Source organism: Juglans microcarpa x Juglans regia, chromosome 8D, assembly GCF_004785595.1.
Source record: "Juglans microcarpa x Juglans regia isolate MS1-56 chromosome 8D, Jm3101_v1.0, whole genome shotgun sequence".
Taxonomy (NCBI): Eukaryota; Viridiplantae; Streptophyta; class Magnoliopsida; order Fagales; family Juglandaceae; genus Juglans; species Juglans microcarpa x Juglans regia.
The window spans coordinates 30964807-31036895 of NC_054608.1; the positions used below are offsets into that span (position 1 = coordinate 30964807).

The following is a 72089-nucleotide window of genomic DNA, read 5'->3' on the forward strand; positions in this document are numbered from 1 at the left end:
AAACTTTTTTTCAAAAGCAAAGTAAGAAAAATACGTATTTTTTTGTAAATAAAGATATCCTAAATCTTACCCTATAATCAAGTGGGACATGAGCCATTACATTTAAGGTGCCATTAGGATAGTGAATTGAGATGAGATTAGTTGAGATGAAAGTTGAATTAAATATTGTTAGAATGTTATTTTTTAATATTATTATTATTTTGGGCTCTGAAAAAATTGAATTGTTTATTATATTTTGTGTGGTAAATTGAAAAAGTTGTAATGATGAGATGAGATGAAATACTTCTTATATCCAAACCGAAATATATATTTTGCTGTCAAATCAAGTCCTATAACTTTGTATTAATTCTATAAAATTTCCTAAATTCCTCTAAAGCCACAAAAAAGATCAGAACGTACTATATAACTGAAAATGGATTATTTTGACATGAAAAATCCTAAGCAGATGAATTAATAGAAAGAAAAAAAAGACTGTCTAAAACCTACTACAACAAAAAGTACTTTCTTGGGCGCCTAACTTCGCCGCAAAAAAATCCATCCATAATCACCCCAAATAGTTTTTTCAAAACAAGTTGCTATACCGCGGGTTGGATGTAAAATTCTTGACACAAGTTTTTTGCAGTGAAGATCATAATTTGTCCCAAATAGATATTATATATGGCGTTTCATGTTCCGATGCAGAAGACTAAATTATTAGCAGAATAAAGGGCTAGTGAGTTAGATATGTTTCGTTGAAAAGACTATATTGCATCGACGTTATTTCACCGTAAATACATTTATAATCGTCAAAAATAGTCAAATGCATTTTAAAATATATCAAACTAACCCCATTAGCCTCCATAGATTACTCCATTGTGACATTTGGGAAGCAATTAGGGTATTTCATGACCCAAAATCTATTTAAGTACCACTAAAACTTGCAGTGATGATCGTGACAATCGAATCTTCATGATATCCCTCCCACAGATCACATATAACTAGGAGTGGCAATATGTGACACGACTCGTTAACTCAATACGAATACGACCTGAAATTAGCAGGTTTGGATTTGATGTTAATGAGTTCGGGTCAAAATGGGTTGACCCATTAAGACCCCATTAATTAACGGGTTAACCTGCTTAACCCATTAATTTTTTTTACTCAAAATTATAATTATATCATTTTTAACTTAAAAACAAAAATACCATAACCCTATTTTGTATTTCCTAACTCTCTTTTAGACCCTCACTCTCTCTCAGTTCTCACGAGTCATGACGACCTCCCACACTTCCTCTGGATTGTAATTTTGGTGTTTTTATTGTTTGGATTGTAATTTTAGATTTCTGTAGTTAGTTTTATATTTTTGGAAGATATATATTGTGATTTTAACTGAAATTATGTTAATCAGATCAAATGGATTTTTTGGATCAATTCAACCCATTTACGTAAACGAATTGAAACAAGTCGTGCCGTGTTGATGTATTTTTAATTAATTCATAACAGGTCAAAACGGATCATGTCGTGTCAACCAGTTATTTTAATAGGTCATGTTAGGGTTTGGAAATGTAACCCATTAAGCTTAACAGGTCATGTTTGAGTTGATCCATATCGTATAATATACACAACTTAACATGACACGAACATGATTCATTAACACGATTTGCCACCCCTACTTGATATAACCAATATTTTAAATTTCGTTACGGTGATAATTCCATTTTAAATATTGGAATAAAATATTTTAGTATCGGTGCTTTATGGTATACCATTTCGAGATTAGCTATATATATATGTGGAAGAACAGAATATTTCTAAAATAAATATACGTTAAAAATACTTAAAAAAAAAGTAAATTTCAAAAGATGATATTAAAAGTAATGAGATTTAAAAAATGATGGCACATATTTTAAAGTTAAAAAAAAAATTGAAATTATATAAAGCCTTTTTAGATTTTAAAATCATATGAATGACATTTTGCTTTGAAATTTACAAAAATGTTATCTAAACACAAGAAAAATTAAAAGGTTGCCAATAAAACTGGGGTGTAAATCGGTCTGGTCTAGTCTAGAGGTTGATGGACCAAAATTTTCGATCGATATTTTTCCAGACTGGACCAGACTGAACATCCCTACAGATTGGACCGGTAGCTATCAATCCGGCCCAATTATTTTTTTTTATTTTTTTCTTCTTTTTTTTAAATAAATTAATAGAAAATTTTTATTTAAAATACTAAATTAAAATTACATGATTTATTAATGTGGATAATGTAACTAACTCAATAAAAAATTATTTTATATGGCCAATGATAATAAATTAGATGAAAATTTCATTCTTAACTTATATAATTACTATATAATTAGTTAATTGATATCATACATTAGTTAATCGATAGAATATTAATTTGTTAATAACATATTTAAAATATTATATTTTTAATGGTGATAGGTTAGATGAAAGTTATATAATTAATTATACAATTATTATATAAATAATATATATTTTTTAAATTTGGTCGGTCCGGTTCGGTCCGAGGTGGGAAACCTTTGGACCCCATCAGATCGGGACGTGACCAAAAAGTCTCGGTCCTCTATTTCAGGGACCGAGACAAACCGGTCTTGGTTTCGGGTCGGTCCAGTCCGGTCAATTTCTCCAGTTTGAACTGACCAACTTTGACACCTAGGATATATAATATACCGTGTACTACACGATAACAGAACTCAAAACTATGAGTATAACTAGAATTCTATATGTGGAAAATACTTACAAACTGAAAATATTTCCAAAATCACCAATCACATTACTTTGCATGTAGCAATTACATTATTTTGCCTTTTACTAAAAGGAAATGAGTAATTTTATTGTTCATCTTTTGTCTTCCTCATTCACACATGCAATCTTAATTAAAAATTGTTCATCAAGTGATTGACATATGAAAGTAGTTAACATCCTAAGAAGGATATATGATGACAAAAAAATTAAACTGAATCATGGAATCTAATTGGTCTTGAATCATTAAGATTTTGGTTTAATTATTTATCTACATATGAGAATAAGGGGATGTTTGGATTGTAAGTTGAGATGAGTTGATTTGAGATGAAAATTAAAAGTTGAATAAAATATTATTTTTTAATATTGTTATTGTTTTGAATTTTAAAAAAATTGAATTATTTATTATATTTTATGTATAAATTTAAAAAATTATAATAATCGAACGAGACCAGATAAATGTTTTTTTATCCACCTAAAGTAAGAGGGGAGAGAGAGAGACAGAGAGAGAGAGGCGAAGATAGTGTGGGTGAAACAATTGTAGATTAGTCACTGATCTTCTATCTCCCGTCCTGGAAAAATCTACTTTGCCGCACAAAGTTTACCGTTCTATTTGATCGCTTCGTGAAAAAAAATTAATAATAATATTTTTTTATTTAATAATTAAGAAAGTAATTTTTAATGTATTGATATATTTTTTATATTTTTTAAAAATAATTAAAAATAATAAAAAAATATGAATAAAAAAATTAGATAAAAAAAAAAAATTAACTTTACACTAACGGTCACTTGCAGCGCTTTACTCTATTTTTTAACCCGTCGTCTCCGGGGAAGTAAAACAAATTGCTTAATAAATTTTTGTAGTTTTGCGTGTATTGACTTAAGAGAAGAGAGAGAAGAGAAGAGGAGTGAGAGAGAGAGAGAGAGAGGGCCTCAGTTGGAGTACTGTCATTTTCCTATATATACTCTCGAGGTAGTAAGAACACAGACCAAAATCTTTCTCCCTCTCAATCTTTTCCAATCTATTTCCATTGTTTATTTGCAACACTACGCATCCTCCCTCTCTCTCGATCTCTTTTCTTGCTGAGGATGTCTGTTTCTTGAAGAAGAAGAAGAAGAGGAGAAAAAGAGTCTTCCTATCCCATTTATATACCTTTTTTTTTCCTTACACCACGCCTTCTTCGATCTTTTTCTTTCCCCTCTTCTTTTTCCTACCCTTGAGCATAGCTAAAGGTTTTCTTTTCTCTTTGCATTCATGATACTTCTATGCTACAGATCACTCTGATATTCCGCCCCCCCCCCCCTTTTTTTTATCTTCTTTCTTTGAATTCAAAGGGTTGAGAAAGACCCACTTTAAAATGTCACAGCTATTTGGGTTTGTCTGGGTGTGAGTTTTTTCCCCTTGAATTCTATTTAATTGGAGGAGGGTTTCAGTACTTTGCGTCAGAACCAGCACCAGCTTGAGAGAACTTCTTCTTCTGAGAAAAAAATGTTCCGGAAAGACAATATCTTTGAAGAACCTTCTTTGCATCCGATTCCTGATCTTTCACTGCAAATAAGTCCTCCAAAGAGTGCCCCTTCCTCGATTTGCACTGGAACGCTTGAAGGGATTCGAGCTTCGATATTTGGCGAAAAGATGACAGCCTAAAATCCCACAGCGACAGTTCCATCAGAGACAGCAGTACTCAAGCTGAGACCGAGCTTTCTCTATCAAACCCCACATGTGGTTTGGAGGCTGAGAGTCCATGGAGAAGAAACTTCAGCACTGGTGGGGAAGAAGCTCAAGCATTAAGGCATATAAATCATGGGATTTCATCAGTACCGTTTGATCATGTTCCGGAGGGAGTCAAACCCATAAAAGGAATTCCTGTGTTCTCTTCTTTGGATCATTTTAAAGAGAGGGATAAGTTTTGCTTCAACCAAATGGCATATCCATCTTGTGCGTCTACTCGCTCTTCTGCTTCCTTCAGTCCTTTTGGTGCTGGGGGTTTTGAACCTGCAGTGTCAAGGTATAATGGGATAACCATGGAGAATCTAAGAGCCCAACAGTTTCAATATCTGCAACAACAACACCAATATGCTGTTGGGGCCTCGGATTTCTCAAATGGCTTCATAAGATCAAGATTTATGCCAAAACTGCAGAGTAGGAGGAATATGAGGGCACCAAGAATGCGCTGGACAAGTTCTCTCCATGCTCGGTTTGTTCATGCTGTGGAGCTCCTTGGTGGCCATGAAAGTACATATAGTTCTCTCTCTCTCTCTCTCAACTATTTCCTTAACTGCTACTTACAGATACTCATCTTATGATTTGTTTCCATCTTGGGTTCTCTCTTTAATCTTTGCTTATATTTTTTTGCTACTAGGGGCAACTCCAAAGTCAGTTTTAGAGCTAATGGATGTCAAAGATCTTACCCTTGCTCATGTCAAGAGCCATTTACAGGTACTGATGAGAAAAAAAAAAAAAAAAAAACACTCATCTTTCTCTCATTTACACATCACAGAAAACCAAAAAATAACACACTCCTGTTCAAGAATCAAGATCCCTCTCTCTCTCTCTCTCTCTCTCTCTCGCTCGTGGCTGTAGGGGTGCGGTGAAGAACTTATCCGTATGGCACAAGAGCCGATGAATGCAGTGAATGAATGAATGAACAGTTGAGTCTGTTCTTTTAGGAACAGGACAACTTCTACTTTTAAGGAGAGAGAAAGAAAGAGAAAAAGTAGCCATCATTTCTCAATAATAGAAGCAATTACTGACCTTACCAAACATCAACCTCGTGGCCATTAAAGAAACCATGAAAATCCAGAAAGCGAAGCATCTGATTTGATTTGATTTTTTTTTTTGACTGAGATATTATTATTATATATTGTTTTCCCATCTGAGCAGTATACTTCATTAATTTTATCTTTATTTTTGTCTAGCCACTTAATTTATTGGTTTTCTTTGTTTTATATTTTTTCTTTTTTTATGCTTAAGCAGATGTATCGAACTGTTAAGAACACTGACAAACCTGCTGCTTCCTCAGGTATTTCATATTGCTTAGCCCCTTCTTTTTCCCTTATTAATTCCATGATTTCCGCTACACGTTTGAATTACAAAAGATTCTGATCTCCTTTTGCTTTATGCTTGCCTTTTACATTTCTAGCAACATACATGTAATTTACACATGCACCTTTATTATATGTATACAAATAAACCCAAAATATAATTGAGAATGTGCATGTGTCATGTGCTGCATGCATGTATGTATGTATGTATTATCATGTATATTCATGCACCTTCAAGAATTACATATTTTAAAGGGGAAAAAAAATCAAGAATACGTACTAAACTTCCACATCGGAAGCTTTTCTATATAATTCTTTGTTTGAATTAGGATGCATTGAGATTGGCTCAAATGTCAACGCCAAACCAAGTCATGAATATAAAAAAGATGAAAAACTCCGAAGAATTCTTTTTCATGCAGATAACGAGCTTGATCGATCTGAATATGTCTGTGGTTTGCATGTTTCAGATGGATCTGGGGATGAAGATTTCTTGAACACAACGCCGGCCCTACAGCAAAATGAGAACTGTGATCTTCTCAATCAAAGAAGAGATAATTCATCAAATGCGGCTTTAGAACATGAAACGGGATACCCTTCTAATCCCTGGAGTAACTCTTCCAGGTAATCAACTCTCTCTCTCTCTCTCTCTCTCTCTCTGTGGTATTGTTTGGGTTGTTTGTACTTTCGAGGCTGTACTCTTTATGTTCAATGCATGAATACTTTTAGCTAGCTAGCATGGGAGATCTCAAAACTTTTAGCTTGCAGCTTTCGCTTTTCATTTGCTTTCTTTCTCTGTTTTGCTACTCACAATCAATGTGGCCTTGCATCAACTTTCTTAATTATATTATATGTTCAGAAAATTAGAAATAAATAAATAAGACATCCTTGGAACTAGTTGAAATTAATTACAAGCTATCTGTGTCCATAACGATATAAATTTGCGACTAAGCATGCCCTATATTAGGTCCCTATATATAGATAACAAGGCAATTACTTTATTGTTTTTTCCTTCCACATTCACTGAGTTTCTGCAGCTTGATCAGTACTACTTTTAATTCCAGCTTACCCTCATAAAACATCAGCTAAAGCTACTGCATGCTTGCAGTACGCCTCTTCTACTTTAGATAACATAATTTACCAATAAATGAGGAGTAATATATATATATATATATATATAAAAGAACTACTACAGACACAAAGAAATTATACAAAATAAACCTACAAACTGACGTGGCTTCATAAAATTCGTTAGATCTACTTTATAATAAAATTAACTTTACAATCTGATTTATTATATCAAGTCATTTTAGTCTGTAGGTTTACTTTTACGTGTTCCCTTTGTGGCTAAATTATTTTCCTATATATATATATATATATTCAAGTAAAATAAATATGTAAAGCCAGATCATAGTAATAATACTAATTATTAATATCTCTAGCGCATGATGGATCATAAATTAATAACTGTAAAGATTATACCTGATCTGATCTCATGAAACATGCATGCGTTTGGTCTGCATATATGCATGTATTTATATATGTACTCTACATGTACTCGACACCATCTGCATGCATTAATATTGCTCCAACTTCCGGCATTAATATATAGTCTTAAAAATTAGAAATTTGCTTTGGGGATTCTAGCTAGCTATATAGCTACTTCAAGTGTAGTGCATGCATGGGTCTTCAAGCTTTTATAATTATGAACATCATTAATACATGTTAGGAAAGCTATTTTCTTTTATTAATTAGATGACTGAGTAGTACTAAGACCTACCCACCTTAATTAATTTTGCATATATGCACGTACAGATATAGCATAGATTGAAGTTGTTGATAATTTCATCATTGATATAATGAAAAACAATAGTACTATAATTCAGTAGGTATATACATACGTACAATATTAATAATTAATCTAGACTACTCTCATGATAGCATGCTTGGCCTTGAATTATGCTGAAGGCTTCAACCAACCTTTATTAATCAAATTAAAGCTCTTTTAGATGACACTGTATACGTACTATGCGGTATATTTTATCGATCTCAAGTTAGCTATATTTCTCCAATCACTACAAGAAAAATGCTCAGTTGTGGCCAGACATTATTTCCTGCAAAATGATTATTTTCTGCCAAAATGAGTCGTTTTGATCGCAAATAGTTATTCTTTCATTCCACTAAATGAGGTGGCATTACTTATCAAACTTTATGTTTTGCTTTAAAAAGAATTAAAAAGATAGACTTAAGGGTGGTAAAAGTGTCATATATACTTTCTTTTTAGCTCTGAATATGATGGCATGGTTTGAAAAAAGATGCAAATGAACTCCCTCTTAATATATGTGAATTAATATGCAGAAGGCTTTCAAAATTGGTTTTGGTTTAAGAAACTAGTTTTGAAACAAAAGCTAACACCATGACCCTGGATTGAATATAGAAATTAAAGGTACTATCGAATGAGATTTCATATTATAAGTAGTCGTGAGAAGAGAGGCGTGTGGTTTATAAATAAGATTTGAATACGGTCAAATTATGATTTTGATTAGTTCTTTAGTTTGAAGTATAAGGGCCAATAAGTGGTTTGGTCTTTGGTGATAATCTGACGAGAAATTCAATATAGATTTAAGTCTTGTCTGGGGAATGAGATCAGATGATAAATCTATGAATAATAGTAAAATGACTTGTGAATAATAATAAAATGGTTTAAGTTATGATGTTTTATTGGGTTTTAGAAAATGAGAGAAAAAAAATGGAAAAAAAAAATTATAAAGTTATAATATTGTTAGAATATAATTTTTTTTTTTGAAATTTGATAAAGTTGAATTATTTTTTGTATGTTTTGTTTGATATTTTGAAAATGTTGTAATGATTAGGTAATGATTAAATAAAAAATATGAAATTTTAAAATTGAAAAATGTTTGTATTTGAATGATGTTTGAAAATGAGATGAGATGGATTCCTAGACTAGACCTTAAAATGAAGGATATTATAGCACCCTGGTTTGAGTATGGAAGTTTCCTGGATGCAACTTTCCCATTTCCTAGTCAAGAAAAGTTCTTGAGGCTTACAATGATCTTAAAGAACTTTAATTATAATATTAATTAGTCCTTTTATAGTATATAAATGAGAAGTGTTATAAATACAAAGGGATTATACAAAAGTAAACTCAACGAGTGACATGGTTTCATGTCATCCGTTAGATCTATATTACAATAAAAGTAACTTTACAATCTAATGTAATACATCAAGCCATGTCACTTTGTAGGTTTACTTTTGTGTAATTTCTCCGTGTCTAAAGTATTTCTCTATATTATAAGTTCCGTATGTGACTTAGGTTTCTCTTGGATCATTGTCGACCAAAGTGAAAAAAGAAACAAATTCTTAACAAAAATAGTTTTAAAGCTGGTTTTTATTGGGTGAAACCAATTGGAATTCGCACAAAAGGCAAGAAAATTTGGGAGATTCATAGAAGAAAGAAAATTGAGCCTCCCAACACAAGATCGCATGTGATGCAGACTGGATCTCCCATTCAATGGGAGGATTCTGACGAATTATGAGTGATGAGTCATCAAAGTCAACATAGTACTAGTAAATCCTTGTGGCATTAAGAAGCTATGGAATGACTTGGAGTTTCATGAGAACATCAAAGATTTGAATGAAAATGATTTGATCCCATAGGATGATTAAATCTCGTATAAGGTGGGAGGACTGTGATGCTATCACATGAGTGTTAAGCTCCAATTAGTTATTTACTAGGCAAAGCAAAATGTATAAATGATTCTACAATTCTTCACTAATCATAAATTTGATTCTTCATTTTGGACTACTATGGCTCACATGACGAGTGGGTTTGTGATGTCCCTTTCCCTTGTGCCACCCATAGATGGGAGAGGCTTGGTCTTAAGGTGGGGGTCAGATGAGGACAATTGGCTATAATTTATTTTCTAGCTTGGAACCAATTATAAAGTTATCTACTTATAAACACTCCTTATTTCTGCTAGTCTAAGTTTCGCAACCGTTTTTTAGAAGTGTTTTTTTAATCAATAACTTAGGTAATAGAAGATTTCAATGTTAGTGGCTTTTTGTTTAATTTGTGTTTGAAGAGAAGGTAAGTTTGGAAATTAAGGTATGAGTTTTGGATTGATGATGGTTTAGTGTTTACATTAGTTTTTGGTATTAGTGATGGACTAGAGTGTGGGTGGGTAGCGGCGGGAAGTTTCCCCAATCGAGGATTGAGTAAACTTAATGAATAAGCAAAGCATAAGATGTCTTGTGGGTTTCCAGGATAATGCTATATATAATCCTGGAGTGTGTAGTCCTCATGTACACCATTTGGAAAAAAGTGAGGGTCACTATTAAAAAAATAATTTTTTCATATGGATTTTAGATTTATCAATTTTTTTCAAAGGGAGTACGCCGAGACTTTACACTCTAAGACTACAGATATTATTTCTCGGGTTTCTAACCCACCCATAAATTTCTCGCCCGCAGAGATATATATACACGCACTATATATATATAAGGATTTTATTCATTGTTGCCCTAGTTTCTTACTTCATTTAGGCCGTCACTCAAATGTTTTTTCTTCTTTTCCTCAAATTCTTCATTTCATTTTCTTTATGTCAATAGCTTTCTCACCTCGTGCACTTCAATATAGTTCTCAACTTGCTTGATTGATTTTGGTTCTGCACCTTCTGCTTCACTCATCACCATTGGTCCACCATGACTCCTCTTCCTAGCCTTTTCCTTCGTCGAAATTATCGTTTATTGGTAAACAATGTTCTTTCTTCATCTCTCTACCTCTAATCTGGCTTATCTATCTCTTTGCTTCTCTCGCACTGTTTATCGATATATAGGTCTCTTGAATCTTGATTTTTAGCCTTCATAGGAAATTTTTAGTCACTGATCAGGTCTTGTTTCTATTAAGGGCGGGGGTAGCTAGCAAGCCGACTAGAGAGCAATGGTGTTTGGAGATGAATTCTTTGATAGATTCGGGCTTACCAATTATAAGATCATAAAATTCATATAAAAGTATTAAGAGTGTTTTATATAAAATCATAAACTTCATACCAATTACAAAATTAATTAGTATTAAATTCATATGTGATGAGACCTTTAAACTTGCAAAATTTGTGAGGTACTGATCAGTGCTGATGAGGATAATGTGCATTTAGAATTCAGATTACGATTCAACAATTTATGATTTGGGAGAGGATCGATCGATGATGTGCCTTCACAAAGAATAATAGAGTACTTTAATTTAGGGCCAATCTCAGATCCTCTAGAATACTTATATACGATATTTTACTAGGTTTTTAATTTTAATCTCTATCATTGACGTCTTCAATGGTAAATACTCTGTTAAATCACATCTATATATAATATATCATGCACTTTCAAATTCAAATATTAATTATCATCTTATAGTATTTATCATCTTATATTAGTATGTGCTTAATTATAATAAGCACGTACAATATTGACTTTAAACTTACAAATAATCATAAATTAACGCGGACATGGTACGTAACATCTTTACCATTGAATAGGAAATACAGGAAATCAAGTTTCATCTAGAATCAACCTATATATATATATATACACATACTTAGGTACGTTGGTTGCCGGCCGGGCTGGTGTGTCGGGTTGGTTGGCTATTCAAATCTTATGGGAACCTTTACAAGAGTGGAAGTAGGAGATAGCTAGGGGAGAGGACGCTGGTGCGTGGCCGGAGAAGGAATGGTTGAAGAAGGATCTTATATATACTCTCTACTAGTACTGCATGTACGTACGTCTACATAGCCTACCAAAACATAGGAGATATACATATATTATAAGGAGAACTAAAGCATTCTTGCAAGAGATTAGTCTCGTCCTCATGAGACTGAACTCTTAATGCTTTCCGGCCTCGTAGATTCTGACTTAGGGATACTAATTGGCTAGAATTGGGCGCTATTTTTACTAATTGCTTTTCCTAGCACTTGTTTAATTGTATGACAACGTCCTAGGAATCCATCGAGCAGGGCTTGCATGCATGCTTGCGTCGACATGCACTCATGCTGGGTGGCGCCGAAAAAGTTTGAAATTAATTGAAGGATTACTTTGGTACTGCAGCAAGCTGCATGCTGCTGCTTTCTTTCTATTGAACTGAAAAGTGTAAGGCAAGTGAACATATGCTCTTTTGCTTCAATCCCCCGCCATCTTTACACATGTGACAGCTAATGATCTTTCTTGACATGCATGCAGTACGTACAACTTTGGTAAAAGAAAAAAAAAAAAAGGGTTTTGTTACTTTTGTACAACTTTAACATTGCAGTACATACATTAATATAACATGATCGATCTGGTTCATGTTGTGATTCTAATGTGTTCATTGATTGGAAAGTATAATTAGTAGCTAGCTAGGATCTACATATAATTCCAATCCTCCTGGCCGGGTTCTTGGTCTTTAGCTAGCTAGCTTACCTTCAAATGCTATATATATATATATATATATATATATATATATATATATATAAGGGTCATAGAAAGTTCATGATGTGCGACCTGGAAATCGGCATTTTATAACATTTTAGGGTTTTGTGCTGAGTAGATCGATGTACATGATCACAACCAGGTCAGGTAGCTATATATATTAGTACCCCTAAAATCATGAGTACCACAACTGGAGAGATTACTGCAGGAATTAGGAATGAATTTAAACTTTTTCTCGAGCTAGCCTAGCTAGCTGCATCCATTCACACTTCTGCTAGCTAGCTGCTAGCATGGTATATCTCTTTACTCTTTAGTAATTAATAAAATGTACAAGATAAGTACTATGAGTACTGGATTTGTTTGATATCTGATCAGTACGTAGGAACAATTCTATGCATGACCCCAAATAGCAATATTATATGAGGCTTTGCTAGCTAGCTTGGTTTTACGGTCTGTTGCATTTCTTTTCTACTTGTCTAGCTAGCAAGACTTGACCTAAATGCATGCACGTCTTCAATCACCAGTACTTAACAAGCATATATATATATATATATATATATATATATAACTACAAGAAAATTACTTATTTGTGACTAGCTATTTCCTGTCAAAATGATTATTTCGTATCAAAATAAGTTTGTTTTGTCGCAAATAGTCATTATCATCATAAATAATCCGTCATAATTACTCATTTTTCTTGTAACGATAGTACATGAATAACTGGACATTGAATTAATTATATTAATAGGCGGCTTTGAATTTGCCAGCCTACGTTATTATTTTTGAAACTTTTTTAGGGTGAGGATTAATCATGAAGAATATGATCACTGGCCTCCATTTTATGGATTTTATTAATGTAAAGAGTGATGCTCTGTCGGAGTTTTTGGACAAAATCATTGAAGAATATTAATTAATTTTCTTACTAAATTGTTGCAGTGGAGGGTCATGGGTGCAAGCCAGTTCGAGGAATCTGGATAAAATAAGACCAGAAATGCTGCCATCTCAACTAAGAATATCTGGAGACCAATTTGAGGTAGCTAGCTAGCGACCTAATTAATGCTAGATCATATTAATGATACTTTTAAAATTAGGCAATTAATTTATATATATTCCCTAGCCTGCAAGGAATGCTTATATATTATAACCTATCATCGGCATGCATGCCCAAGCACCCTCAAACAATACATGCATGTCCATGAATCATCTATACATGATCATGATCTTTAATGCATCATGTCTTACCATACACTCAAGCGGCCTTTTGTTTTATATAATTATAGTTTGGTTTAGAACTTTTAAATGATATAAGATAACTCCACTTTGGTGAATTATGCATAAAATCTCCCAACATCGTTTTATACAAATCTGGTTCTGCTTTAGTACTATATATATATATAATATATATATTCTTTTTAACAAATGGTTGCTTTTTTGAGTGCTTTTGTGACCTAAAATTAACTGATATAAGTTTCTAAACTCCTGGCTGCAGGTAAGTGATCATCATTTTGCCCAATCAAGAAACTCCAAAAGATCAAGTTTTGATCACCTCAAGAATCCTAGCTTGGAGTTCACTTTAGGGAGACCCGACTGGCACAGCAATGATCAACACGACTAATTTCAATTAATGGTATGGCCATATATAATTATTGTTTTAGTATTTCCAAGATAAGGAAATAGGGGCTGGAAAAAGCAGTACTAATATATAATATTAATATAGGTAGTACTACAGTTAGTGATCAGCCACTAAGAAAAATGATGATCATGATCTCTCTATAAGTTTTTTTTTTTTTTTTTTTGTTGGGTTTTATCTTCTTCTCCTGTAACTTGCTTTCAAGTCTGTACATACTTCTTCATGTGCTAAAAGCTGCTCATGATGGTTGTGAGGTGATGTGAATCAGTAAATTTCATGAATGAAGCTGCAAAAAGCAGAAGAAAAGAAAAGAAGAAAAAAAAAAAAGGAAGGAATCAGTACTTATAATGGTGCATTATATGGCTTTTATTCTCTCATGATCTTTTTCAGTGCCCTCCTCTCTATCTCTTCAATGTGTGGGGTCATTTCAAGTGATAAGTGTGTGAAATCTTGACTTCTATGGTCTGATCTTTTGTTTCTTATGGTCATTAAGAGATTCATGTCTGATTTGAAGTTTCATTTTTGGACCAAGAATAATATTTTATAATAAGCTAAAAAGGAATAAGTTAATAAAGTTCTAAAAGTACTGATCAGCCTGCATGCTGTAAAGACATGAACATGGAAGGGTGGCCGGGAATAATATTACAATTTGATCTGTTGTTCACATGTAAACCACATTAATTACTTTTTGATAAAATCTGCTGATCTAATTTGCGTGTAACACACATCGATCATGGTGTTGCTTTTGGGACACTGATCAGTACAGCTTTACTTGATACCGCCATTAAAATTTCTGTCAATTGCGGGGTGCACTATGACCCACATCTAATTATTTTAAACCTTACTGTTGGAACAACAACGACAGAAAAACACATAATATAATATAGAAAATACAACGGCTACAAAGAGATTTAATAAAAATAAATTCATCAATTATTAATATTTTTTGACGTGATATGTTATATTATAAATTATGTCGGGCCACTTCCATAGTTATATATATATATTATATAATATATATATATTATGTATGTGTCATGAATGATATGACTATCATGATCAGAAATCTACGACAGTACGTAGTAGATGGCTAGCTTTGGTCTTAAGTGGAGCATATATATATATATATTCTGATCAGCAAGATTGCAACTTCATGACCAGTTTATGTCTATTTCATTAATTATTAGATCTTGGCAAGAATATATTAATAAAAAATAATATAATCTTCCATCTCCTTATAGTACCTGTACATGTAGTAAACGTGAACTTTCGTGGGAAAGTTTTGAAGGAAAGTTTAGGCCATGAAACTATCTTACAGATCATGAAATGTTGGGTATTGGCCCATCACGAAACTGTTAATCATGTGGCTAGCCACCGATCAACATAAAATGTCTGTCTTAATTATTTCACGAAAAACAGCTTACACACACACTCAAGCTGAATTTCAGCTTAGCAGAAAAAAAAAAGAAAACAACAACACCACCAGAACTAGCAAGGATTCTGTCCATTTCATTATTTTTCTTCATAATATTGAATGGTGTTTTGCCGAATTCATTCAGAATTAATGATCATAATAAACAAGTTTATTAATATGATCAAATATTAGATATCAAGAGTTAGATGGCCATAACTTAATAAAGGTTGAGATGTGGTTGATATGATGAAAGAGAAAAGCTCCCAACCGGATGGGTTTAAAACCTATTTTCACACCAGCTAATAAAATCGCGACATGTAGGCATATCAAACTCCATCCTCCTGCACACTACAAGAACAGACCGTTCTCACCCTATCCCCCTCTCAAACATGCTATTTCCTGAACTCCCTCTCTCCTAAACGTTCTCTCTATCTCTCCCTCTCCCTTCCTCACGCCGACGGAAGCCCCACCTGTACTTGTCTTCAACGCCGATGAAAGGTAAAAAAAATTTTGAAACCCATTTTTTGTGCGATTTCCTTCATTGCGATTTGTGTTAGTCTGTTTGGTTCTCTCATCTATTGTGCGATTTCCATCATTGCGATTTTTGTTGGTCTGTTTGGTCTTCTCATCTGTTGTGCGATTTCATGTACTGAAGGATATATGAGAAACGATAGAATATTACAACACTTCATTCTCGGTAGGAACTTTTTGCAAACACTTGGTGCCCATGGTCATTTGATGATTAATATTTGAGTTTGCTCCATGATTATGATAATGTTGCATGGTCCTTTGACAAACTCGATATACATTATGCCTCATTTTGGATTTGTGTTCATGATCTTCCTCTAGGCGGCATCAATTCTAATGTTGTTAAAAAAATTAGGGACTTTGTGGGGCTAGTTGAAGATATGGATCTTGGTGATGAGAAAGGGGTTTGGTGTGAGTATTTGCTTATCTTGGTTTGCCTGGATGTATGTAAACCTCTTCCAAGGGGCAAGAAGATCTCATTGGGTATTGTAATAATATGCAACAGAGAGAATGCCAAAAGAATGATTTCATTTATATTGATAGATATTTATATACAATGTATATAAGAGAGATTATATACAACTAAGCATGTGAGATTATAAGAGAGATTATATACAACTAAGTATGTGAGATTATAAGAGAGATTATATGGCAGGAGCATCATCTTGATTTTGTAATGGTAGAATGCCTGAATCATGATGATCTCTTGATATGCTCTGATACTCTTCTTTGTTGTTTCTTTTGCTTGTCGTTTTTGTTGTGTTGCTGAGTATAGTATGCTTAACAGCTCCCCTCAAAATAATATGTTATTTAATATTTATCTATCTATCGATACCTTTGTTTTGGGCTTTACCTAGACACTGCAGAGTATAATATGCTTTACCATTTGGTTGGTTATAAATTAATGGATTGCCTTATTTGTTTGTTTGCAGCAATATAGAGATTAGTGGAGAAGACACCATATCTAGCTTACAGTCTATGAGGGAAGGAGATGAAAGAATCTCGGGACAAAGACCACTATGTTATTGAAGCATTCCCTCCAAAATGTTGACGTCGGGCAACCTAAAAAGTTTTGGTTTGCGGTTTTTCAATTGTCCAAATTATAAGGATAAAAAATAATATAGCTTTTTTGAATGGATTGATCGTAAAATGGAACTACCAGATTGTTGTGAACGAACCTTAGAAATAGCACATCGAAGAAATGAAAGGATAGTATCTAAATGTGCAAGAATTGAACACATGAAATTCCAATCGATGAAGAAGAAGTACAAATGTGCCTTGATTACATTTTGGATTGTATTTATTGTGTTATTTCTTAGTTTGAAATTTAGTGAGCCTTCATGCTCTGTAAATCATTTAATGCTACATTAAGATGTACTTGGCTTATCGGAGCAAGTTGTATTTATATATATATTTTTTTTATGAATATTATTTGGTAAATGGAGTGCATTTTTTGTGATTCAAATATTAAGTGTTATTGTTATATGGAGTCCATTGAAATGTTAAGGCTAACTTACAAATTAGGAAGAGAATTAAATACCAACAAATCAAATGGGAATTGCCAACCACAAAAGTATCTTGGCTATACAATCATTGCCAACAAATCATCCCCATATAGATAAAACGTGGATATTTGTTATAAACATGAGCTAGATAAAACGTGGGAGGAGATGATCCAGCCAACCACAAAGGTATCATGGCTACAAAAGTGAATGGCACAAAAAAAATTCCAAGATGCCCAATAATTAATTATATTCTAAAAAGTGAAAATTCCAGACTATTCCACATTCTTCATTTTGTGACTTTGTTGGAAATTGAATATTTCTACAAATAAAGAAAAATTTTCATCAAAGGATGACAATAAGTGACCAAATCAAACATTTAAATATAAAATAAACAAGATAAGATTAGTATTCATTCATGTATATCAAATGTTGTTGACATGGTGGCCAGGTCTGTAGGTAATGTAGTTGAACTTGGTTCGACCATACCACTATAAAAAAAAATTTCACTAAGTTAAAAGCTTCACACAAGGAACATACGACATAATTAAAAACAGAATGAAATCAATGAAAGTATCTATGTGATGGACATTTCGTTCTAACATGTCCTTCTTGTTTACAAATGTTGCATCGTTGTTTCTTTATTGGTACATTTTCCTTTAGATTCTTTTGTCATACTATTTTGGGTTTTCCTTTAGAAACAATGATTGCAGGATCATGCAATGAAAAGTTAGAGACTATTTTGCTCTGGACCACATGACCCTCCGTATTACCACCACCACCACCACCACCATCATCATCATCATCATCACTCATCAAGAGAAGCTCTTGATGAATAGTCTCTATTCCCCTACAAGCATCCTCATATTTCTTAATAGATAGTGACCCCATCTTAGCAACTATATAAAACTGTCTCATCAAATGATATTTCTCATCAAATGCAGTTGGGACCGTCTCCAATGACCCCTCATCGACACATATCCCATGTACCATGCGTCTCTTTGCATTGATCATCCACATCTCTAACACATATGATTATAGTACAAGGTCCAAATATTTTTTTTTTTGTCAAAACTTGTAGGATGTGCAGGCATAGAAAGCCAATAAATTCAAACTTGCAACATGTGCAAGAGACAACATTTTTTCCATCGAAAGTGTTACTTCACATACTGGCTTTTCACTCCCATTAATGGCCACCAAATAAATTTTTCATCTATCTTCCTCATGTGTTTTGTGTGCCTTGAACCGTTGGCTATTACATAACTCATCTTGGAAGATCAAAAAGGATTTTCTTGTGTAGACCTTGGCCACTTCCTCTTCAATACTGTAAGAAGTTTTCATAATTAGCCTTGATGTTTTTGTCTTCACATCTTTGACTTTCTCACTTAGATAATGAGCATTCAAAACTTTATCATATTGATGGACGAAGTCACTTATCATCGTACTTGAACGAATATAGTCTTTGCAAAACTTGTTCATACTCTCACTTTGTTGAGTTATGGACATTCCAACGCAAAATATAGATCTCAAGTAAGCGGGAACCCATTTTTCTCTCTTGACATAAATATTTTGCAACTAACTATTTTCTTCCAACTTGTACTTCACTAACATTTCAGTCCACTCAAACTCAAACTCTTCAATAGTTAGTGTGTCATGAATACAATAGTTAAAATCATATTTAAATTGTGGATATCTGTTATAAATATGAGCTAGATGTTCAGGGACTTTTTGTAGGATATGCCATAACCACAATTTGTGAGTTGTGATTTTTTACCTTCCATCGGCTTTGAAAGAGTGCAGGTGGGGCGTCCGTCGAAGTCGGCTTTGAAGACGAGTGCAGGTGGGGCTTCTGTCGACGTCGCGTCAAGTGGGGATTCAGTCGAGTGGGGCTTTCGTAGGAGAGAGGAATGGAGAGGGAGAGAACGAAGAGGATGAGCTACGGTTTGGTGCAGGTTTGGTGGAGGATGAGTGTAGGTTTGGTGCAGGAAGGGAGATATATACAACGGAGAGAACAGAGGGAGAGAATGAGAGAAAGGAAGGGATGAGTGTAGGTTTGTCGTACTGGTTTGGTGCAGGAAGGGAGAGTGAGAGAATAGAGAGAACGTCTAAGAGAGAGGGAGTTTAGGAAATAGCGTGTTTGAGAGAGAGAGAGGGAGAGAATGGTCTGGTGTTGCCGTGTACAGATGATGGAGTTTGAGATGCCTATGTGTCGTGATTTTATTGGCTGGTGTGAAAATGGTTTTTAAACCCATCCGGCTTGGAGTTTTTCTCATGATGAAAATATGATCAAGATCTCTTTCAAGATTTTATACGAATTCAAGCTGACATGGGTGTTAAGCGGGAGATTAAGATAGACATATGAATTTAACTCTATAGTATTTATTGATCAATGAATGCTATCCAAAAATCCCAAGTAATAAATATTATACAATCCCTGTGGCGCCCCCGACCCCCATGTAAGGAGACACGGGAATTGAGACGCCAGGATGGCGACAACACGGTCACGCATCCCAACGATAGTGCCAAGTGTGTGTACATGCAACAGTGTATAATAAACAAAGTAACGGATAAGTAAGTCAACTAAGTACCATAATGATTAATACAAGTTAAACAATCAGTAAAAAGATTTAAAAATTATACAGTCATCCAAAATAAATATTTTACAAGTCTCAAACCAAAACGAGTGATCCCAGATCACTCCTCGGGCGGAGCCGAATCCTCAAGCTCACCCTCAGCCTCATCTGCATCGAAATCTACGTTACCATAAAATAATACCGCAGGTAAGTATAGATCAAACAACTACGAGATAAAAATACATTAATGCGACCAACATGCATGCATATGATGAAATATGCCTTAGATCCAAAAATACTATTTTCTCCGAAAATAGATATTTTCAATACAAGCCAAAATCTCATTTTGGCCCAAAAATAATACTCCGTCATTTTCTCAAAAAATGACCCAAATCAATAAAACCTCATTTTTCCAGAAAATAAATCACATAAAATCCTTTTAATCAACACATGCTATTTTTCCAGAAAACAGCCCATTATTCCATTAACAAATGCACCATGATCTCCCCTAGGGATCATCTGCATGTCCTGGCTTCGTAGCGATGCTCAGTTCCGCGCCGAGCGCGTTCGTGGCCAAGCACCCACTACGCAACGAGAGATGCCCAGTTCCGCTCCCAGCGCGTTCGTGGCCAAGCATCCTCTAGCCCCTGCCAGCAGAGGGGCCACAGAGTCGGCACGAGACCATCTCGTCCGATCCCGTTGTCGCCCAGCGACAACCCAGGGGACGTCACTCAGTATATTCTGCTCCCGAGTGACCAGAGGAGCTCCACCGAGATAATACCACATCTCGACTTGGGGTCGTGATACACACGCACCCAAAATCCTTTAACACATGAAAATCCAGTTTTCTTGAAACACATGAACATGAATGCATGTACACGAAAACTCAATTTCCTTTACAAACATGATCATGCATGTAATATGCCATGTACATGAACAACACCATACCAACAACCAACATTTCACAATACCAACCAAATACACAACTCCATCCACAATCAATCCGACCCCCGAACTCCCCGGACTCAGTCCGGCATGTCCAACCAGATCACAATAATATGAGTTTGTGCAAAAATATATTTAAATCACGATAGTTTTTTGGAAAAATACTTACAGTGCTATATAATAATTTCCAAAGGATCATGGAGCTGCAAAAGGTGGCGACACAACAACGTAACAGTGTAAAATACACTGTGGCCGTGGGTCTCAAAAACTCACTTTTGAATGGAGACAAACCAAAATCCGAAATTGATAGGGTAAGGCCTAGAGAGGTCGGTGAAGCTAGTGGTGGTGGTGGTTTGCCGTGGGTGGCGGCGTAAAGGGCGGTTTTAGGCCAAAAATGTCGAAATCGGAGATGGAGATAGATGGCCTTCACCGGTGGTAAATCGGAGCCAAGGATCGGTGCTTTGGATTGCTAGGAGGTCGAGGATGAAGTGGTGAAGAAATGGTGGCCGGTGGTGGCGCGACGGCAGCGCTGGAGTGAAGAGAGCGCCGCGGCTTGGTGTGGTGCGTGGGGGCTATCGGCAGCAATGGAGGAGCTGGAAACGGAGGGAGGTGGTCGTCGGCCGGTGGGGAAGCTGATGGGAGGAGCGGTGGGGTGCACGGTGGCGCGCGGCGGCTGGGCTGGGAGAAGAGAGAAGCGGGCGGGCAAAGAGGGGAGCAAGGCAGCGCAGGAAGAGAGAGAGAGAGAGGGGAGAGAAAAGAAAGAGAAAAAGAAAAGAAAAAGAAAAGGGAAAAAGAAAAATGGAGGGAAAGAAATGAGGTCCAATCCCCATATCTTGGGTCACAAAAAATGATCCAACGAAAATGATTTTAAAATAGTATCTCAATTAAAATAATTTAAACGTAATGATGAAATGAAAATAAAATATTTAAATCCAACAATCAATTAATTTAAAATAAAGAGAGATTCAAATGCATAACAGTAATTAATATTAAGGAAACATATCAAATTTAATTTTTCACAAACTAAAAATCATAAAAATAAACCCACTAAAAATTCGATAAACTTAAAATAAGAGAATAAATTTTTGAACAAATAAAAATAATCTTTCAGTAAAAATACACTAAAATACAAGGTGTTACAATCTCCTTCATGTGTTTATCATTCTTGCACTTAAGGAGATTCGATGCTTAGGGAATGAGATGAGATAAGACAAGAATTTTGTGAATAGTAGTGAAATAATTTAAGTTAAGATATTTTATTAGATTTTGGGAAATGAGAGAAAAAATTTGAATAAAAATATTATAAAGTTAAAATATTGCTATAATATAAATTTTTTAATATAAATTTTGTTTTAAAATTTGAAAAAAAAAAGTTTTATTTTTTGTGTTTTGTTTAGAATTTTAGAAAAATTGTAATGATTAGATAATGATAAGTTGAATAAGTTGAAGATTTGAAATTAAAAAATGTTTGTGTTTAAGTGATGTTTGGGAAGAAAATTATAAGAAAAATTAAGATGAGATGAGATGAAATGAGACGTATTTTGTGGCGCCCCCAATCCCCCTTATATAAATACACAGGGATCGAGACGCCAGGATGGTGACAACGCGGTCACACATCCCAACGAAGTGCCAGTGTGTGTACATGCAACAGTGTACAAATAAAATAACGCAGCGGATAGTCAAATAAGTACCAGAATTTAAATACAAATATTTAACACAATTTATCTTTAAAAAAATAAATATACAGTCATCCCAAATATAATACAAAAGGTAAATACATAAATTGATAAAAACACATAACTCACTAAACAGGAGCAATCCCAGATCACTCCTCTAACGGAGCCAAGCTAAGGCTCGTCATCATCATCTGCATCAAAATCTGCGATACCATAAAATGGTACCACAGGTAAGTATAAACCAAACAACTCTCGGGATAAAAATACATTAATGCAACCAACAATATAGCAAAATACATTTAGCCATAAAATATCATTTTTTCCCAGAAAATGATTATTTCCAACACACGCCAAAAATCCCATTTTGGCCCAAAATAACCGTAAAACATTTTCTCATAAAATGATTCACACAAACAATCCATTTATCGAACACTGTAGGCGGGAATCGCAGGCGGGACTCTACCACCGTCCCTGCTTACCACCATCCCTACCGCGTGCACCGTAGGCGGGAATCACAGGCGGGACACAACCACCATTCCTGCTTACCACCATCCTTAACGCGTGCACCGTAGGCGGGAATCACAGGCGGGACTCTACCACCATCCCTGCTTACCACCATCCCTACAGTTCCTTTACACACAATGCATACTTAACAGAGCACTGTAGGCGGGAATCACAGGCGGGACACAACCACCATCCCTGCTTACCACCATCCCTACAGTCTCTTTTCCTTTTACTCATATGAAAATCCAATTTTCAATAAACACATGAACATGTATGCAATCATGCGAAAACCCAGTTTTCTTTACAAACATGATCATGCATGCAATATGCGATGTACGTGAACAAGTCATAACCAACAACCAACAACCACAATTCATAATGCAAACAAACACACAACTCCGTCCACAATCCATCCGACCCCCGAAACTCCTCGGACTCAGTCCGGCAAAACAAACCAATTCACAGATAATATGTGTTAGTGCAAAAATATATTTAAATCACGAAAGTTCTTTAAGGAAAATACTTACAGTGCAATATAATAATTTCCGGAGGATCTCGAAGTTGCAAGTGGTGATTTCTGAGCAACACCACAGTGTAAAATACACTGTGGCCGTGGGTCACAGATACCCACTTTTCAACGAGGACAAACGAAGACCCAAGATTGATAGGGTAGGGCCTAGGGAGGTCGGTGAAGCCAATGGTGGCGGTGGTTTGCCGTGGGTGGCGGCGGAATGGGCGGTAGAAGACCAAAATGCCCAAATCGGAAATGTAGTTGGTGGAGCTTCACCGGTGACGGATCGGATGTGGGGTTGGGTCCAATGGGTTGCCAAGAGGTCGGGGATGAAGTGGTAGGAAGATGGTGGCCAATGGTGGTGCGACGGCGGCGCAACGGCAGAAAGAGTGCCGCGGCTTCGAAGAGCTACTGGTGGTTAACGGCGGCACGGATGGAGGTGAGGTTGGTGGGGTGAGGTCGCCGGCGGCTGGGGATGCTAGCGGGCTGGGCGGTGAGGGCCACCGCCGGCTCACGGCGGCGCTGGCGTGAAGGTGGCCCGCGGCTTCGTGGGGGGCGTGTGGGCTACCGGCGGCGAGGTAGGGGCTGAGATTTGGGAGGTGAGGTCGCCGGAGGGAGGGGGAGCTGGTCGGCTGGGCGGTGTCGCGCACGGCGGCGCGACGGCGGCGCTGGGAGGAGACGATGGAAACGGGCGGAGGAGAGGAGAGAGAGAGATCGCGCGGGAGAGGAGAGAAAATAAGGAAGAAAAAGAAAAGAAAGAAAAGAAAAAGGAAGGAAAGAAAAATGGAGGGAAAAGAAATGAGGTCCAATCCTCATAACTTGGGTCACAAAAAAGATCCAACGGAGACGATTTTAAAACCACAAGTTAAATAAAATAATTTAAACGTAATGGTAAAGTCAAATTGAAATAATTAAATCCCACGGTAATTAATTTAAATATTAAAAGCAATTTAAATGCATAACAATAAATAAATATTTGGAAAGCACATAAAAATAATTTTCACCAAATTAAAATCATAGAAATAAACTTACCAAAAATCCAACCAATTTTAAAATAAGAGGATAAATTTTTGAACAATCAAAAATAATCCTTCAGTAAAAATACACTGAAATACGGGGTGTTACATATTTCCCAAACATGCCCTTAGACCTTTGAATTCAAACGAGAATTTGAATGGATCATTTATATTCCCAAATTCGGAACCATTTCATTTGTAAATAGCCACTTGAAATTTAAGAATTTAACATATATGGTAAAAAACATAAGACCCTTATCCAATGGCACAACCATCCTCAAAGAATATGGGTTGCTCACTTTACATCCTCACGAATGACAAGTTAAACTAGTAGTTGATCAACCATTGAGAGGGACTAAAGCACTGGAACTCCAGGTGGTAGCCTTTTTCCCAGTACAAAAACATTATAGCTTTAAACTCCACCTTGTAAATTTAAGCTAGGCCTGGTTTGGATAGAGATATGCCTCCATTTCATCTGGTGGTGTAACCGGTCCGATCCAATCTGGTTTTGGACAAAATTTAGAATCGAACCAGTATGTACTAGTTTTGCATTTTTCAAAACTGATTACGTTCCGGTTACCCTCCTAAACCGGTACTTCCGGTTTTATTGATTTCCAGTCCGGTTTTCCAGTTTATATATGTAGTAACAAAAATAAACATCTTAATAAAAGCAGCTATAACTATAAAATTATTAATAACTAAACCAAAGGTGGGGAGCTTAATGCAGGCAACCTGTCCAACTACTGTATTTTGTTTCATTCAGTGTCAAAGACCAAGTACAACCATTCTTTTAACTATAAACATCCATATGCTATAGTGGGTTTATATATGCTAAAAAATATATATATATATATTAATATTATAAGCTCCAATTAATTTCTTCACCCGATCCATATATGAAAGTCTCTCATCTGCATGCATATGTTAATTTCAAAGTAATTTCTTACATGTTATTATTCCTTATTGTTATTTTTATTTATTTTTGTTGAGCCTTCACAGTTTAAAACAGGTAATATGCAATGGAGCAAAGCCACTTGAAAGCTTTCATTCCACTCAGAATCTCAGATGCTTAATCAAACAAAACAAACAGAGCTTTAGGCTAACGTGGTTCTTAGAAAAAAAAAAACTAGGAAGTCTGCAACCCAAACATATCATTGCAGATTAAACAAACAAAGTTTCAGTGCTTCACTATTGAGTATTGACGTTAGAAAAATAAAGATCCTCAAGAAAAATTACCGTTGAAGTAGACAAATGTGAGAGAGGGGCTGCCGGTTGCGTGAGAGATGGGAGGGCTACGTGAGACGGTGAGAGAGTGAGGAAGAGAGGTGAGGCCGGGAACGTTGGATGCAGAGAGGCCGTGAGAGGGCAAAGATGGAGGCCGTGAGGAAGAAAGGTGAGGTCGAGAATGGTGTGTGTGCGACGTGAACGGCTCGAGAGGTGAGGTCGTGACTCGTGAGGGCAGAGATGTAAAAAGGCCGTGAAAGGGCAAAGATGGAGGATGTGATTCGTGAAGCAGAGACTAAGGCAGAGTGAGAGAGTGAGGAAGAGAGGGGCAGGTAGCGTCTTAAGGTTTACCGTTTGAGAGTCTAGAGGTGCAACGGCATCATTTAGTTATAAACTTATAATATCAAAATTATTAGTATATTACTAATAGTCTAATTAGACTAAACTCTTATACTATAAGTCTATAACTATATTAGTAATTTAGTATAAGTATAACTATAGTCTATATTAGACTATTAGTATTAGAATAAATATTAGTATTAATTATAGCTATATAATATATTAGACTATATAATAGTATTAATATTAGACTATTAGTATTAGTTATAGTGATTTAGTATAATTATATAAGTATAACTATAGTCTATATTAGACTATTAGTATAACTATAGCTATAGTGAGTTTGATAATTCTTATATTAGCATTAGACTATAGTATTATTATAAATATTAGTATTAATTATAGTGATTAGAATAACTATATATTAGTATATTTTAATTGTTATAGTGAGTTTAATTTATTATAACTATATTATTGATTGACTATAGTGATAGGATTAGTATAGTAATTTAGTATTAGTATTACTATATCATTATTTTATATGTGATTATTTAGTATAGTGATTTATAGATAGACTTAAAGTATATTACTAATAGTAATATAGTATTAGAATATTAGTATTATTATAAATATTAGTATTAATTATAGTGATTAGAATAACTATATATAGTATTTGTTAATTGTTATAGTGAGTTTAATTTATTATAACTATATTATTGATAGTATTATAGTGATAGTATTAGTATAGTAATTTATTATAGTGATAGTATAAGTATAGTAATTTAGAATTTTTTTTTTATAATAATGGACCACATTCCATTAATTAATAGAGAACATACAAAGCTGACTTACAAACGAGTCAATTACAAACGTTAATAGCTTCCCAGCACACTTCCGTGACTGACATGGTCTAGTCCAGACGGCACATCTGTAACACCCATTTCCCGTAGGCTAGGAGTGTCACGTACTTTTCATAAAAATAAAATCCGGCAAGAGATCTCAAATTTCATAAATGAAATCAGCAATTTATTTTGTAGAAAATGTCTAATAAAAAGTCTTCCAAAAAATATTAAATGAAATAAACTGAACGAAACTCATATCATAAAAACATGTTTTATTTTAGAAAGTCTGAACAAAAATTTAATGTTCCTTCTACTCCTGGCCTGCCTGCTCGTATTCATTATCATCACCTGGGTGGTTTAAAACATGAAAATAAACAAAAATGAGTCGAAGACTCAACAAGGAATCCATCACAACGTAAACATACTAAATATAAGGTTTTCATAAAAACTTTCATGCTGAGAGTTTAAAATCATGACTATAAATACTGATGCTTGTGCTATGCATGACTGTTTAACTGAATTAACTGACTGATCTGACTAATTAATCTGACTGATCTGATTTATCTAACTGGCCAACACACTTAACCCTGTATGCGAGGTTGTGCACCAGCCCCACATCCTGCGGCCGCAAGGGGAGCCGCTGATAGTATTCTGACATACTATGGTGGACCACAACTGAGTTTGTGGCTTGCACTCCACCCTGAAACTGAACTGCATTGGTACCATGCATCTGAATGACCATCTTATTAACTGATCTTATCTTTTATCTTTCACTTGAATTTAAGATGGCTTACGTGTCTTATACACATGAGATGCATGACATAATACATACATAATTATAATTTCTGAATCTGAACATGATGCGGAATGACATGATCGTATGCTATGCTAGATGACATGTTTGCATATGATATGAGTGGTTCATAAATAATGGCTGGAAATGAACTGGCTTGAATACTAATTATCTATAAACTGAACTGTGATGATCCTAAACTTGTGATCAAATTACTTACCTCGCTGCGTGTCTTCTTGAATAACACTTCATAACTTGAGACCTATACGAAATAATAACTATCACTAAATTGGTTTGGAAACACGTACTAATATCTTACTTAATTAAATCTACAATCTAAAAGATAGTGTTAAACAATTCAATAAATTCTAGTGTCTAAATTACTAAAAATACTAATTTATAATTTAGATGAATACTCAACTATTTCAAAATAATTCATAAAACTTAAATTCTTCGACTAAGTTTCAGTTCTTAACATAATTATTAAATCTTATAAGAAACCTAATAAACTTTATTAAATATTCTTAACATCATAATTTTATTAAATTCTTAACATAATAATTTTATTAAATTCTACTACATAGACAAATGAATATTAACAAAATACTCGTAAAACATCCTTATAAAATAACCTTTGACTACTATATTTATTTTAAAAAAAAACTGACTTTTAAAAAAAATGTAAAGCCCAATAAAACTAATAAACTGCTAATAAAATAAAATCAATTACAAATTAAAATACAAGTTCATTTAAAATAATTAGAATAGTTTCTGTAAAAACATACAACCTGACCCATAATATAATATTGTACTACATGAGCCCAACAAAAAATGAGCTCAACACACGTGCAAGGCCTAGGGCCCAAGGCCCATCAAAACTCATGGGTTTCTGTTGAAACCGAAAACACACGGGCTAGAACCAACAACAGAGAGCTTGTGAGAGAGGGAGAAGTTCTGCGATGGAGCTTACCGAGAGAGGGCTGAGTGCGACGGCGGCTCCGGGTGGCTGGGAGTGACCGGCGATGCGACTGAGAGTTCCTATGGTGGTGCGGCACCGAGTGAGGGAGAGAGAAAGAGAGTTTAGATAGAGAAATTGTGCTAATCGAGAACTACCGAAACCAAAACAAAGGCTGGCGACGGTCGATGTCTTACCGGAAGGGAGTGGGTGCGCTGGGGCTGAGCTGGTCGGCGACGGTTGGGAAGAACCTAAGGCTTAAACGGCAGTGTTTTGGTACTTTGGATATTTCAAAAGCAGATGATTTGGAGTGGCTCACGAGTTACTCCTCTTGTACGAGGTAAGCGATATTTATAAGTGTAGAAGATAGAGAAATAAAAGGAATCTTAGAGGAGTAGAGACGTGTAGAGTGGAAATCGTTACTCATTAACAAAGTCGGTTTCCACTAGAATTTGAATTTACAAAGCTAGGGATGAGGCTGAATATAAGGTTAGAATTTCAAATTCGACAGAAAGTGGGATGAAACCTACGGGTTGGTAGTTTAAAGTGTTTAACTAAAAGGCTAAAACCAATAGATAAGGTTCGGTAGAGATAGAAAAAATAAACTTTAAATTTCAAACCAACTCTAGTGAATGTAAATCTAATGTAATATAGAAAATCATTATTAAAAACAAACTCTAGCAATTTTAAATAAAATCCTAAAAGTAATTATATAAAAAATATAAAGTAAATATAAATTCTGATAAAACTATAATCATAATAATAATAATAATAATAACTTTTACTAGGAAATTTACTGATGTACCCTAAAACCAAAACTAGTATGTTACAACATCTCTAAAGACATAAGTAAAAGAAATAGCACAAACTCTGTACACGACAGAGTTAACAGTAACCAAATAACAAAACTCCATACCTGACTAATCGGAATATGGAGCACTAACCCCACCATAAGCATCGTTTAAGCGGAGGGGGGGACAACTCCATTCGGACTAAGATCTGAAGGCACTATGTCTTTAGATTTTTGTTTTCTTGAAAATAAAGACAGAACATAAAATAAACTACATTGTGAAAACACTGTAAAAGCATAAAAACAGTGCACAAAAATGCTGCTGGAGGGAAAAATCGATGGTCGATCTTGGGAGATCCAGAGTCGCCAGTTCCGGAACAGCCACGCGTTGCAGCGGCAGAGGGCTCATTGGTGGCGCATGAGGGCCACACACCGGCGAGCTCCAAATTTTTCGACCCGCGCGTGCGGGCTATGCTCCACTCCGATTAGGGCCGCATTTTGTGGTCGTGCAGATCAGCAACTGGGCAACTTCCTGGTGGGGCGCGTGTTGGCTATTGGGTGCCAGAAAGTCTCGATCGGCTATTCTCCCTTTATTTGGCCCGAAAACAAAAACAAAACAAAACAAAAACAAAAAACAAAAAACAAAACAAAACCTAAACAATACACAAGAAGAAAACAGATGGGGAGGGAAGGAGCCTAAGCTCCCACCCCCTCGAGCCGATTCTGAAGTTTGGGGGGGGAGTTTAGGGAGAAGGGAGAGGGTTTAGAGAGAGAGACTCGGTCACAATTGTTCAAATCACAAGGCGTATGGTAATTTAGTATTAGTATTATTATATCATTATTTTATATGTGATTATTTAGTATAGTGATTTATATACTAATTTATATATAGACTTAAAGTATATTACTAATATTAGCAATATAGTATTAGACTATTAGTATTATTATAAATATTAGTATTAATTATAGTGATTAGAATAACTATATATTAGTATTTGTTAATTGTTATAGTGAGTTTAACAATTAAATATAGTATTAGACTATTAGTATTATTATAAATATTAATATTAATTCATATTATAGTTATATATTTTATGTTTAAAGCATATGATCAATTAAATTTTCATCTTTAAGATTAAACTTTTATTTTATAAATTATAATAACATTATCTTATATATAATTATATTAATAACATATGATCAAACAAATTACAAATGTTCATATTTAAGATTAACATTTTTTTTGTTATAATTTATAAATTATAATATGAATACTCTATGATCAAACAATACTAATATATATAATGTTTGTTGTACTAATATATGATATATAATTATATATATTATATATAAAAATTTCATATATAATTATATATTATATATAAAACTTATAGATATAAAATCTTTTGTATAATATATTAATATATAAGATTAGTTTTTACTTTTTTTTCCCAACCAGTCTGGTCCAGTCCCGCAAATTACGGAATCGAAACCGAACCAGATCCGGCCAGTTTTCCTTATACAGAAACCGGTCCAGTCCAGTTTTTTGGTTTAAATTTTCACCCCTGATCTCATCCCATGATCTTATATTATTTTATCCAATCTCATTTTAATATCCAAACATAAAAAAACACAAACACTTTTCAATTTCAAATTTTCAAATTTTTAACTTTTTCATCTAACCATTATCTAGTTATTACAACTTTCTCAAACTTCTAAACAAAATACAAAAAATAATTCAATTTTTTCAAAACCCAAAACAAAAACAATATTAAAAAAATAATATTCTAACAATATTTCAACTTTATAATATTTTCATTCAATTTTTTCTTTCTATTAATTTCACTCAAATCATTTATAATTCATCTCATCTCAACTTAAATATATCACTCTTATTCACAAACTATCTTGACTCATCTCATACCAACTCATTATCCAAACCTGGCCTAAAGCTATCTTCGAGCACGCAACTTTAATAGATCGACGAAGTATAATTACTATGGTTGAATTCACTACAGTGTTAACCAATACAACTCTGAGCCTATCCCAATATGTATTGAAGATAAAGATCCTGCTATTGTGGACTTTACTGTTATTAAAGATAAAATTGCTAAAGATAAGTCCTCATCCAAAGTCATACCCAAACCGTGCGAATGAGATCATATTCTGTTGTAAAATGCTTATCTTTAATGTTTAGCTTTATCTATATAACTCAAACTCAAGTGTACTTTATCATTATAAATACAAGATATATCCTACAGGTTGATCAACTTGGTCATCCCTCATTTTGCAAACTCTTTCATGGTATCAGAGCCAGTAGCTTATGCATAATATTTCCTTTTTCTCATGGCCTCAAATACTTCATCTATTATTTGAACAAACCCTTCCTTTATTCTATCTACCACTCTCAATTTTCCCAACTTCACTCAAGACATCTCTGTGAAGTTGGAGGGCACCATCTCAAGTGGTTGTCCCAATTCCTTCCTGTGCTGCACAGTAGTGATCTCTTAGGCATTGTCGATGGCTCTTAGCCATGCCCAACAAAACGCCTTCTTGATGCTCAGGGATAAGAAGTTCTCAGTCCTGAGTACACCATTTGAGTCAAGAAGGATCAGACCCTTCTTGGCCGGATTAACTCCACCCTCTCTGAAAAGATTTTCGCTACAGTTTATGTCCTTAATACTTCTAAGCAAGTTTGGTATGCTCTTGCAAATCGATTTGCATCTCAATCCCGATCTTGCATTGCACACTTGAAGAGGCAATTGCAGACTCTTAAGCAAGGCACTCAGCCTTGCTCTGAATGCCTTCAAACTACTCAAACATGGGTTGACAAACTTGAAATCATGGGTAAACCCATTGAGGATGCTGATCTCATCTCCTTCATTATCAATGGAATCAATGCTTCCTACACCCCTTTCATCACGTCCTTTTCACTAGCTACCCAAGACAATCCTCTCTCATTTGATGACTTCCAAGATGAACTCATGAATCATGAGACTCTTCTCAAACATTAACAAACGATTTCTTTGGATGCCTCCACTTATGCTCTCTATACTCGAAAATCTACCAACCGGTGCTTTCCTCAATAGCATAAACACCCATCAAAATTCCATCCTTCTTTTTTTGGAGCTTCTAAGCCTCATTATTTTTTTGGCCTTCTCCCAATACCTAAAGCAAAATTAGATCAATCAAACACCTCTGCCACTAACACTCGTGCCCCATGTCAGATATATGGAAGGTCCAACCATCAAGCTCTTGATTGTTTTCATCGAATGGACTATGTCTCCAACTCATCTTGCAGCCATGGTAGCTCATTCTAATGCTACTCTTTATAATATGACATGGATTGTAGATAGTGGGGCCAATGCCCATATAACCAGTAAGCTCGAGAACCTATCCATTCACAGCCCTACCAAAATGAAGAAATGGTGGCAGTCAACAATGGAGCTAGTCTCAACATAGCAAACCCTGGTTCCTCTCTCTTGCTTCTTCTACCTCAAAATACATTTCTTTCTTTCATTTAAATAACATATTACATTGCCCTCAAGCCTCTATAAATTCATTATCTATCAATAAATTTTGTGCCGATAATTCTTGGTATTTTATTTTAACTAAGTCTTCTTTCTTTGTTAAGGACATCCGGACTCATGCACTATTGCTGGAGGGACAATGTGAGAATGGATTCTACCCGCTACGACAGGATATGCATTCTCCTTAAAGAAGATGTGTCCCTACTGATGTCGCTTTCACTGCTTTCATTGGAATAAGGATTTCATCCATAGGATGACACTCTAGATTAGGACATTCTGCATCTAATGCAGTACATACCTCTTTTTGGACCTTTTTAAACTTAACACTTGTATACACTGTTTGAAATTGTTTCTCAATTTCAGATGGGGATACACATGGGTCGTTTGGTTAAGAGAATTGAAATCAGTTGTTGCCTCAACCTCCACCTTCTTTCTGAGAACATTGTCAAATTGATAGACGAATTCCTTTAAAGTTGTACCAGAATGCACAAACCGATCGAAAAAAGCATTGATACTTTCAGAATGCTGTGTCATGCTCATACCAACCCAAAATACACTCTTCAAATAAATCGGTACCCAGAAACGCCTCTCCTCATATAACCCCTGCAGCCATGCATTATTCTGAAGATCGTACTTATGAAGTAGTTGGCCCCACTTGTCCTCAAATTTAGTGCATGTCGGTGAATCATATAATGCACTTTGAATGCTAGACTTCAACCCTGAGTTGAATTGGGAGTAGGATCCCAATTTCTCTGGTAGTTTCTGCATGATATGCCAAAGACAATATCTATGACGAGTGTCTAGAAATACAGTGTCTATAGCATTCTTCATTGCCAGATCTTGGTCAGTTATGATAGCTTTGGGCGACCGACCATTCATGGACTTTAGCCATGCTCAAAACAACCATTCAAATGTACTTGTGTCCTCGTTGAAAATCAAGCCAGCCCCTAATAGGATTGACTACCCATAATGGTTTCCACCAACAAAGGGAGCAAAATAAATACCATACCTATTTGTTAGGTACGTCGTGTCAAATGTGATAACATCCCTGAAATACTCACATGACGCTTGACTTGGTGCGTCAACCCAGAACACATTTCGTAATCTTCCCTCATCATTGACATATATGACAGAAACGAAACCATCAATTATCTCCCTCATTCTCACAAAGTATTCACCAAGTTCTTGGCCACCCTTTTTACCTAATTGTAAGTATCTGGCTTTACCAATAATTAGTAGACTCATCTCGGACAATATCATTGTTACCTATGGGGCTTTACACACCATGAAAACTAGAATGCAAGGGAGAAATGATGGTTATATGGCTCTTAAACTGGACATGAGTAAGGCCTATGATCGAGTTGAATATTCACAATTCAACTTCTCATACATCTGTTAGTAATCCCACTAACATTGGTCCATAATCCATTACTTCACATACAGCTCCTAGTCCCTCTTCTCCAAGCAACCAAACTCTCTCTTCCAACCTTTCTATCCCTACACCAAGTTCCCCACCTTTTATAGAGCATCCTCCCTCCTCTATTATCCATCCACTTTCTTCCTAAGTGTCCTCCACTCACCCTATGGTAACCAGGTCTCAAACTGGTTCTCTCAAACCTCGCACATTCCCTGACTTCAAGCTATATACCATCACCAAACATCCTTTCTCTTGCCTTCACAGTGTCTTACATGACGTTGAGCCCAGCTGCTATAGCAAGGCTGCCTCTGATTCTCTCTGGCAAGCTGCAATACAAGAGGAACTTGATGCTCTCATGGCTAATGGAACGTGTTCCCTCTGCCCTAGACCACCTAATAGCAATATAATAAGAAACAAGTGGGTCTATAAGATCAAACAAAAACCTGATGGCTCAGTTGATGGTTTCAAAGCTCGGTTGGTGGCCAAGGGGTTTGAGCAAGTATGTGGTCTTGATTACACTGAGACATTCAGCCCAGTTATCAAGCCTTCCATTGGCAAAGTCATTTTATGCTTGGCAGTCCAGTTTGGGAGGCACATTCGTCAATTAGATGTGTCAAATGCTTTTCTCCATGGTTCTCTACTTGAACAGGTCTACATGGAGCAACCCCAAGGATTTAAGGATGAAACTCATTCTCACCGTGTCTGCAAATTACACAAGGTTATTTATGGCCTCAAGCAAGCCCATCGAGCTTGGTTTCACAAAGTCTTTACTTTCCTACTGAACCTTGGCTTCATTAGTTCTTTAGTTGGTTCTTCTCTCTTTATTTATCACAATGGTGCTGTCAAAATTTATCTTATGTTATATGTAGATGATATCATTTTTACAGGCACTCACATTGTTGTTTTACAATCATTTATATCGTGCCTTCAACTTGAGTTTCCACTCAAAGATCCGGGTCCTCTCAACTATTTTCGGGCATCCAAGCCACTCGCACCTCTCATTGTCTCCAGCTCAACCAGACCAAGTATATCACTGATTTGCTCACTCAGACACACATGCTTGGTGCCAGGTCATCCAAAATTCCTTGTTCTTATAACTCCAAGCTATCACAATTTGATGGTGAACCTCTCTGTGATGCAACTGCTTATCATGTGGTAGGATCTTTACAATACTATACCTTGACCAGACCTGAGATAGCCTTCTCAGTGAATCAGCTTTGTCAACATCTCCATCATCCCACCTCAGCTCACTGGAAAGCAAGAAAACGAGTCTTACACTATTTGAAGTCTATTGCAGATTGTGGTTTGATTTATACCTCAGGTCCACTTCAAATCTCAGCCTATTGTGACTCTGATTAAGCGAGCAACATTGATGATAGATGCTTTACTTCTGGTCTTGATGTGTTCCTTGGCAACTCCCTAATATCTTGGAGTGCCAACAAACAAGGGATGGTTTCTTGGTCCAGCACTGAAACTGAATACCGCTCTCTTGCTTTGGCTACTGCAGTAGTATATTAGGTGTGCATGTTATTTCGTGATTTGCACATCACTCTTCCTACTGCCCCTGTGCTCAGATGTGACAATGTAAGTGTGTTATCTCTTGCCTCAAATCCGGTCTTTCATTCCAAAACCAAGCACATAGAGGTAGATTACCACTTTGTACATGAGAAAGTACTCAATTGACATATTTTAAACAAGTACGTATCCACCCATGACCAAGTTGCAGACATTCTGACTAAAGGATTGTCATCCACTAGATTCTAGTACCTTAAGTCCAAACTCATGGTGGTTCACGCCATTAGTTTGGGGGAGGGTGTTAACCAATAAAACTCTGAGCCTATCCCAATATATATTGAAGATAAAGATCCTGCTATTGTGGACTCTGTTGTTATTGAAGATAAAATTGCTGAAAATGAATCTTCATCCAAAGTCATACCTGAACCGTGTGAATGAGATCATATTCTGTTGTAAAATGCTTATCTTTAATGTTTATCTTTATCTGTTTAACTCAAACTCAAGTGTACCCTTTTTTTTTTTAAAAAAAAAAAAAAAAAGAGTCGAGGTCACATGTCCAATAGCGGCCTCTACCCAAATTTATTAAAAAAACCCTCACTTATGGTGGAGGAATACCTTAACACATAAAACCCAAGATAGAATCACTTATGTTCAAAACATAGAAAACAAAACCATAACCTTACAAAAAACTTCCGAAACTAATAACAAACCCAGTAAAACCACTAAAAACCAACAAAACTTTCAATATCTAAGAGTGCGACCATGTGTTCCCCAGGATTAAAGGCAACCCTATTTTATCTAATCTGACAATACCCCGCAATAACCCAAGCAACGAATTAGCCATGCCATAAAATCCTACCTGGCCTGCTTCACCTCTCCTTGCAAGAAAATCCGCTGCTTGATTTCCCTCTCGGACTTGATGAACTACTTGATAGGAAAAACCTTCAAGCTCGTGAAGTAACTCATCCCAATAATTCCATAAATACCATAACGTACAACAACGAGCTCTAAGCCAGTCCACTATCACCTTCGAATCACTTTCCAAAACAATTTGAAAACCACCCAACTGCTTACAAATTTTCACGCCATGTAAGAGAGCACACAGCTCTGCCTCAATGTTCGTTCCAACACCAAACTGTTCTGAAAATGCACCAATTACCACTCCCCGATGATCTCGCACCACTCCACCACCACCACAGGTACCTGGATTACCCCTGCAACTACCATCCACATTTAACTTCCACCACCCAGCAGGTGGCTTTTGCCAAGCTATGAGCCGCACATGTTTACCAGGGTGACAAAGTGGAATGGCCAATTCCCGTAAGCATAAGTCATCAAATGATTCAAGAACATTACTATCATTTATCACTATAGCCCCCAGCCAAGTTCAAATAGATCTCCAAACGCCCGCCACATTATCTTGAATCCCTTCCATCCTTTCTCTACACCACCTTCTCCATAGGCACCAAGTCAAAACGCTAGGGAGCAAGCCAATAAGAAGGCCCTTCTTCGTAGACCTCTTTGCACACGAAAACCATGCCGTTACTCAACTCCACCAAGTTCCCGTCTGCATACACGGAACACCCAGTGCTACAGCAGCCATCCTCCACACCTGTTGAGCCACCTCACCAATTGCCAGAACATAATCCAGCGTTTCCATATGCGGCAACCCGCAACAATCACATTTCGAGGCTAGATGAACCCCACGGCTACGAATGCGATCATCAACTGCGAGACACCTAAACTTCGCCTTCCACATGCACACCGAAAACTTTCCAGGTAGTCTCTTATTCCAAATCCACTCCATCCAAGGGGACTACTCTTCCTTAACCCGTATTAGCTCCCACGCACTAGTTGAAGAGAGCTGGCCATTCAGGTTTGGCCTCCAGATCAAAACATCCTCCCCCGTTCTGCCAGCACAAACTTTCCTTACAACCTCTTCAGCCAACTCTTCACCCACCAATTGCACCAGTAACTCGAAATCCCATTGGTTACCAAGCCAAACATCATTGATCTTCAGAAGAGGCTGATCAACTGAAGTAACCAGATCACATAGCGGCCCCTCCCTCACCCATCTATCAAACCAAAACGACGCCTGCCCCTCCCTCACCTTCACTTTTGAATACGCGCAAACCTCTAGAAAAATAGTGACAACTGATCTCCATAGTCGAGTGCTAGCACTTGTAGGAACCACCAAAGATAAATGCCTTCCCTTTCCATATTTGTGCAGCATAAACCGAGCCCACAACAAATTTGTTAACAACAAAGACCATGCCAGCTTCATGTGCATGGCACGCTGCATCTCCGAAAAACTCTTCAATCCCAAGCCTCCTTCACTAGTTGGCTTGCTGATCCGAGACCAAGCACACCATTTCGTCTTAGCTTTGCCTCCATATTCACCCCAGAAAAAAGTGGAAAGAATAGTATTCAACTTGGAAAGAACCACCTTTGGTACATCCAAAACAACTAGAAGGTGAGAAGCCATGCTAGTTAGAACATGCCTTAACAGATCCAGCCGACCCCCTTGTGATAATAATCTAGCCTTCCAACCAGCAACTTTTGCTCTCACTTTGGCCACCAGCGTATCCAAACGATAAGCCTTCAGCCTCCCATCCACCAACTGAGCACCCAAATAAGTTACTGGGAACTTGCCCTCCCTAAAACCAGTGCTCCTTAATAACACACGACGCCTTACTACACTAACATATGGAGCAATAAAAAATGCAAATTTAGCATTACTAATCCGTTGCCCAGACCATTTTTTATACACTGCAAATATCTTTATTAAATTCAACATCGATCTCTTCATCCCATTTAAAAAAACTAGGACATCATCTGCGTACAGCAGATGTAAAATCATTGGAGCCCCTTCAGGTGGTAGAATTTTCCAATGCTTCCGTTCTGAAAATTCTTTCGAAGAAGACGAGATAATACCTCTTACATCAAAATAAATAGATATGGCGTTAAAGGATCACCCTGTCGAAGCCCTCTATTTGACTTAAAGAAACCATTATATGAGCCATTCATCATTACCGAATACCATGGGGAACCCACGCACGAACGAACCAGTTGACAGAAATTTTGAGAAAAACCAAAGCCAGCAAGCACTTGGAATAAAAACTCCCAGTGCACCCGATCATACGCTTTCGCCATGTCAATTTTAACCATGACATTCCCTCCCCGGGTCTTCTTTTCAGGCCGTGCACCATCTCTTGAGCAAGAGATATATTTTCGAAGATACTATGCCCTGGGATGAATGCCTCTTGTTCTGGAGAAATCAGCCGCGGCAAAATACCCGTCAACCGTGATACAATGATCTTTGAGAAGATCTTGTACGCCACCGAACAAAGACTTATAGGCCGGAATTTTTAAAGCTTTTTGGATCCGCCACCTTCGAAATCAAAACAATATAAGACGAGGCATAAAATAAAGGAAGCTCAGTACCACTAAAAAAATCCCTTGCCACTTCCAGAACATCATTTTTAACAGTAGACCAACATAATGTATAGAAAGACGATCCAAACTCGTCAGGACCAAGGCTGCTTTGCTGCGGAATGGAAAAAACTGTTGCATGCACTTCCTCTTCAGTGGGCAGTCTACACAGCTCATCATTTTCAACCAAAGATACTTCTGAAGTCAGTAATGTCTACAAATCAGGCAGTTCCGTTTCCACATCCTTCGATAGAAACTCCCAAAAATACTCCACAGCACCCATATGTACAGCTTCTGGAGAACTTAGCACTGTCCCATCCTCAAGGATCATTTGCGAGATAATTGAGCTTCATCTTCTCTGATTTACCAATACATGAAAAAATTTTGAATTCTTATCCCCCTCCTTTAACCACTTCTTCTTAGCGATTTGAGCCACTCGGACTTCTTCTCTCTTTTCCCACACCTCAAGCTCCATCTTGGAAATAAGATACTCAAACTCAATGTCCTCTAAGAAATTCAAGTGTACCCTATCATTATAAATACAAGATATATCCTACTCTACGGGTTAATCAACTTGATCATCCCTCATTTTGCAAACTCTTTCATATTGAAAGCCCATCTACCAATTTAGCAGTTGGTACACAACCCATGCAATTAATTTGGAAGATGGTAACACAAATAGAATGTTAACCTTAATCATCTATTTCCATTGATGCATGCAGCATGTAAATCGAGTTCCAACGCTACAAACCCAACTAATTTCGTACAAACGGATATTCCATAATTGAAATAAGATAGCCGCTAAAATCATGGCGGTTTTCACGTGCACACTCACATAAACAATGCTTGTAAATAATGATTTCATTGTTCACGAAGTGACTATGTCCGTAAAAATCATGTGCAGTCGCCCGTAATTTTAGCATTAGTATGTTGAAATAACACAATTCTTCCATAAATTAATCCAAATTTCCAATCTTAGAATCATATGAGATAAAGAAAAACTCTCTTAAAAACTCATTTTCATGACCATGGGATGCCTTTATATAGGCTTACCACTTGAGACTTTAAATTCTAAAAAAACTCTAAAGCCAATTCTTGGTCTATGGAGTCTTGAATGAGTGCCAAACGAATGCTTAATTCGTTTGATATTTCGCTCAATTGAGACTCATGAAGTGAGAGTCAAATGAACTCGAGGGTCAAGTTCGATTTTTTTGTATGTTTTGTGTGATTTTCTTCCTTTTTCTCTCTTTCTTGTTACTACATAGTACTTTTGATAGGGAATGGTCTTTTCATGGAATAAAATACAAAATATTAATACATGCACAAGAACAAAATTTTATACTGTTGCACAAACATTAATGCAAAATTTTGCTCCTGTTCATGCATCATTTTGTGTTTTGTTTTGTGCCTCTAGCAGTGCTCATTTTGATAATGTGGCCTACATCATCACTACAAGAAGAGTCTTGGTTGATCACCTCTGCACCAAGAGCACCAACACCTCGAGCACATTCCGATAAGTATCAAGCCAAGGATAATCCCAAGCAATCTCTCTCTCTCTCTTCAACGCCTCAATATTGGCCGTAAATCATTGTGTACTTGATTTCAAGGCTTCCTTGGCCTACTATAGATTAATTCATGGTAGATATCCTTATACTTTCAGCTAGTTGTAAGTCATCCAAGCCAACTCGCAACTCATTTTGTATAGAAGTGAATTCTCTAGCAACACAATTCATTATCACAACAGCATCCTAAAAATAATATATAGTCACATTGCCCCCATCTCCTCCTCCAAGATCCTTTCCTGCTCTCTTGATGCATTCATTTTGGACAAGATCAAATGGGCATTGTTGGCTACAAGATCCCCAAAAAGAACAAGCTGGCTAGGCCAACGTCGAAACAAGAAGGCAAACAACAATTTTATTTGAAAAAGCATTATCTGATAGCACAAGAATAAAGAAAAGAAGGGCAACTATATTTTATTTTATTTTTTCTTTAACGAATCATAGTTGTAAAAGGATATTTATAATGATTTAGAAGCTGTAAGAACCCTAAAAGGAAAGATAAATATATTGGATAAGTAAATATTGACTTGTTACATTTGGAACAAGTCAATATTTGTTGCCATAAGATCATGTCTTGCTTTGTTTTATCATCTTGCCATAAGATGTCAACTTTATCGTCTTGCAGTAATGATGTCTTCCATATTTCAAAATTTACCATTGCCATTGACTTCTTTTCTTCTTTTGCAAAGATGGAGGCATTTGTTGTCATGATAGTACCATTGATGACTTGCTCTATTTCGTCTTTTTCATTAGTGGATAAGTCATCGTTAATTTTATATTTAACATGTCCCCACAAACTGAGCCGAGTAGTGTGGTTGAGTTTGTTCGTAATCTTTCAAGATCAAATCGGCACAATAGTTTAGTGAGAATATCGGCAAATTGAGAAGACGAAGACATGGTGAGTTTGGGGAAGGCTAAGTGTGAAGCGTTCTCGAACATAGTGGTAATTAATTTCAATATGCTTGCTGCGAGCATGGAAGACATGATTGACTATCATATATAGAGCACTTAGATTATCACAAAAGATGGTCGGAAGGGAGTCAAGCCTAACACAGAGATCTTGAAGAATGTAGGTAATCCAAGTTCGTTCAACTACAGTGCGAGCCATGGAGCATTATTCAACTTCTGGAGTGAGAGATCATGTTTTGCATTTTTACATACCAAGAGATGTAGATACTTTCTACAAAAGTGAAAATTTATGTATTGGAGTGATGTGTGGTGGGGCAACCAACCTAATCAGCATAAGCAAACACATATAGATTGAGCTTGGTGTTGGTTGGTCTTCAAACCAAGCACGGGGTAATTGTTTAGAGCCATAAATGACTTTGTTTAATTTACACCATGGTGGGGGAAGGTGGAGTTTACAAATCCAAAGGGTTAGTCTATAAACAATTTCATTGCACTACAAGAAATCTCATTTTTTTTAAGAGGGACTGTGGTCGAAAAAAGTGTAGATTTAGTGGGAAATCATTTGTTCCCACCAAAATGATCCGTGGGACACTCGTGGCATATAACCGGTGGGGAAAAATATTTTTTCCACCAAATTTTCAGTTCATGGGAAAAGCAAGCTTTTTGCCACCACTTGAACGGCGGATAAAGCATTTTAATTTTGTGGCAAATAAGTCCTCTAACATGACCTCGTGGTCGGTAATAATGCCGTTCTCCATGAAATAATTTTGTGGCAACACTACTATATCTACGAAATTTGTTCATGACAAAAGATGGGTCTTTTGCTTTTTATCCACCTCCGTCTTCATGGGAAAAAAATAATCCAGAAGATAACATCTGGTGAAAATTACAATTTCCACTACAATCAATTAGTCGGAAAAAGGATTTTTCTACCAACTTGATTGATTGTAAATAGTTATTTCCGGTGAATTTCATTTGTAACAAAAGAGATCCACTTTTTTTCCACGGGGATTAATTCGTCGCAAAAAATGGGTCTTTTGCATTTTACCCACCAATTTGTTGATGGGAAAAAAATACGCATGTCTATACCTTCGTATTTCCACTACAATCTCTTGGTCGGAAAATAGCATTTTCCACCAACGTGCAAAATTGTAACAAAAGTGACCGCTATTACCCACGGGATTAATTCATGGCAAAAGAGGTTTTAACGTGACAACTTTCGTGAGAAATTACTTTTTCGGTCAGTTTGGTTAAACATTTTCCATCAAAATCATCTGTCCAAAAAGATGCATCTCACAGGAATATTAGTAATGGGAAATACGATGGTGAGAAAAGATAATTTCTGACCAAATCAACTCTTCTGGAAAAGTTTGTTCTCACCAATGTGATTTCTTGAAAAAAAAAATGGCTTTCCTACCAATAAGATTCCAAAAACAATTAATCCAACCAAAAATCACATCTATCACTAGTGAACCTCCTGTATTGAACCTCCTTCAACACAATTATCCATCAACAAATGTAAGCAACAACGTATATCAAACTAATCCAACAAAAAATTCAGATTACCAACAACTATTATGTATATATACATAATTAATCTTGTATTTTACAAATATGTCCACTAGGTTAACCAATCAACATAGGCCATCAAAATACAGATATATATGGTGCTAGAACCCAAGTACAGGATGTAATTACAAATCCCACATAATTGTTCAGCATGGATGATAACTTTTGGACTAAAAGGCACATTACTGCAGTAAACACATGTTGCAGTACTAATGCTGATGAATTGAGGTTTGTGTCCATTCTGGAATAGTGCTCCCTGCCTGTCAAGATTGGATCCTCTGTTGTACCTTTATGACCTGAAAGATGAGAATTGGACTAGTACAAGCAATTAAGCCATATTTCTAACAAATGATCTAACACTCGATTAAATATAGATGCGCTTTTTGTGTAGTTATAATCCTTCACAATATGCAACCACTAGCTTAATTACAGAAAGATAAAAGAAAAGGCATATATTCACTATATAGCTAAAATTTAAATGAGCAAATGATAACTACACAACTTATCATGGCTGGCACACCTGGACCTTTTTTTTTTTTTTTTTTGGATAAGCTAACCACCATTAATCTTTCATTACCAGAGTATACAAATATGGGAGTGAGTATAACCATCAGAAACTACCAAATTTAGATACAAAGCATCAATAGAGCCAAATAATTACAAGCTCGGTATTGAGATTCTTCACTAGCCTAGGCAACTCGATCCACAAGTCTATGTATAAACAGATGAAAAAGCTTGCAAGAGAAAGAAACAAGAAAATTCTGGTTGGGGGAAAGGGGCAGCTTTCCACTTTAATACCCCAGGAAATAAAAAGCAGTGGAGCAAATACATAAATATAAGGATCATTCCAAAACAAACGCTTCTAGTTATAAGAATAAGAGCATGCTTGAGGGAAATAACATCATCTAGCCACAAGTACTGCCCATCCATTTTCAGTCTAGATCCCAAAAAGGCCTACACCCAATTCCTAGAATGTTATGATGTAGATCAATCATAACTAGCCCCAAAATTAATTTGTCTAAGTATTCCTAGCCACACACACAAAATAGGTTGGACTTATGCTTGCATAATACCTTCATTCTAGTAGCCTCATGGTTATTCAAACACTTAAGTGTGTGTTAAAAATAATATCATAAATCAATCATTGCTAGTAAAATGCATCACTCCTTCTAGATTTTAAGATGGTTGGGTCAAGGCTTAGGTTAGGTACAGAATAACGTTATCAGAAAAAATACCCACAAAGAATATGACCCTTTTTCATAGCTCAATGGCAAAACAATCACTAGAAAAACTGGAAATGGAAAAGAATGTAATACTTGGTTAGAAGAAAGGAGAAATGAAATAAATAAATAGTATGAAGATATACCCTGATTGGAATGGCATATGTGAGGGCAAGCGCATAAATGTAAAAGCCACTCTATTACATATTCAAACACAAGAACCAAACTGCATCATGCACATTAACAATATCGAATATGTGCCAACCAAGGATGTAGTATGTTTTTTTCATCTACCATGTATTTGAATAATTAACTTGAATAGAAGCAAATGGGTTGGAAACTTTATACTTACTGCTATGTATTGCTCAAAGGAATACAGTACAAATTTATTAAGGAATCTGAAACCCTCTTCATCTCCACCAACTACTGTGATATCCTTCCAACAAATTTCTACCTTAGTTATGATAGAGCTTAAACCTGCATACAATGAAAGTAACACTAATATTAGCCAATGAAGCCTGGTTTAATATATACACAGTCTACAAACCATTAATTAAATGCATAAATTATAGCCAAGAATTACCCCTTCATAACCACAAGTCTCTGAAGCGGCAAGACAATCATCGAAGACTACTAACATCTCCAATATTTGCTTACAAAACACTAGCAAAAAATATACCAAAATAGCTATTAATTTTCCTGCACTGGTTCTAACATACCCAACCTAACAATATGGGCAGCAATGTTTGTAGATACATATATTCATTTTCTACAAACCACTATGGCCTTTGGATCGTTACCATCCACAAAAAAAGTCCACAAAAATTACTGCTGGACTTGGGACGCCTAAGCGTCCTGCTGAGTCTCTCTACGAGACTCAGTATTTCCCTCCAACTCAGATACCCGATAATTCATGACTTTCTCATATTCATCAAAATTCCTCTTCATAGCTACAATATCAGTCATCATCTGCTCTATTTTACTCTTATACATTTCCGCATCACTTTTGTTCCGTTCATTCTCCTCTGCTATACGCATAAAAGTTTTGTTCTTCTTCATTGAAGGAGAAGGTTCAGAATGACCATATGCCCCATCCCTGATGCGTATCCAGATTTGAAGCCTAACACGTCTTTGAAAATTTCAGTTGCTGCTTCATCAACGTCCTCCTCAGGATCTTTCTCATTCAATCTCTCCAGCATTTGATTCTGAAAATAATATGAAAAACAATCAGCAATGTAGTCTGTTAATTTTGAACCAATATCTAGTCTAATACAAGTTAATTCAAACACAAGTATTTCCCATATAGTTGTGTTCAATTGTGCTATTGATGAATTTGCCCTTCCGTGCTGACCAATGTGTTTCTTTGTAGAAGGCAATCATATTTGGTGTTGTCTCCCGCTGCCACACATAATTAACCTACTACGTTAATATTCAAGTCTGAACAATATTTATAATACGAATATTATACATCATAAAAGGCACAAACCTTCTCTTCCAATATCCTTACAAAGGATTTCCTCCCGCCCGTATGATTCACCCTTAGTTTTTGCCTATTTATAGTGTTTTTTTGAGACTTCTCCTGCATTTTTTTCAAGAAATCAAGTCTCATTTTGTGTAATGACCGCTGGATTTTAAATAGGTAGCAGTATATATATATATATATATATATATATATATATATCACATCTAATCCAATATATACATATATATATCACATCTAACACAAACCAAAAATGTATTACAACGTAAATAGCCATACTTGAAGCTAAAATCTAACCACAATATACCTTGAATGTTCTGCTTGCCCACCTCTCACAAAGCAATTCCCAAATAGGTTTTGGAACCATAGGTGTCCCACCACGTCTGGCGTCCTCATGTGACGCATATTTTAGATAGATTTTGTGCAGTTCATAATGATAGGCATTATACTTTTCGGACAAATGTGCTACAACCATTTCCCTATGGTTGTCTTTCGTCCAATCTAATATAAAATCTGCTTGCAAGTTCAGTTATACTTATTGTTACATATTGTCATCAAATGCACATTAAGCTAAATGCGTAAAGAACTACATTTTAATTGGTTACTATAAAATAATTGTCCTACCCTAACACGGTCAATTAGCTCTTGCTTCTCTTCCTCAGGTACAGAACTCCAGCTTTCATGCCTCATGTCGGCATATACTTTAACGATCCACGTTACCCTTCCTGTGAAGATGGAGGCATTTTCGCGCGATGGACCTCGATGGCCCTCCTTTATATCCAAAGGAACCTTACCCACCTTCCGGAGGCGTTCAAGTAATGCACCCCGTACAGGCCCTCGACCCCGTTTCTTAATAGGTGGATCTATTAAGAAAAAGATATGGAGTTAAATCTAGAATAAGTGATATGATCCACAAACCATAATACAAATTCTCCAATATGACTCCTATATGAATTGATCTAGACCACAGATAATTAACTATTATATAGAGTAATTGGCATACTTGGATTAATATCCCCCTCTCCACCTTCTGCTACTTCCATGGACTCTTGTATGCCCGCACCTCCTACTACTTCAGTCGATTCATTTGCCACCACCTTGTCTCATAAACTATTTCTCGCAGGCAATGTTTCTTCATCTAGCGTCGACATATGATCGGTCTCGAGTGTCGGAGTCGCCCCCTCCTTCCCCTCTTTACAGATCTCCACATGATGTACGGTTGAAGTCAATTGAAGAATGTTGTCACATGCAACCAACAAAGTCTTTCTAATCATTATGCATATACTATGCAACAACTTAACCCAGCTAAGCCATCTTTCAGCCTCTGGATAATGTCATTATGATTATAAATAGACCAATACATATCATGCACTTATAACTTAACATTTTAAAATGTTTGAACAAGAATTCACTACTACACATTTATGTATGGGGAAGATTACTAATATTACAATAATATTGGGTGCACCTTAGATCATACCTTTGTTGACTAAGAACTTTTAATGGATATAATTCATGCTTCAATTCATTTTGTGGGGTTCATATATAAATCAATTATCATGGGAATGTGCAAATGTTGCCCCCTTGTAGGATTGCACTGTATATTTCAGGTTAGTGTCGAAGCTTCAAAAGTGTTTTGGACAACTTCCATACATGTTGCCCATTCATTACCCTCTAAAGCCATTAAAAAGTATGTTTGTATTTCATGCATGACCATTGAACATTGTCTTGAGGCCATTAGTCTTGATCTACCAAAAGACAAATTCCCTTCATATATGTTTTTTGTAATAGAGTATGCCTGTTAAATGACTCATTTTGCTTTGTAGTAGAGATCTGTCATTGTATGGTCTCCTTGCAGCTAAGTGGTTTTAAATTTTGTAATCTGCCTAACCTTGCAATGCAATTTAATGTACATATACTTGTGGTTTTGCCATCCATTTAAAATACACTCTACAGGTTTTAACTTAAGTACTAGTTTCTTATAAAGTGTATTACTATTACATATATGATATTTAAAAACCCAAAACCTCTCTTGAAGTTCTGTTTTTCTTTAACAATCAACCATGTATCTTACATCTATGTATTAAATAGATAGATAAACACTTTATACTCTACTGAAATCTCATCTTTATGGGGAAATATCTAAAAAACAACCAATAACCTCTACTAGCTTTTACGGTATCAATTGCATATCCAATAAGATTTTTTTCAAATGCCAAAAGTATTGTAGTATCTGTGTTCTATACCTTTTGAAATGCAAAAGGGCCAACTGAAATTTCAACTAAACAGATGGCAGACTTGAATATTCAGACCAATATTCTAACTTTTTCCCAAACTTAGATAACAAAAAACACATAAAATGAAAGGTATGTAGTGAGATTGTGTAAAACACAGCAAAAGACTGTTTGAAAATTATCTTGAACAGGCAGAAGGAGGAGAGGGAAAATATTAAAAAATAAAAACTGCTTGTACCTGGTTGGCGGGTCTGGGTTGCGTGTCAGAGGTCAAGGAGAGAAGCAGAGCAAACAATCCATAGTAAAGGAGGTTACTTTCTATGTCTGTTTACTGGAAGAAAAGAAGCAACTCCTGCGTTGGAAATGTACACTGCCTCAGAAGCTAACCACCAGAACATCTACTTCCTCACTGGAGCAAGAACAGAAGCAAATATCAAGCTTCCTTTTCTGGACTACCAAAACAGCCAATATATTGTTTCTCTTCATATTTAAGCAAAGTATGGGCATGTGTCCAGCAAAAGATGAACCAACTGCCAGCTGTCCAGGAAAAGACTCGGCTATATATCTGCTCTACAGATCACAAGAAATGACCCCTGGCGCCATTTCCCAGCCAAATTAAATTACTATCCGGCCCTTAATAATTCACCCGCCTCTGAATATATGTGCTTTAAATTACTGCTCTTCATGTTGTACAAATACGAATTATAGACATATAGATGGCAATTCTTTTAGGCCTTGCGCTGCAACATTTAGCAAATTAATTAAGTTATAATGTAACTTATAAAATTGCAATTTGCCTAAATTATAACATTGTCAAATAAGATTTATTTTTTTTTACGATTATTCCTAATTTGTACAACATCAGGATTTGAATATTAAATTAAAAGCATTTGTCTAAAACATGACTAATTTTTGTACTTAGACTAGATTTGTCCCTGCATATACCTGGTTCAGCCACCAATTACCTCATAAGTAATGTCTTTTCTTATGACATTAACATATGTTAAACATTAACATATTTTAAATAAATATACTAGTATAGGTGCATGGTTTTTAAATTTATTTCTAATTAAAATACACTCCAAAATGTGTGCTTAGGAGATTTGTATTTATACCTGATTCAACCACTAGCTTAACTTCATATGCAATGTGTCTTTTCTTATCACATCCCACCTAGATATCTACGTACATTAAGTTTTGAGTTTCTGCATATATATAGCTCTAGTTTGTTTGCATATGAAAGATTTGCATTCCCAGCCCTTTTCCAGAAAGTGTATCGCATTTTCCAATGTAGTTACAACCTATGTTATCCATTTGGAGTGCAAGCCATTTAGTATGTATGTGATCAGCGGCACTTGGAATATTATTCATGTATACATTGCACGCACATCATCCCCATTTTGTGATCATATAACTCCACTTCAAAAATAATACAAACAAACATGTAGATCTACTACATCCCCTAGCTGGCACTTCAAAGAATATGTTCATCATCCCACTGCAACAACTTCAGTGCCTCGACCTTCGATGTAGGTGGACCAAGAACTTCTCTTCATTTACTGGAATAGATGAATCTGCACACAATGTAATTCATAATCACATAAGTACCAGCACTTGCTTCCTTTAACTAGCTAACAACCTCTTCTAATTCCTAAGTAAAAAATGTCAAACCACATTTGTCTTTGTTCATCCATATCACTTGCAAAAGCTTTAAGCCCATGTATAGCATTTTCTTAAATGTAAAACAACACTTTTTTTCTAGAAGATAGTAAAACTTAATTACCAACTTATACGAGCAAGACTCATCTAATCTCATCTAAATAGGTTAGATGACTGTCATTGTATATTAAATCCAATCAAGAGTTATATAATATATAATAAGCATATGTCCACTAGTTTTCCACGAAAGGCTATTGGTATACAGTTCTTCAATTCGGCCTCCACGAACTTCCACTTACGATACCTCCAAGGATGAACCAACTATGTCCAAATATTAGCACTCATGTAGTCAATCATAATAATACCTTATGCATTGCAATGCAATTGTCACAACTTGGTTCCTACACTTACATCTCACCCACCTTCGTCGACATCGACAATTGAAGTTATGCGTCGTCTGCGATAACCACGTATACAAAGTAAGCTACTAGAATAGGTTATCATACATTTCGTAGTTGTAGACAACAACTTACTCTTATATGCATGTAGAAATGGAAACCATGAAAATAATGCATGGTACCACAATGGGTGTTCATGGATGGTTTATTCAAAATGAAGGGGGAGAGTGGATAAGGCAACAAAACTGTTCATCTAACATATAGCAGTGATATATCATGTCGCTCTAAATTGGATAAACAATATATATCGAACAAGTTATGTCTTAGTAGGTGAATTTTAACTTAAATTAACATACTCGATACAAATTAGAATTACCGTCATCATCATCTGTCCCCTCATGAAGATGTTGCTCAGACTCGCTACTAGAGTTATCATCGTCATTTATGTCATCCATCCCCAATTCATCATCTACTGGGTCATCATCAATAAATATAAAATCATCAATTTGTTCGGACGGGACTCGACGTGGTATGATTGCTGGATCAACATGCAAATTCTCTTCATCAACTCGATTCAATGGATCGGCCATGGCTGATTCACTCTCCAGAATAGAGGGATAGTAGTGGAGAAGTGCTTGATCATCATCTTCTGCTTCACCCCCAGACGATTCCTCATCATCATTCTCATCATCAGCAGTAGTCATCAAGCGAATGTTGTAGACATTCCTATTCGTAATCTTATGTACAACCTCCCAACTTCCTCCCAATGTTGGATCCGTGAGATAAAACACTTGCAATGCTTGGCACGCAAGGGCGAAAGGCTCATCTTTATACTATTGTCTAGCAGTATTCACTATCGTCAAGTGGTCCCTGACATGTATCCCCCTTCTCGGGTCGCCAACGTCATACCAAGCACAACTAAATAGATAAACCTTGCGCCAACCCATATATCGTAATTCTATAATATCATGCAACACTCCGTAGAAGTCAACAGGGGATCCCTGGTGCTCACCATGAACCACCACCCCGCTGTTTTGGGTGCAGCGATGCCTTTCACGCTCTTTCGTATTGAAGCGAACTCCATTCATTATACATCCGGCATATGATGCGACCCACGGATTTGGACCACATGCTAATGCATATATGTCATCGGTTACCTCAGTTGGCCTAATTGCACGCAAGTCTAGAATCTAGGACATAAGAAAGGCACAATTATTGTTTTACTAATATAATGAATATGAGGGAGACATATGTATGCTAAGTCGTTTGGTATAGTTACACGTGATTTGAACCACGATGGGAATTGACTCTGGTGCCTCCGGTCGATGTTATGAGGGTCCTCTTCTTTCAATTTGTTATAGTGCTCCCTGCATATATGTCAGCAAACATTACCACACAAGTCTAAAAACTATAAATTTGAATTAATATAGAAACTTTCCAAGCAGGATGTACTTACTCTATGTATTTCTCAACCTCGGTGCAATTATTAAGTACATACCATCGAGCCTTGGCCATTAATGCGGCAGATAACTTCTGCGAGCTTGCTGTCCCCAATGGCCGAACCTTTTGTGAGAAAACAGATAAACAAGGCTCATTTCCCGACCCATTCGAACCACCAGGTATGTCACTGTTGCGTTCCTCTCTGTTAAATCTAGTCTCAATATCATGAAGGTACATAGAGCAAAATGTAAGCACTCGAGATGAATATATGCCTCAGCAATTGAGCCTTCTGGACAGGCTCTGTTGCAGACTTCCCGTTTGAACTTCCCTAGGTATCTTTCAAAAGGGTGTATCCATCTGTATTGCACAGGTCCTGCCAGCAATGCCTCCTCTAGCAAATGAATGGCTAGGTGCACCATGATATTAAAAAAGGCAAGAGGGAATATCATTTCCAGTTTACAAAGAATGATGAGAATATTAGTTTGAAGCTGATGCAACACTGATAAGGTCAAAGTTCGTGAACATAATTCTTTGAAGAACGAGCTTAAGTCTATTAAGGCTTGACGTACATCGGGCCGTAAGAACCCACCAATCACAACCGGCAACAGTGCTTGCATAAATACATGACAATCATGGCTCTTCATTCCTTTGATTTTCCCATCACTAACACTGACACACCGTGCAATGTTTGAGGCGAAACCATTCGGGAATTTCACTTCTGACAACCACGCACAAAATTTCCTTCTCTCTTCTAGGTTTAACATGTAGCAACCAAGACTCATTGAAATACAATCGCCATCATATTGTAAATGCAATTCTTTCCTTAGTCCAAGATTTTCCAAATCCCTACGCGCATTGGCAGAGTCCTTGGTTTTCCCATCAATATTGAGCAAAGTTCCCAACACGTTATCACATATGTTTTTCTCAATATGCATAACGTCCAGGTTATGTCTCAACCCCAATTCTAACCAGTACGGAAGGTCAAAAAATATAGACTTTTTTGTCCAATTTAGTTGATTGGGTGTTCATTTCCTCTTCAAAGAAGATTTACCAAACTGGACATGTGACACCCCACGTAATTGTTCTAGCAAATCTTCTCGGCTAAATCTTGATGGTTGGAGTCGGTGTTCTTCGTACCCATTAAAAGGATTTTTTTTCCGTCTCCAACTGTGATTTGGTGCCAACCATCGTCGATGACCCATATAGCAATGTTTGCACCGATGTACTAACCATTGTGAATTTGTGTCAGCTGTACATGAAGGGCATGCCATCTTGCCCTTTGTGCTCCACCCAGAAAGGTTGGTATATGCGAGGAAGTCATTGATGGTCCAAAATAGCGCTGCATGCAGCCTAAATATTTGCCTACTATACGCATCATAGGTATGAATACCCTCTTCCCATAACTCCTTCAACTCATCGATAAGAGGACGTAAGAACACATCAATATCATTCCCTGGTGACTTAGGGCTAGGGATTAGCAAGGACAACATGGTGTATGGATCTTTCATGCATGACCAAGCGGGCAAGTTGTAAGGTACAAGTAGTACTGGCCATATGCTGTACGGTTTGTTCATGTTATTGAATGGGTTAAACCCATCACTCGCCAAAGCAAGTCTAACATTGCGAGGATCTTGGGAAAACCTCTCATGTTTGTGATCAAAGTCTTTCCATACCCTAAAATCTGCTGGATGTCGCATGCATGTTGGATCATTAACCCGAGCTTCTACATGCCATCTCATGGCTTGGGCCGTCTTCTTTGACATAAATAGCCTCTGCAAGCGCGGATTCAGGGGGAAATATTGAAGAACCTTTTGTGGTATCCTTTGTTGCTTACTTGTGCATACTCTCCACCTAGATGCGTTACATTTAGGGCATTCATTTAACGATGCATTTTCACTCCAAAACAAGGCACAATCATTTGAACACACATGTATCTTTTTGTAACTAAAGCCCAAGCCACGCTCCAAGCAACGAGCATCGTTATATGAGTCAAGAAATAGAACATCGGGAAATGCAACTTGCAAATGCTTTAACACCATATCAAATGACAGTCCAACCACCAATGCTCTTGATGTGAAGCAACTTGACGATGAATGACAGTTTTGAGAACTTATCGCATGAAGGATAAAGTGGACGTCGTGCATCAGCTACCAACTCCTCGAAATTAAGGTTTGTTGGAGGATTAGAGGTGGATGGTTGATCATGTGGGTTTGCATTTCCTTCATTTCTAGTTGAATTATCCATAAATGACCCATGACGAATGTCATCTAACATCTCGTCGACATCATCAATGTAGTCACTGTAAGCCGATGCATCATCTTCTTCTTCATTAGAAAAGGTAGCATCTAGGAAAGGATCATCTTTCCCATGGAATATCCATTCCGTATAAGTTGGATCAATCCCCATGATGAACAAATGATCTTTGATTGTATGAATAGAATGGAAAGCTCTATTCCGGCATCTCCTACATGGACACCTAATGTGATCAGATGCAGGTGTGTGGGCTTGCGCCATAGCCAGGAATTGTCTAACACCAACAGCATACTCATTGGATTGCAATCTATCTTCGAAATGCATCCAAGCATTATCCATCGTATGCAGGTGACCGACTAGTAGAAAAGAGAATGTTAGGTCCAAGAAGACTTGGTGTAATAACTAGGCAAAACTAAGATCATAAATATTAGTCTCCATACTTGGAGACAAGCTTTGACTATCAAAAAGACGTGACTTTGTGTATTAGTATCATACATAACGAAATCCTATAGTTATGATTATAAGGTGATAGTCAATGAACTGAATATGATACATGTACTTTGCAATGGAGTTATATACTGGGACTGTGGTTGCAAAAGTTGCTAATAAAGCAAAATTGGAAATGGACCATGTGCAATCTGTTTTTCATTTCTTTTTGTGGGTAGGTATAGATGAACAACTATGTTTAAGTGGTCTGTTTTAGAGTCGATGTCTAACTTGTGTTATCAAGTATGAGTAACCATACCTATTAGTTGCTCAGTTATCTGTAGACTAGTTAAAACCGTATAGGGTGATAAGACCATATATAGAAATGACTGCTATGTATTTGGGTTTTATCCAGTTCTCCTGAGTCAGGATAATCATGGTACTAAATTTAGCATAATATTATTGGAAATGTAGAATTACGTAGGAAAATTACCTTTAGTAATTCCAATAATCTGCAAAGGATAGCTTGAGATAGCTTTTTAAAGATTGTCTGTTGACTAGACGTGGTAAATAGGGAATGTTTGTGACTGATTAAATACAAATCAGTCTGCAAGACAATGTTGCACCATGGTATCCACAACCTACAGAAGTTGAAATAAGCTGAAATTTATTTACAAGTCTTGAAAAATAAGCTCGACGAAAATAATAACCTAAGAAACTGCATTACAACTTTATTTACAAGTGCTGAGAAATAAGTTTTAATTTATCAAATTCTAATTGGAACTGGAACAGTACCAACACTAAAGAAGTGGAGCAACGCTTAGTGTGTCCATGTAGGGACCCGAGAATGAGCCACTTAGGGTTCAAAACTGGAGGTATATCAGATTACTAATATATAAATTTTGTTATTAATGTTTGTTTTTTTTCATGCTAATTTAACTATAGTGGATATACATATATAGCCTTTGATAGGCCATATACGAAGCCTGAATGAGTTGAGGCGTGTGCGTGAACCTCTCTCCCAATTGCAATTTGCCTTTACAATAAAGTTAATGTAGAAGCAACTGGATAAGGGATTCTAACCAATGTGATATTAAAACATGATATGAAGTTTACCTGCTCTATTTAGGCCTACAAAATCCTTGAATATTTATAAGGAAAGAATATAGATTGCTGGAATTCACTGATTTATTCTGCATATATATGTGAGGGCATGTGTTCAGTCTATTCATGGATTTGCTGAGGCTTCCATGTGCAAGCCATTTAGAAAAAATGGCCACTTTATCTTTGGACAAAGAATACAATTCTAAAGAAGTATGATGGAAGGAATGCAGCCTGGTCAGTGTTTTGATTTTGAACTGTCATTTGATTAATATTATGTGTTTTCAACAGATTAGATGTTATGTAACAGATTGCTTATGACATCAACGAAGAGAGTATTCTTAGCCAATGTGCTTGGACCTAAACATATTTTTGCTGCCCATTTTAATGTTGAATCTGGCATTCACTGGTTGGGCTTGATCACTAACTTCTATTACATATGGTGCAAGGTTTGGATCTCTTGGACTGATGACGTTTGTACTGGTGCGTTTTCTGTTTTAAGACTTTTGATTTCTTGGGATGAGAGCTTTGTTCAGTGGAGCATATATGCTTAGATGACAATATTCTACCATAAATACCATGTTATGCCAACTCTTCTTGATTTTTGTGTATTTCTAGTGTTTGGGTGCTGATACAATAGTTATATGTACAGAGCAACCTCTGTTGAGTAGGAACTAATATATTTTAGACTAGGAACTAATATTACCACACACAAAAGCAAAAAAACAGAAGTACCCAACAAATAAAAGCAAAGATCAGGTACCTAAGAAGTAGAGAGAAACCATGAGAAGAATACGGATCATGGCAGAGATTCTGCAACTAAAATTTACCATTGAGAAAGATCTAGAGAGACCCAAGAATGTTAAGCTGAGAAAGAGAGATCAGGGGAGATATAATTATATATGGAAACAGATATATATGGTGCTATGTATTCCTTTCTTTTCTTGTTTGAAGTCAGTAATTTGGAGGGTATGACCAGCGCACGGTTTTAGCTTGCCGTGGCAATGTTGGAAGTCAGTAATTTGGAGGGTATGACCAGCGCACGGTTTTAGCTTGCCGTGGCAATGTTGGCTTTTGGCTCTGACCTCTAAAGAGCCTTTAAATGACTTTGTATTCTTATATTCTCGTCGATCGCCTTAAATAGCTTCTTTTCAACTGGAATGTCTTCTTCAAACACACTTCAACTAATCCAATTTTGCGTAACTATAATGCCCCGACCACCACTTTATTCATTCTAAAGTGAAGAAAAATCCCACCGGTTGTTATAATTGTTCAGTTATACTTGTTGTTATAAATTGTGTAACCCTCATCGCTGAAAAGAGATGCCACTTTAATCTAAATAATTGTTGTTATTATAGTATGTTCTATTTTCTAGTTATATGCAATTTGCAGGGACATGCATATAACTAGCTAGGATGTAGACGTTGCTTCTATTTAAAAGGAAATAGAGCTAATCTGGCTCTTCATTACCCTCTAAATTGTAGAATATCATGTACATGCATGTTCCTGTCAATAAAGTTTTAGAGAAATGCTAATGATCTACAAGTACTGACCAATTGATGAAAATTTGCACCATAAACCTATGCTGTAGTAGCTATGATCGATCTTCTATTTAATTTTTGTAAGAACTCTTAATATCTCATAATTAAATTTCTGTTAACATATCATATAGCTTGTACGTATATATAATTAAGTTGTCTTAATATTATTAACTATATATTATGCGTGCATTATAGGGCACAAGTGCTTAACATATAAAGCGTTAGAAAAAGTGACATAAGGGTTTATTAATTTTGAAGTTTTGTTAGTGGGACGACGTTATTTGGATAGAATTGGACGCTTGTACGTACTCCCATTAATATTACTAATTTTCCCTTAATTAATACAACAAAAACAAAAGGTGCAATTAATAACCACATACTACTTTGTGATATTCGACAACAAGAGTAGTTTGGAGTACTACTCTTCTTATTTGTATTTTTCTAACAGCATGTAGATTTTAATATATATATATATATATATATATATATATATATATATATAAGAAGCTGGCTATACTAGAATTATTTTACGTCCCTAATCTTGCATTTAAGATCCTGCCTAGGTTAAAAACATGGGTTCTTTTTTCTAAAGTTTTGGCAAAGAAAGTTTCTCATTCGTAATTAGTACCCTTTTTTAAAGCTATGTGAATCTAAAGAAAGTTTTTCGTTTTTGTTCCTTGATCTCTTTGTTCACGATCACACTATCACTATTCATGAACATTGCAACTGGCCATATTCAACAAATATTACTACTGGCAACTCTGAGTAGTAAATACTGCTGGCTGCATTTAACCATCAAGTGGTTAACCAGGCCAGTACCAGTACTAAACCCAGAAAGGAGAAGCTCGTTCAAATAATTGCAAAACAGATGTCCTTTAATTAGGAAGATACAAACTACACACGTACATACATAAAAGGAAATTAAGGAAGGAAAACGATGAAAATTAATAGATCTAATAATTTATGAGGCCAAGTGGAAATCAAAGTATGAGGGTGCTGGCATATGGTGTGTCACTTTTTTATTTAAAAGTGATGGTTTGTGTGTTACCGTTTTATTCACTTAGTTACTTATACTATCAAATTACAAGGTATGGACACCGACTCATTGATGATATGGTGGCTTATGCACGCTCTCAAGAGTGAAGGAGGTTATGTATGGGCATGCCAGAACTAACATGGTGATGTCCAGAGTGATTTCTTGGCCCTTGGATTTGTGTAACAGATTGCTCATAACATCAACGGAGAGAGTTTTCTTTATTCTGTGCTTGGACCTGAACAAATTATTGCTGCCCATTTTAATGTTGAATCTGGCATTCACTGGTTGGACTTGATCACTAACTTCTGCATACATATGGTGCAGGGTTTGGATCTCTTGGATTGATGATAACAGTGTACTGGTGCGTATACTGTTTAAGTGTTTTGATTTCTTGGGATGAGAACTTTGTTCTGTAGTAGATGACAATATTCTGCCATAAATACCAATCGATGGCCAACTACACTTGATTTTTTTTGTATTTCTAGTGTTTGGGTGCTGATACAATAGATATAGGAAAGTACAAGCAGAGTTGGGAGAGTATGGTCATAACGATTAGGGACACAAAAGCACTAGAATGTTGTAATACACTAGAATAGCCATTGGGATGAAAACAAAATGAGACGATGGCATCTGTTCAGGTGTGTCCAGATGTGTATATTTTTGACTTACTAGTAATAATAATTAGTTTCAGAGTTGTCCAGATTGCAAGCCCCAATAGAAGCAGAAGCTGCCCATGGCACTATCACTACACGACACATAGGGTTCAAAAGAAAGGAGGTGAACCCAAGACACATAGCATTGCCTCAATATTTGCTAGGTCGCGAGGGCTTGCACACAGGTATATGAAGCTAGCTTTGTTGATCTGCAGACTTGGGTTCTGCAATAGTTAATTCAACTATTATGCAGATTGCAAGTTTCACAAGGGGAAAAGAAAGGATGAGTATTAATTACTTATGTAGAGTAAACATTTACTGTACAAGGATCTAACTATGTTTTGGTTGACAGGGAAAAGCTGGATGAGAATGCAGTCCAGTGGATTTCACTGAGAAACTAGAAGCTGCTTGTGTTGGAGCTATGGAATCTGGGAAGATGACCAAGGATCTAGCTATTCTTATTTCCGGTCCTAAGTAAGTGTGTGTAGAGGAGGTCAATGTTCTATTTAAGATTAGTTTCTATTTCCATGGTGGTGATATACCATTACACATCGTGCAGAGCCAACAAGGATCACTATCTGAATACTGAAGAGTTCATTAATGTTGTTGCAACAGAACTTAGAGCAAGACTTTCAGCCTGAGCATAATAGCTGTATGTAAAAACATTATTATTCTTCTATGCACTAGAATGGTGTTCTCACTGCAGTTACAATCTTTCTTTTAATCTGTATGTAATAAGAGATAAATATATAATATGTCACTGTTATGGGAGTTTATTTTGGCCTACATCATCTATTTTTAACTACAAGACTGGTGGCAAGTGCTATAACAATAGGAGATAGATGCTTATCATTACATTATTAGCGAGAATACATTACCCTGCTTTGTTAAAAATGTTACCCATATATAAAAAAATAAAAAATATAAAAACAGCGAGAATACATGGGTAGGATTAGAAGAAACTATTTTCTTTTGCTATTGTAGTTGTGTGCGTAAGATTGTGTTGTTGCTCTTGGTTTTCTAATGTCAAGATCGATCTCAATCTTTTATCTTACTTTGTTGCTCCTTCTGTGTTTGAGTTGGGGAACAGAGTTTATTTATGATCTGGGTGCTCTTCCCACCATTGGTTGTTTTTGTTTTTCTCTTTCATTTTTGACCAAAGTCTAAACCATGCATGATATGAGTCCTATTTGTAATTCCAAATTAAAAGCAATTAAAACCATATATGAAGATTATTGAAACGCAAAACAGAGAACTGACCCTTATATAAACTATTCAGAGTGTGAGAGAGAGGACCTGCGAGAGTGGTGACGCCATAGACGAGTCCGTGGACAACTCTGACCGAGAATCGTGCGAACCGCTTTGCTCGATCCTTGTAAAGTGTCTCAAGTTGGAATCCATGGAGGGACGCAGTGATGCGACGCCATGTTCTGTCTTTGTATGAGCTCGGGGTCCAACCATAGGAAATACGATCCACGACGTCAACGAAGTTGGAAGCTCCACCGATGTTTCTAGGGTTGAACGTGGTGGATGCAAGTCGTGGGAGTCCCTGCAACTGGTGGACGCCGACGAGGATGATTTGCGAAATTCCCGAGAAAACTTAGGACTCCTTACAGAGATCTCTGTAAAATTTCTCTCCCCAAGCCCTAATTTACCCAATCCACAAGAAATAATTACGGGATGTGGCCAACAAATGTGAGAAAATACGAGAGATTTCACCTTCAATTTGGTAGATTTTGGTCTGGGAAGGTCGGCAATTTTACCGCTGAAATGAGAGAGAATCAATTCCCACCAAGGTTTTGTCCAAAACCCAGTCAAAGTTTGTACACGCATTAATATTTGGGCATTTTCATTTCCGACGAGTTCTTTTCGTGGGAAAATACACACTTATTACAACCAATTAGACAAGGTCGTAGTGATGTCGATGCAAAAAGCAATTTCTTATGTCACGGACCCAGTTTGTGGCATCAAGCAAGTATTTCCCACCAGCATTTGTCTTGGAAAACAAATTGGTGGAAAAAGGCCTATTATGTTGTAGTGTTGAGACTGTGAGAATGGTTCATTGAATCAATACCATATGCTTGATGGTACCCTTTGGCAAATATTGACTTGCTCTATTTGGAACTCATTATGGACGGTTTCGCCAACAATAAGCTTTATCATATTGTCGAAGTGGTGTTTTGCATATTTAAAAAGTTACGTTTGTCATTGACTTATTTCGTTTTTTCTTTTACAAAGATGAAGTGATTTGTTACCTTTAGATTTTTTATCAATTTTTTTATTTAATAAAAAAAATGCAACAAATTCGTATTTCTAAAACTAATTAATAATAACTCTTATATTTTTGTAATGCAGCATTCTCAATTTTCTGAGTATGGGCAGTACACTGAAAAACATCAAATGTATCTAAACAATGTTGAGCGTTGTGTATACAATAATTCTGTAGAATGAATGTTTTCATGTGCGTGCAAAACAGACGGAAAGGTGACAAAAGAGTGTGAGTGTCACAACTTCCGATGCAACTCTATCCTACTACTTCCATTGTATCTAACCCCATTCATTGATTGCTTGCTGCCACGCTAACATATCCCATCATCATTCTCTCTCCTTTTTTTTTTTTTTTTTCCTTAAAAACCTAACAACAAAATATCTAAAATATTGAAAGCTAGATATGCTTTTAAAATTAAATACATTTAATTTATTTAATCATGATACTTTCTCTAAAAATTTCTTGTAGATCCTCTAATATGGGAGAATAATATCTCAATAAAAAAAAAAAATTGATGTGATATGGATATACATGTTAGTGTTTTTTGTGGTTAAAGTATTTATTTTTTTAAAATAAAATAAAATAAAATAATCCTACGAATAAAAAATAAAAAGTAACTAACTTCTTATAAAAAAAAAATACTAATATTTAAAAAATAAAATGGTGCTGTGAACCACCCTATGTGGGGGTGGAGGGGTTGCCTCATCCTCTAGCTCCCTTACAACAAACAGGGTGACTGCCAACATGGGTACTCTTTCTCATGCCAATTTTTTTTTTTTTCTAGATTTTTTAGTGTTCAATTTTAAAATATATGTTTTTGAAATGAGCAATGTTATACACCACACTCTCATCTCATTTTGATCATACTAAATTGTATGTGGTATATTCATCACTATTAGATGATACAGAAGCATGTAATAAATGATCATTTAATGATGATAAATGTGACACATCATACTTATTAAGATAAAAGTTAGATGGTAGTATGATGTATAGAATTTTTAAAAATTATTTTTATTTAAAAAAAGATATTATTTTAATTATTTTTGTGTATGATGGCATGGCTTGGTGACGCAGTAGTTAGGACATGCGTAAACAATATATTAAGTCATAATGTAAACATCCCTTTGCATCTCGATAGTTTCAAATCTATAAGTTTATTCACAAAATACCGGCCCTCGTGGCTTGCATGATAGTTTACCTTTCAATAAATGGTAGGAGAAATTGAAGAATTAGAAAATCATGGAATAGAAACGAAAAGAAAAAAGAAGTGGCAAACATATTGCCAAGAACTTGAGTGGCAGATTCAGGATAGTGACTGGTGTAATGAATTTTACTTCAGAGTTCCATTTTTTCCAGGTTCATACCCATTTTAGGTGTACACGAAGACCATCCCCCCTTGGAGCTTCTTTTAACTTCCCATACAAGAAAACAAGAATGTCATTCAACATAATTATTTAGAAAGTTACAAAAAGATTCCTCTCTCTCTCTCTCGTGTAGATTATACCTCCATATATATATAGAACAAGCATGAGAAGGATATGAACAGAAATGAATGTTGCTTTTGGAACCCAAAACTGCGAAGTTTTCAGAGAGAGAGAGAGAGAGAGAGATGGCAAGTGAAGTGGTGAAGAGGGTAAAGTGTGGGTGCTGTGGGATGTGGGAGGAGTGCACAGTGGAGTACATTGAATGGGTTCAGGAGCGGTTTGGAGGATTCTGGGTTTGTGGGCTATGCGAAGAAGCTATCAAAGATGAGCAAGCACGTCTTGGTGTTGGAGTTGAGGCTGCTTTGAGGGTGCATGCCACCTTTCTAGAGTCTGCACATGCTGATCCTACTGCTCGCATGGCTCCTTCCATTCTTCAACTCATCAAAAAGATCATGTCTTCTTCTTTGTCACCAAAGGCTTCTTTGCCCTAACTCTTTTTACACTCTTTATCCTAAATGTTAACATTGTTCGTGATGCTAACATTGATGCTTTTGTGATGGCTATGGAGCCGAAAATAGAACAGTTGGCCAGTTGCTCTTTCATCTAAATGCCTCTCCCTTTTAAATTTATTTGGAATGATTTATTAAATCATTCACAGCCATGACCCATTATCCATCTTGATTGCATAAGCTTAGGATTATGCTGATGAATGCAAAGGTTTTGGGCAGCATTAGCTACTCCTTCACATCCATCTCAGGTACAGCAAGACAAGAGACCAGATAAAACAAAGCAGCCCTTTAAATTACAACAAATCATACAAACAAATCACTTAGTACAGCAAGCCAAGTTGAGTTGCCTATCCTATGCAGGAAATATCTTTACACATGTTTACAACATTTAACTCGTTATTTACACACCCAATGAAACTTAAATCGAGTTGCACAGACACATCCTTTCAAAAGCACCGATCATATCTCTCTTTTGGCTAGTGGTTGGGACCCAAGAGAGATAGAAGAAAAGTCCTGTAATGACCTGATGTTTCTGAGTGGACTGCATCATTCAATGTCTTCTTGTATTTCCTCAGGTATTCGACTTTTATGTACTGCATATCGATCTCAGTCCTCGTCACAATGACCCTCACCAGGGTGGTGTCATTAGTCCCCAAACCCTTCATAGATTTATGCAACACCTGCAAAGTTTCAGCAAGTAGTCAGTAAATTCTTGAGCACCATAGTCCCAAAGTATCAGTAAGTAAAATAACTGGCCCCTGCTTTTCCAGACAAACAAGAGATACGGAAACAGAGAAAAACAGTTTGCTAATCATAATTTAATATCTATCAAGTTTCATAATCCAAATGGATTTAGTCATTAATCGATGGGTTAGGTCCACTAGTTCATTGTTGGTTTATAATCTTTACAATGGAATTTATTGGAATAATCGAAGGGGACATTTAGTGGCTCAATCAGAAGGAAGTTATGCAAAAGCTACAAAACTATTACAAAGCTAGCAATTAGAAATCGATCCTTGTATTCGATGTTATAGGCCTTATTCACACAAAGGAAAAATATTGCGTAAAGATTTAGACCCCATTTGGTTTCACAGATGGTCTCAACCCGTCTTATCTCATCTCATCTTAACATCCAAACATCATTCAAACACACACTTTTCACTTTCAAATTTTCAAATTTTCAACTTTTTCATCTAATCATTACCTAATCATTATCCAAACTTCCAAACAAAACACAAAAACAATTCAACTTTTTCAAACCTCAAAACAAAAATTATATTTTAACAATATTTCAACTTTATAATTTTTTTATTCAACATTTTCTCTCTCATTTCCCAAAATCCCATAGAACATCTTAACTCAAACCATTTCACTACTATTCACAAACTATCTAACTATTAAGATTTCTCATCTCATCTGTGTAACGAAACGAGGCTCGACTTTAGACCACTCATTATTTTCTGGTGCTAGAATGAAACACTAAGCTTTTAACAAAATTATTTCAATGATCTAGCTGATTTTTACTATACATGACGTGGCATAAATTTTTTTTTTTTTTAATTAGCGTTGTTCTGACATACTGTGTTTGAAATTTAGAGACGTAGTCCATACTAGATCATCCAACATAAAGAGACATGTGTACCAGATAACACCACTATTTCCATTTTCATTTTCTGCCAAATAACGTCTGCTGCAATATGAAATCTCAGAAGTAATATTTAGTTTGCCTTTTTATCATGAAGTGTCCCCTTTTTTAATAATTTCATGATAAACTTCTCCTATGTAACCAAATTCAGATTAGAGAAACAACAGCTCAGCTTAGAGTGGATGATACCTTTGCAAAGTATGTTGCAGGATTCTCTGAGCAGCGTAAAATTGTCAAAAGAGCATATTCGAAGAGCCCAGACGTTTCACCCTTTACCACCTGAGATAAGTTCAGTTTGGCTTAGTGTCGGACAAACATTGCAAGAGTTAAAAGGCCTCCTTTCTTCAGGCATATAAATTAAACAATAATAAGCAAAAAGATACAGACAGTAGAAACAAGATATACCTTTTTCAGTGATCTTCCATACATGTCATGGTAAGCAGAACTAATAGCAGCCAATTGTGCCCTGCTTCGCTCACTAAATATGCGGATGAAGGTCTTCTCATCTGTTCCCAATTTCTTCTCCCCTGCTTTATAAAGAGCCTTTGCATCCTTCTGGGTTATCTCTCTGTCAACTTCCAGACCTTCATAACGGAGTGTTCTTACATATGCAAGCAATAGCTACACAAAGTATTTTGCATCAAGATATTGATGAATTCATTTCCTTTTATATTTTTAAAAGAAAATTATCAAATATGGGATAGGCGTTAAAATGGTTAAGCATGGAAAGGGTTCATGATTCAAGCTGGATTTCGTGAAAAGTTCAGAGGTAGCATTAATAAGGAAATCTGTTAACGGCCTTAACTCAAAGACTAGACTAACAGAGCGATCCTTCAAAAACAGAAAAAGAAAAAGAACATATGGAACCAGTTATAATCATAAATCATGCATCAGGTCACCCCTCACTACAGAGATATAGTATTGCCAAAATCACACTTGTGTCAGGACCAAAGAATCCCTCTATTTCATGATCCAGCTACAGATGCCATAAATGACTTTATTGGGACCTAATTATTACTTTTATATGCCTAATCTTCAATGCACATGCCATGTGGTAAGGATCATACTACACATATGCCTTCAGATCTTCTACAAAATATCAGGTGACAACAAAAAAAATCAAAACAAAACGATATTCATTTCGGGGTTTTTTTCAAAATGCAAAGCATGTGGACAGAAAAAAAGGGCAGCATAAATGAGATAACTGGATGAAAAAAATCTCAAAAATTCTCCTATAATGGAAAGCTAAGGATGTATCTCTCCAAAGCAAAATATCCACACTTGACTAAAGCAAGATTGAGAAATATAGAAAGAAACTTTACCTTTTTATGATCTCCAGAGGCACAGCTTTCAATATCATGTTCAAGGGGAACCCCAAATTTTGAGTGATATATTTGCTTAACATGCTGTATCTGGGATGGGGTACGAGAACAGATTACTTCAGTGGCAGCTTCAAGGTTCTTTGTCTCTGCACGTAATGCCTGCCAGACAATTAGTGCATCACGTCCCGCTGGATCGTGCATCCAGAGCAGCACTGCTGTCTAAGGGATGATTATAAGATGATCAGGAGTTAAAAAATACATAAACCAAAAATACATAAACCAAAGAAAAGAAAAAAGGATATTGATCAAGATGCTTTGCCACAGCTCTTTGCAAAATACTATCATATACAATTTTTTTCCAGTAGCTGAGTGAAAAAGACAAAAAAGAATAAAATAAAAGAGCAAACAGATCAAAGAGTACACACGCTCCACGGACCTCAGCCTAAAACAATTAAAGAGTATGTGTAACAAGTCCTGGATCTGCATTTATTAAACGACAAATATTCTATGTAACTAAGTTAGCACGCATTGAGGTTTTTTTTTTTTTTTTTTTTAATGTTGGGGAACCTCTCCAAGGCAGGGCTCTTCGGACCCACCCCAGCAGAGTAAACTCTGATCTCGTGCACCGCACCCTCAAAAGTTTTCCTACACGGAACTGGTTAAATCGATGGCTTTCACCAAGGGGTGTGGCCCCAAAAGAATTGTTTGCACCCATGAGGTGTTGAACCTTAGACCTTGAAGTGAGTGATACCCCAAGACCAAGGCTTTCAACACTTGGGGTAACCCTTTGGGGTTCGCATGCATTGAGGTATTATACAATAAATAGAATCTTTATTGTATACTAAGAATATCTCTGGGTTGGTTTGGATACTAAGAATATCTCTGAATAGTACTGAAATAGTTTGAATTAATAGGTTTTATTGGGTTTTGGAAAGGGAGAGAGAAAAAGTTGAATAAAATATTATAAAGTTAAAAAATTGTTTGAATATAATTTTTTCATATTATTTTTGTTTTGAAATTTGAAAAAATTGTATTGCTTTTTGTGTTTTGTTTGAAAGTTTGAAAAAATTGTAATGATTAGGTAATGATTATATGAAACAGTTGAAAATTTGAAATTAAAAAGTGTTTTGTATTTGAGTGATGCTTGGAAAGGAAATATTTGAGAATATCTAAGAATACCCGAGAAAAGTTATGTTTCCAAACATGCCCTCAATGTTATTATTTTGATCCCCAAAGTTTTAGTTAAGCAACTTAATCTTATATCCCCCGCTTTCCTATGTTTATATGTAAGTGATGAGAAACCTCATAAATTTTGCTTAAGAGAAGAGAGGGAACACGAGCAATTTATATAGTGTGTCGTGGTAACCCTGATCATCAAAAGTTATAATGGATAGGTTCTTTAACTTCTTTTAAAATTAAATAATATTTATGAATCCATTTGGTACATAAGTTCAGAAAATAAAAAAGCCCTATTAGGAAAACTAAAAGACCATTGATTTCAAATGTTTAACCAAATATATTATTATATCATAACAATTTTTTTTTATAGGTATATCATAGCAAAATTATTGATGTAGTTATATTTATTATTTCTTCATTTAATGAATTTAACTTAATGACATTATTTAATTTTCAATAACATAATAATTTTCAATAACATAATAAGATAATTAATGATGTGACATTATAAGAGGGAAGGTCCATGCTTTAACAAATATATAGTATTTAGATATATAGATAGGTATTAGTACCTCTAATTTGCCAGTAAGCTCTTTAGACAAGCGTTTAAAGAGGTCATCAGAATACATTGTTCTATATTCTTGTTGGATAAGGGCGCGCTGTGTTGCATCCCGATGCGCAAGAATATTGACTACTGCTGCAGTATCACACCCGAACCCTGGAAATTCAAATAAGAAGATTATGAAACAAATATTCCACATACACAATGCAACTTAATGAAACATCAAATTTCCCATGGCAGACACAATGGGAAATCGCAATATACATAAATAACAGCCCACAGAAGGAAAATAGAGGACAGCTCCTATTGGAGAATTTGGCAAATGCATAACTACCAACATGTTGAACAATAAAAATGTAGGGAAGTGGTGGAAGAACTGGATGTATATCACCAGGAACTACCACTCATAAATATTAACACCATCTTAGATTGAACTTCTGTTGCATGGGTGTACAAATCATCTCCCTGTCCTTACGACATATTATGTCTACTTCTTTGGTATACTACCACAAACTCGTTGTAATTTGGAGCAAATAAAACTTTCATATTATCCATCTCAATTGACGGATTCTAGCACTAACGCACGTGTGTACGCATGAAAAATGAAAATTGACCGTCATTATTAGCTGGAACAGAGCCTTTATGCTTCCAGATCCAAAAAGAAAAGCTAGTTATTGTGCTAATTAAGGGCCAAAATTTCATGCCTCAAATGTCACCGTATGAGATCTAGCAGCGGTAATTATAATTATCAACAAAAAGAAAAAAATTTCGAAATTCAGAACAAAAATTTTAACCCAAAACCTAGGTTTATGAGGAAAAAAGTTTCCTATTTACGCAATCACGATCTATGCAATAAAACGAAAAAACAAAAGAGATCTTCTAAGGGAAGGCTCTGAGAAGCAAAGCAGGTATAATATCTGCGTCATTTCACTGATTGCATGAACATTTTTCGAACGTTTCCAACGGTAGATCAGAAAAACTAGCAAAAGAGGCAAGAGATAAGAGCATATGAAAACAACCTAACAAGAAGAAATTCGAGACAAAAGAAGGAGAAAGTTAGTACCCTTGAAAGCACGGTAAAGCGCTATAGCGTCGTCTCTTGGTGAAGTGGCAACGGGAGAAAGAATCAGCGTCGACATTTTCTCAGTCCCAAAATCTCTCGATCGATCTTCTTGTCTTGTGCGTTTGTTTTTGTAATGAAATGAAAAATAGAGAGGAAACAGAGCAGGCAGTTTGAAAACAGACCGACAGACGCTCTCCCTCCCTCCATTATTTATTTATTTTATTTCATTTAATGGACACGCGGCACGCCATCGGTGACCTCGACTAGGGGTGGCCCCACTTACCTCTCATTTCTAGACGTTATCTAATAGACAAAATTCATTGTATTAGATATCCGTATTTTTCACGTTTAAGACGTGTCGTTTTCTCTCGTACAAATAAGATAGTTATTCTGTACTTTTTAGGATTCGTATGGTTATTAAACTTATCTCAACTCATCTCAATTTATCACTATAATTTTTTTAAATTTTAATATAAAATATAATAAATAATTTAACTTCAAATTTTAAAATAATAATAATATTAAAAAATAATATTCTAATAATATTTTATCATCACAACTCAACTCAACTCAACTCACTTCAACATCCACACACATCCTAGACTTTTACCTTAAAATAAAAGAAATTTATATTACCAATTTAGAATTAATTTAAATTATTTTATTTCATTTTATTTAATTATTATAATTTTTTAAATTTTTATATATAAAAAATATAATAAATCTCGATTTAGATTGAAGATTCGTTTAGATAATGTGATAATTTTAAATAAATTAAATAAAATATTATTTTTTAATATTATTATTGTTTTAAAATTTAATAAAAATTAAGTTATTTATTATATTTTATGTAAAAATTTTAAAAAATAATTATAATGCTAAAATAAAATAAAATAATAAAATAAAATGAATATTCAAACGATATGAGTTGAAATCTCGTACGGTAAAATATTTTTAGATCTAAACGCACACGTTTTTACTAACGACAAAAATGATAGCTTTTGCCTTTACGTCTTATGCCCCTATTGATTGCCATCTACCTGCCCCATATAATAATAAAAATACCGCTAAAAAATAGAGAAAAGGGAAATTATTCTAAAAACTTAAGGTGCGTTTGGTTACTAAACTCACCTCAACTCATCATTATAATTTTTTCAAATCTTAATATAAAATATAATAAACAATTCAACTTTTTCAAATTTTAAAATAATAATAATATTAAAAAATAATATTCTAACAATATTTTATCATCATAACTCAACTCAACTCAACTCACTTCAACATCCACACACACCCTTAGTTACCACTTTTATGCATAACAGCAACAGAGCATTTTAAATGGATTAGTTAGAAGTCCATCACATATTTAATTATCAGATCCCAAAATATTATCATAATAATTAATTAAAATTTAGACTTTAACAACTCCAAAATGGGATGGATAAAATATAAACTCGGTAAGAGTCTAAAAAAAATGTCAAGGTAGCAGGTGGTCACGAGGGCCCACTTGAAGACTTTCAGATATCGTATTCACGAAAGACTATTGCTCGGTAGTCGTTACACAAATTTTGTACATACGATACGATATGATACGATACGATACGATAATTTTACACACGATACAATACGTATTAAGTGACAATCTCTATTTTTTTTTTAATTTGAATTTTAAATTTTAAACTTTAAAATTTTATCATTTTTAATAACTTACACATCAATTTGTATGGTTATGTAAATAAAATTATAAGTATATATACCATTTCTTTCTCTAGTTTTGTGCGAGCAAATGATGTTGGATAGTTGATGGAAGGGAGTTTTTGTGCTAGGCCAGGCTAGGCTAGGCTAGGCCTGGCTTACTTTGTCGAAACTAGAGGCTCGTGATTTGGCGAGCCAAGAAATGAAAAGAATGAGACCCTGGGTGGCCCAAGAAAGGAAGAACAGGCAACATACTCTCAAACGCGTCGCATTAAATAGGGGAATGCAAGTTGGGATCCGGTCCCCAATAGGATCAGTTGCATTAGTCTCGTTTGTTTTTAACAAACATTTCATCTCATCTCATTTCATTTTATTATTATAATTTTTTTAAATTCTTATACAAAATAAAATAAACAATTTAACTTTTTTAAATTCCAAAACAAAAATAATATTAAAAAATATATTCTAACAATATTTTATTCAACTTTTTAACTTTAATCTCATATCATCTCATCTCATCTCATCTCTAAAAACAAACGAGCTCCAAAGTAATACCGAATGGCCCTTACCGGAGGTCGAGGTCTTGTACTTGAAGGAACGACCAGTACGTGTCAAAGCTCAAAATAGACCCGAAACCGTGTAGAAACCGAACGATCGGAGTGGAATGGAGGCCCACGCGTTTGCTGAGACGAGTTGGATTGACTCCGACTCTGCAACTGCCTTACTACTTCTTCAACTTCTTTTACTTAAGGTAATACGAACACGAAAAGTGGAAACTTCTTTCGTTTTGACCTTTGAGGCAGGAAGTTTCTCTCTTGCATTTGAGTTTGAGTCCTTCCACGGATAGAATTAATAGAAATACATGTGTTCTCCAAACCAAGGTTAAAAAAAATTCCATTTAGGTTGATTTCGGTCGATTCAAATTGAACCGATAAAAAAATTGAAAGATTTTAATAAATTTTTTGAATCGTTCACTGAATCGCTATAATTGATCAATTAAGATTGATTAAGACCAATTTTAACCGGTTCAAAATTATATTTTTTTTTATAAAAAATAGACTTCATTTCATTCTATAAAGAAAATTACATCTGTGACTCAAGTTACAGGCCAAACTAAACATTTGTTGTAAGCCTCCTCGTATGCAAAAAATTTTACGATGGGTATTGTCTAAACTTCAAGAAACTCTAAAACAGAGAATATCATTATCTGTATAAAACAGAGAAAAAATAATCTACATCAAAACTCAATCTTCCAAATGAGGAAAAGTGAACAACACACCCATCCTCTTAAACGGAAGAAGGAGGAACCAACCATCACTATAGACAAAAGTCTAATAATCTATTTCAATTATTATCTGACACAAACAAAAACTAAAATACAGACACAAAATTGCATTTAAGTTGTCTAACAACTGCGTTTTTTTTTTTTAATTTGTTGTACAAAAATATGATAATACTAAACATATATAAACTTTTTCATCATTGTATTTAATAAGAATCATGGAAAAATTAACAGATACGCATGTTATTTTATTTAGCT

The 72089-nt window shown here is 35.7% G+C and overlaps 3 protein-coding genes and 2 pseudogenes across 3 annotated transcripts; 3 read left to right on the forward strand and 2 right to left on the reverse strand.

Moving 5' to 3' along the window:
* The first annotated feature begins 3922 nt into the window (after nucleotides 1-3922).
* On the forward strand, nucleotides 3923-14280 carry LOC121243481 (annotated as a pseudogene).
* Nucleotides 14281-32010: 17730 nt separating this feature from the next.
* Nucleotides 32011-33912, reverse strand: LOC121242415 (protein FAR1-RELATED SEQUENCE 4-like). Its single transcript, XM_041140280.1, has 2 exons — nucleotides 33332-33912; nucleotides 32011-32314 (listed from the first exon to the last, which is right to left on the reverse strand). The coding sequence occupies exons 1-2, from the start codon at nucleotides 33910-33912 to the stop codon at nucleotides 32011-32013; spliced, it is 885 nt and encodes a 294-aa protein (XP_040996214.1).
* Nucleotides 33913-54686: 20774 nt separating this feature from the next.
* LOC121242417 lies at nucleotides 54687-59529 on the forward strand (annotated as a pseudogene).
* Nucleotides 59530-62759: 3230 nt separating this feature from the next.
* LOC121242418 lies at nucleotides 62760-63065 on the forward strand. Its single transcript, XM_041140281.1, has one exon. It carries the CDS (start codon nucleotides 62760-62762, stop codon nucleotides 63063-63065), a length of 306 nt encoding a protein of 101 aa, XP_040996215.1.
* Nucleotides 63066-63354: 289 nt separating this feature from the next.
* On the reverse strand, nucleotides 63355-69048 carry LOC121243052 (annexin D5). The gene is made up of 6 exons (XM_041141114.1): nucleotides 68855-69048; nucleotides 67802-67947; nucleotides 66051-66269; nucleotides 65134-65349; nucleotides 64918-65007; nucleotides 63355-63763 (listed from the first exon to the last, which is right to left on the reverse strand). The coding sequence occupies exons 1-6, from the start codon at nucleotides 68928-68930 to the stop codon at nucleotides 63560-63562; spliced, it is 951 nt and encodes a 316-aa protein (XP_040997048.1). The 5' UTR covers nucleotides 68931-69048; the 3' UTR covers nucleotides 63355-63559.
* Between the last annotated feature and the right edge of the window lie 3041 nt (nucleotides 69049-72089).

What these genes read in the sequence shown, in the direction of transcription:
- LOC121242415 (XM_041140280.1), bottom strand. Translation starts at nt 33,912, where the DNA reads ATGAATGGTCGGTCGCCCAAAGCTATCATAACTGACCAAGATCTGGCA. An exon ending in TTAAAAAGGTCCAAAAAGAG is followed by an intron (nt 32,315 to 33,331) that starts GTATGTACTGCA and finishes ATGTTTGAGTAG; the next exon opens with TTTGAAGGCATTCAGAGCAA.
- LOC121242418 (XM_041140281.1), top strand. Translation starts at nt 62,760, where the DNA reads ATGGCAAGTGAAGTGGTGAAGAGGGTAAAGTGTGGGTGCTGTGGGATG.
- LOC121243052 (XM_041141114.1), bottom strand. Translation starts at nt 68,930, where the DNA reads ATGTCGACGCTGATTCTTTCTCCCGTTGCCACTTCACCAAGAGACGAC. An exon ending in AGCTTACTGGCAAATTAGAG is followed by an intron (nt 66,270 to 67,801) that starts GTACTAATACCT and finishes ATCATCCCTTAG; the next exon opens with ACAGCAGTGCTGCTCTGGAT. An exon ending in ATGGAAGATCACTGAAAAAG is followed by an intron (nt 65,008 to 65,133) that starts GTATATCTTGTT and finishes AACTTATCTCAG; the next exon opens with GTGGTAAAGGGTGAAACGTC.